The sequence below is a fragment of the Copadichromis virginalis genome, linkage group LG2 (assembly GCF_057382275.1).
Source record: "Copadichromis virginalis isolate Kocher_CV1m ecotype Utaka linkage group LG2, C_Virginalis_male_GT1.1, whole genome shotgun sequence".
In the NCBI taxonomy this organism is placed as follows: Eukaryota; Metazoa; Chordata; class Actinopteri; order Cichliformes; family Cichlidae; genus Copadichromis; species Copadichromis virginalis.
Window position 1 is genome coordinate 15,491,655 of NC_140619.1, and position 72,089 is coordinate 15,563,743.

The following is a 72,089-nucleotide window of genomic DNA, read 5'->3' on the forward strand; positions in this document are numbered from 1 at the left end:
TCGTTTGTTTGCATTGAAACAGGGTCGGCGGACCGTGGCTGACTTCTCCGTGGATTTTTGGATCCTGTCCGAAGAAGCCGGCTGGGAGGAGAAGGCACTCCGAGGGGCCTTCTTGAACGGCTTGAATGAGAACATCAAACGTGAGGTGGCATCCAAAGAGCTACCTAAATCATTGAGTGCCTTGGTGAATTTGTGTATCAGTCTGGATGACCATATGCGAGAGTTTGGGAGGCGATCTGGAGATGGGCGGAGGTCAGCAGGGGGCGTGGGAATTCCCTCGCTGGAATGGAGGGAGGAGGAACCCGACTCTCCAGCTGATGAGGAGCAACCCATGCAATTGGGGCGGACTAGATTCAACCGGAGAAGAAGACGACTGGTGGGTGAGTGCTTTGAGTGCGGGAAGAGGGGGCATTTCGCGGATGCCTGCCCCTCTCGGTCAAAAGAGTCTGCCCGTCAGTAAAGGTGGGGATACTGACGGGTGCACCTGCAAGTTCGGTTCTCCACCTTAGCTGTCCCGCGAAATTACAGTTTCTTTCCTGCATTCACCCATGTAACGTTCTGATCGACTCTGGGGCCGAGCAGAGTTTTGTGGATGAGGCTCTGGCCTTCAAGATAGGTTTGCCAGTCGTCCCTCTCCCTGAAACGCTCGAGGTTTCGGCGCTTAATGGCAGCACACTAGCTTCTGTCTCTCACCGCACCCAAGAAATTACTCTCACCCTGTCCGGCAATCATACAGAGAGGATTCGCCTGTTTCTCCTCAAGGCGCCCCACACCCCCTTAGTTTTGGGTTTTCCCTGGCTTCAGCAGCATAACCCACATATAGACTGGGCTAGGGGGTGTATTACTGGGTGGAGCACGTATTGCCACAAGCAGTGTTTACGCTCTGCAGTGCCTGTCTGCGTGACTACTGATCCGGCCGGGCTGCCCACTCCACCCGATTTGTCTTCTGTACCGGCGGATTACCACGACCTGAGTCAGGTGTTTAGCAAGGACAGAGCCCAATCGCTGCCGCCCCATCGCCCGTATGACTGCGGAATAGACCTGCTCCCTGGTGCTCCCTTGCCCTCAAGCCGTCTCTATAACATCGCTAAGCCCGAGCGTGAGTCTATGGAGCGCTACATAACTGACTCCTTGGCTGTGGGCATCATTCGCCCATCCACTTCTCCACTGGGCGCTGGGTTTTTCTTTGTTGAAAAGAAGGACAAGACCCTACGCCCTTGCATAGATTTCCGGGGCCTGAATAAGATCACGGTCAAGAACAAATACCCTCTTCCTCTTCTGGTGTCAGCTTTTGAGCTCCTCCAGGGAGCCACCGTTTTCACCAAACTCGACCTCCGCAATGCCTATCATCTGGTTCGTATCCGTGAGGGGGACGAGTGGAAGACTGCTTTCAAAACCCACCTGGGCCACTTTGAGTATCTGGTGATGCCTTTTGGGCTTACAAACGCTCCCGCTGTGTTCCAGGCGTTGGTGAATGATGTTTTGCGAGATTTTCTTAACCGCTTTGTGTTTGTCTATCTTGATGACATCTTGATTTTCTCCAGGACCCAAACAGAGCATGTCAAGCACGTCAGGCTGGTGTTGCGGCGTCTGCTGGAGAATCGCCTGTTTTGCAAAGCTGAGAAGTGTGAGTTCCACGTTTCCTCTGTCTCTTTTCTGGGCTTTATCGTTGAACAGGGCCGATTGCGAGCAGATCCCGCGAAGATCAAGGCCGTTCTGGAGTGGCCAGTGCCCACGACCCGGAAGAAGTTGCAGAGTTTTCTTGGTTTCGCCAACTTTTACCGGCGCTTCATCCGGGACTTCAGTAAGGTAGCCTTGCCTCTCACTCAACTCACCTCACCCAAACTGTTTTTTCTGTGGTCTCCAGCAGCTCAGCAGGCCTTCGACCGTCTCAAACGCCTGTTCGCGTCGGCTCCCATTCTCGCCCAAGCTGATCTCGCCTTACCGTTCGTGGTGGAAGTGGATGCTTCGGATTCAGGGGTTGGGGCCATCCTCTCACAGCGCTTCGACGGTAAACTGCACCCCTGTGCCTTTTTCTCCCGTCGTCTCACCCAGGCGGAAAGGAACTACGACGTGGGCGACCGGGAGCTGTTGGCCATCAAGCTGGCGCTGGAGGAATGGCGGCATTGGCTGGAAGGGAGCGAGCATCCAGTAGTGGTTTGGACCGACCACAAGAATCTCGCCTACCTCCAAGCGGCAAAGCGTCTGAACGCCCGACAGGCCAGGTGGGCGTTGTTTTTCACTCGGTTCACCCTGACCATTACCTACAGACCCGGGTCCAAGAACACGAAACCGGACGCCTTGTCACGCCAGTTCGCACCTGACGTCGACCCGGGGGAGAAAGAGAGGCCCATCCTGCCCGCCTCCTGCTTTGTGGGGGTTCTTACCTGGGAGATCGAAAGGGTGATCCGGGACGCCCAGCGACAGGAACCCGACCCCGGGACTGGTCCGGATGGCAGACTGTATGTTCCCTCGGCGGCCAGGTGTAAAGTTATCCAGTGGGGCCACGCCGCGAGGTTCGCCTGCCATCCGGGTAAGAACCGCACTGTCACTTTTTTGCAACGGTTGTTCTGGTGGCCATCTCTTTCTCAGGACGTCCGCGACTATGTGGCGGCATGCCCAGTGTGTGCTCGAAATAAGTCATCGAACTCCCCTCCATTGGGACTCCTCAGACCGCTGCCCGTCCCCGGCCGGCCATGGTCGCACATCGCTCTGGACTTCGTCACCGGCCTTCCGCCATCCTCTGGTAACACCGTAATACTCACGATCATTGACCGTTTCTCTAAGGCTGCCCATTTTGTTGCCCTTGCCAAACTCCCCACCGCACTGGAAACCGCCCGGCTCCTTACCCAGCACGTTTTTCGCCTTCACGGCATTCCGCAGGACATTGTCTCGGACCGTGGGCCCCAGTTCACCGCTCGGGTGTGGAGGCTGTTTTGTGCGGAGCTGGGAGCCCAGGTCAGTCTGTCTTCTGGTTTTCATCCGCAGACTAATGGACAGGCGGAGCGAGCTAACCAGGAGCTGGAGGCCTTGCTGCGCTGTGTCGTCTCCTCCAGCCAGTCCTCCTGGAGTGACCAGTTGGCATGGGTTGAATATGCCCATAACTCCAGCACGTCGGCTGCTACGGGGTTCTCTCCTTTCGAAGCCTCCTTGGGGTATCAGCCCCCGCTTCTCTCCATCTCCGAGGGCGAGGTGGCTGTGCCTTCCGTCCAACAACACATGAGGCGCTGTCGACGGATCTGGAGGGCGACCAAGGCAGCTCTTCTGCGGACGTGCGGACGTAATAAGGAGCTTGCTGACCGTCGTCGCGTTCCTGCACCGGCCTATCGGGTGGGCCAGCAGGTATGGCTTTCCTCTAGGACTATTCCCCTGCGGACCGAGTCCAAGAAGCTGAGTCCCCGGTTTCTGGGCCCGTTTTCGGTGCAAGCTGTCCTGAACCCGGTTACGGTCCGGCTGGCCCTCCCGCGCAACATGAAGGTGCATAATGTGTTTCATGTTTCTCAACTTAGGCCGGTCCGGACCAGCCCGTTGTGCCCGCCTCCTGAGCCCCCGCCGCCCGCCCAGATGGTCGCTGGCGCCCCGGCTTATGACATTACTCGCATTATGGATGCCAGGCGGCGCGGTAGGGGTTTTCAGTTTCTGGTGGATTGGGCTGGGTACGGTCCGGAAGAGCGTTCTTGGGTGCCGCGGTCTGCGATCCTCGACCATGGTATGGTGAGGGAATTCCGCCGCCGGCACCCGGATAAGTTTCGTGGGTCGCCCGGGGGCTCCCGTTAGAGGGGGGGTACTGTCACGGTCGGATGGTCTTCCCGGACGACCTGCTTGTTTGTTTGTGTGTGTGTGTATGCCCTCCTCTCTTTCTCTCTCCCTCCCTACTCTGCGGGTCTGGCTGCCGAGGAACGGCGTCTCCGAGAGAGTGAGAAAGGCCGATCTCTGACCCGGAAGTGTAATCTTCGGCTCCAGCTGCCGCTAATCTTTCCTCACTAGACGGAGGTATTTAACGATGTGTCCAGACGGCAGTCGACGCTGGATTGTACTCGGAGCTCGGTAGCTAAGTGTGCGCGTGATCTTGTCACCCGCGTGGCCAGGCAAGCCTTCTCATCCATTGTTGTGTTTGCTCGACTTTCAGATTGGAGAAGTACGGGACGGAGGAGTGGAGTAAAGGATTCACTGGTGTCACACGGAAGGAGCGCACACAGACCTCACGGGAAAACTCACCTTCACCACTTCTGGGAACTGAAAAAGAAAGGACAATTATTGGATATATTGATGTTTAAGGACTATCTTTCACGCACTTTAAATAAACGCACTGTCTGCTTCAACCCAGAGCTCCGCGCTTGAGTCCATACCTTCCATCAGCCGTGACACTAACGGGGTATTATTGTGTTATAAGTTTAATAAGAAGCTGTTCATCTCAGGAACTGGTGGAGACCAGAATATAACTTTAGAGGAGAATTATTATTAGCTTCATACGAGGTGGTCAGATCTGTGTTTCAGGCTGAATGTTAATGTTGCTCAAGGTATTTGTTACTGTGTGAAAAGGCAGAATAAATACACAGTTGGTGGATGTTCGCAACTAAAGAATGTGGTATTAGCACTTTCTCTCTTCAAGTAAAAGTGAAAGAGTGCCTTAAAGTGTGCTTACTATGTACAGTATGCTGTTCCGGAAATCAAGGGACAACTTTTTGACTTTGCTAAAGTCTTTGGCTTGTGACAAAGACTAATACACACATACAATGAACTTAAATAAATTGCTTTGAGGCAAATATGGGCAAATAGCACAATGTAGTGCTATTTGTCTAACTAGTGAAGCACATCAGTCACATGTTTGCTTATGCACATTTGAGTTATTTGTTACTAAAACGAAGCAAAAGAGATCAAATCTGTCTGAATGTCTTGTTCAGTTTTTACATATTGCTTACAGCGCTCTCCTCCTCTCCTCTGTCTCCTCTCATGCTCTCTCTTTCGTCTTCATTCTTTCCTGTGGGACAGCTCCCCTTTCTCTCTCTAACTTTGACACCAGTTCTTTCCCTCATGTATACTCTTATGAAATTTGACTCCACTGCTTTTCACAGAATTAACATTAGATTTATAGATATAACTGACAGCTCAGGTGGTGAGCAGGATTCATTCAGAGGAGGACTACTTTATTAAGTATTCCACTATGTAAACCAGTGTGCTGTGTTACAGCTTTTATATGCATGTGTGTGTGTGTGTGTGTGTGTGTGTGTGTGTGTGTGTGTGTGTGTGTGTGTGTGTGTAAAATGTAATGCTAGGTATTTATTAAAGGCAGTATTATATACTGTAATTCATACATTAATCTAAGAGACTGATGAGTCCAATTAGGCATGTTTTATTTTGTTTGTGGGATCTTTAATAGTTGGGGATGATGGAGGAAATTCTGTCAGAACAGCTGTATGAAGCTGTGAGTGCGGGGTTAAAACTTTGGTTCTGCCATGTAACTCTCATTCTGCATGTATAGAGGTGAGTTTCTTTCTGCTGTTCAATAATAGTAGTGATATTTCTAACAATATTCACATTTCTATATGGAGATCGGTGCATAATTAATAAATGTCTACATGTGTTTTTTCAGCAGTGTGCATACAGAGATTTTAATATAGTTTCTTTTTTTAAAACCTCCTTCAGTCAAACCCATACATGCCATACTGAAATGACTGTCATAATGCAGCAGTCAGTGTGACTGTATTACTGTTGTGTCAGGTTAATGTCTGAATCTTAAAATATGTATTATGTAGACTCTAAAAGCAGAAACACAAAACTAACCAGAAAATACAGAACTTTCTGAAGTGAATCTCAGGGACTAACTGTGTGTGTATTAGCATTGCAGTAGTAAGATCAATACATCTAATTCTCATTGTGCTGAAAAATACAAAGTCTAAGTTTAAGCCACTTTTTAAAAAACAGAATGATATCAACATTTACATCTCATTTGCTCCAACTGAATGTCTGTCTTTTACACATTTATCAGAAAGAAGAACATGCTAGAAAGTGGGTACATTGTATAATCATCCACAGACAGAAGATTTAACCAGAACAAATTGCTCTCAGAACTGTACTGGAATAATCTGCATTAGCACTCTGGCAGGGACTCTCAAAGGGTTGCTTGGTCTTTCAAAACAGAATTCTTAGATTTTTTTTTTTGAGTAATTCCAATAATACTGATATAATATAAATGCTACAGAGCAGGAAGGCTGCTCTATAACTGAAATTGAGGTCTGGTCTCCTGATTGGATAAGAACAGCATAATTCATCTTGACCTTAGGTATCCAGAAAGAGGAATAATAAATCATCCTACAGTGCCATTCCAAAGTCTGTATATACTCATTCAAATACAGTTACATTTTTGAAACAAAGGCCAGCTGTAATCAATCGTCTACTAAACTTTTAAAGAAAATTCATGTGATGTTTGCCCTGATCACAATTGAAGTTTAAGATAATAACAGAAAACAGGCCATTGGGTAAATCCAAGTCTTTAAAGAATGCTATTTACCTTTACATTTTAATCAGATTTAGACACACAGGGACATCTTTTCAAAGGCTATGGTTGACACATCAGATTAACATGGAAAATATCCACGGTGCTTGGTGATTCATTACTCAGTATGCAATTGCAGGTCAGTGAGTAGGTCATAGCAATATGATAAATTTTACAGAACTTTTCTGCCTTGACATACAAAGTGGTTTACAGTTTATTTTCATTCTCCAATTCAAACTCGTGTTGGAGAAAGATGTGTTTTCAAAGCTCACACTTGAGCTGAATTGTTCCTTTAAAGGATCGATCAAAGCAAAGTCAGGAAACTCTTAAACCAGGATCTTGGAATCAAACCACCAACCTTCAGATTAGTAGGTGACCTGCTCTACCACAGCCACCCAAACTGAGAGCTTAACCTTTTGAACATATTATAATATTAAATCGGTGCTCAAAATATATTGAATGGTGGCTGCCACATGTGTCAGCAATGAGAGAATTGGAGAGCCATTTCAGATAAGCACAGAGTGAAGTTAAATTTACTTTGATAAATATAAACATGAATCTTCCTTAGTGAACAGAAAACATTAAACAGAAGCAGAAAAATGTCTGAAAATTATGACACTTATAAAGATAACGTCACAGTTTTGCTTATCTCACCTTGTGAATGAGCTGATTTGCAATTTGAGCATACAAAGTTGACAAAGATATCTTTAAGTGTGCACACTAAGTGAAGGTGACATATCTGATGTGGTTATGGCACTGGAAACAGTTCAAACATATAAACTGAAAAGACCCAAATCAGAATCCAGAAATCAGGGCTAACAAGATTATTTTTATTTATTTATTTTTACTTGTCAAACTGGTCGTAGCTCAGCAGCAGCTTGTTGGGTACATATAATGAATTAAAATTTGTGATGGCAAAATATAGAGTTTGTCAGTAATTGAACAGTATATACATAGACTGGCTTGGCTCACCCACTCTCCGTGACCCTAAAATGGTACAAGTAAGAAATAGCCAGTACACAGTGACAGTACTCTTACATGGATATCTTTGGAGTAGCAAGAAAAACACCCTACAAGAAGCACACTAGGCTCGGGCAGAGTTCCATGAAAACCTTGAACTTTAGAGGCTATAAACCCAAATAGTATGATGTTGGTGAAGCTGCCCACTACACTGCTAACTTTGTACACAGAAATACTGAAATCTTAAATACAAGAGAAACATTCATAGTCTTACTCTGGAAGCTAGTAAAGACTTTATATTTATCTTGTTAACATATAACTGAGGTGCATTCACTGTTGATACAATTGCTCTAACCTCTAAAAACCTTTTATTTGCCCTGCAAAATGTTTTCATTTAGGTGTGTTCAGAAGAACTACTGGTTCTGCTGGAGACTAATAATGGGGATAACCACAACATCACTGGTTTTCAAAAATGTCATGAGCATTTAGATTAAGGCTTTACTGTCAGACTAACTCTCCATCTGTTCATAACAGATTTTGTCCTTCACTAGCTGGGCCCAGGTCCTCATTTTAGGTTTGACAGCGTTTTTTTAGTAGATAAAGGCAGATGGCTCAAATATGAATTGAGATGCGGTTTGGGGGAGGTCTCAGAGGGGACTCAGAGTGGCTCCTGGGCCAAGCAGATCCCCAAGTACTAATGAGAAGTGAAAGAATTGAAAAAGAGGAGGGAGGGCGGGGCATGAAAAAGAGAGCGAACACCTTGGGGATGTCATAAATAGATAAGAACCAGAAGTGACATGTTTGGAGGTGTGGTCACGCTGCTGAATTTCATTTATCTCCAAGAAGTCAAGTCTCTTCATTTGAAGGAAGAAAGAAGTCTGATGAAGTCAGCTGAAACAAGCTGAAATACATAATAAAAGACTGGACTGCTGAGGGCAATGGTATGGTATATGTTACGGTTTTGAGGTACAGTTCAGATGTGCTGAAGGACTCATTATCAGTGTCAACTCCAACCCAGTCTCTAACAGTAATATTAACTCTAAACCTTTATTTCAGAGAAAGCTAAATGTTTTTTGTTTTTTCATGAAACAAAAAAAAAACAATTAGGGGCATGACCAGTTCGATTTCAATTCAACTTTATTTGTACAGCGCCAAATCACAACGACAGTCGCCTCAAGGTGCTTTAGATTGTAAGGTAGACCCTACAATAATAAATCCAGACAAAAACCCAACAATCATATGACCTCCTATGAGCAAGCACTTTGGAAGGAAAAACTCCCTTTTAACAGGAGGAAACCTCAGGGCCTGAAAACTGAAGGCTCTCCCTCTCTTTCTATTTTTAAATACTCTAGGAACCACAAGTAAGCCTGCAGTGTGAGAGTGAAGTCACCCCATATCACCCCAGATCACTTCGCTCTGGGGTGATACTATAAGTTCATTAAGAAAAGATGGGGCCTGATTATTTAAGACCTTTTATATGAGGAGCAGGATTTTGAATTCAACTCTGGATTTAACAAGGAGCCAATGAAGGGAAGCCAGGAGAAATATGCTCTCTCCTTCTAACGTACAGGAGGTTATTTAATGGCATGGCTGCTTTGATTGGCTAATTTGCTGACACAGGCATCTGCAGCTAGGCCCCTACCCTGCTAATTTCAGTCACCAAACTGGACCTTCCAACTGGGTTTGCACTTTTAGTGCCTTTTACAGCAGTCCTCCCTTATGGCGTGTCCTCATTTGCAGTTTTTTCCTCATATAAGATTTGTAGATTTGTTTTCCTTGTGTCTGTTACTGCATTATTTTACATTACATTTAAGTTCAGCAATAAAGCTGCTTTTATTTCTCACATCCTGAGTCCTGTGTCTGGGCCCGACTATCCGTCACGCAGCCACCTTGACAGTTACAAACTAAAAAGCTTTCATAATAACATTTAATGTATTTTTCAATTAGATTTAATTAATTTTGTTAATTACTTTTGGTAATTTGCCATAAAGGAGCTCCTCAGGGGACTGTGTACTCCTCATCTACGGCACAGTGAGCACGAGTGGGGTAAACGGAGTCCTAATGGATGACTTCATCAAGTAGTCTGGGAGGAATAATCTACTTCTGAATTTGAATAAGACCAGAGAGGTGGTTACTGATTTCAGAAGGAACATGGTGACTATATGACTTGTGTCTATCCTGAGGCAGGATGTGAATGTGGTGGAAGAGTATAGCTACTGAAACTGATGTGAGCAGCCAAATTTACAACAAGCTGAACTGAAAGAGCCACAGAGGCTGTATAAAAAAGGGGGATGAACAGGTTTCTATTTCCTATTTCTCCAAAATATAATTATATTTTTATTGCAATTGATTTCTTATTTGAAAAAGTAAATAACTGTGTACTTGCATTCCAAAGCTTGTCACCATAAAAAGTAATCTGAGTACTCTGCAGCCAACAGTGGTCTTGATTATAAGTTTTACTGGTTTTACTCAGATTCCTGAGTAATCTGTGGAAATGATTTTCTCCTCTCTGTGACATTTTCACATACAAAAAGCAAAGGCAGTCGTGCTCATTCATACTGGCTTCACACATTTCACACCCTCGCCTCGTCATACTGCAAGAACTCAACCTCTGCGCCCACTGACACACACACACACACACACACACACACACACACACAAATCATCCACAAGGACTCGCAGAGTTTGATATTTTCGCCTAAGTGGCTTGTATAAAGACAGTTCTGCCTGGCTTTCCGACATGACTCACAGTTACTAGGGGCTACAATGAGGCCAGACCAAAGCCAACTGTGTTGCAAGTGTGCGTTTACATATGTGTATATGCAAGCAGCTCCTTTGAAGCAACTTAAAGAAGTCCAGACGCTTTTCTTTGCAAGCTCCTTTGAAATAAACTTTCAACAATGAAGACAAGCTCTCTTGCCATCTTGCAAGATGCTGTCTCTGTCCAATAGGTTTTTTGAGTGCAACAGTTTTGATTTTTTTTCCTTCTTTTACCCGTTAGTTAAAAATTATTTCAGTTACTTACACTTTAATTGTCACATGTATTGGCTCACCCTACAAATCAATGAACTCAGTCCACAAAGCAAGATCAGGGTTCAGTTCCTTCACACCACACACCCTCATCCGTGTCCTTGTGGACCCTGTGTTGTGCATTGATTTGGTGGTGTGAGCCAGTATTTTGGACAAAGTGTATATAAAGGCAGACGTGTGGGGCTTGATATTATATTCCTTACAATTCAGTTTATTTATATGGTGCCAACAAAATGAATGCCAAGGCACTTCACACTGTAGGTTTAGGACCCTACAAAATATAACTAAGAAAACCCAACACTTGAGCATATGTTGTCTGCCATGATATGGATATGACATAATATCATTATTGTTTGTACAACCATCTGAGAAAATAATGGATTACATGGTTTAGTAAAAACAAGTGCTTCCTCAATGAAAATATGTTTTCAGTTCTTTTCAGTTTTTGATTTTGGAAATGTGTATTTCAGCAGGGAAAAATCAGAACTGAAATAAAGTGGTGTCAAGCACATGAATTATATTTTGTGTGTGTGTGTCTATCTATCCATCCATCCATGCATCCATCTAGCCATCCAACTTTTTTGGAACCCTCCAGTCTCTTACAGTATGTTACTGTTAACTGAAATTACGGTCAATTACGACCTGTTAAACAGTAAATGACCGCCTGTTGGGACACGGTATCCTCTAGCAGAGATGAATATTTTTGGTACTGATGATGCGTGATAACGGTAAGTTACTGGTTAATATATTGCAGTATACCAATTTCTTAATCACAGTATGATGTTACTTTGTTGACGTAATTTACGATATAACGACATAACGGTATCTTACTGGCGTCATTGTCACCAGTGAGATACCGTAAAAAAGGCTACGGTGCGTTACCATAATTTGTCCAAGAGTATTATACCATACCAGCAAAAACGGTATCATCCTGCAGAACAGTAAGCTACCGTAACACGGCGTCACAGTATGACGCTGGCAACAGTGTTACCGTAAAGTGGCGATGAAAAGTCTAACAGTGTAGCCTTTTCTTCAAGTTCCAGTGCACAGCTGGGATTACCTCTTGCCGGAATAACATACGAATACATCTCTAGATGACATACATGGGTTTAATAGTGCTATATCTCATATATATGCAGTAATGAGATGAAACACATATTACTTCTACAGTCTAATTATTCATGTCAATTGATTGTTTTAAAACAAATGTAAGCAGTACCACAGCCTGGCATACAACCAGGCTAACACACAAAATTATGACTCATTCAATAAATGCATTAGTAAAGACATAAGCGATCTATCAATATACTCTGCACCAAAACTCAACAGTTGATCAGTTCAACTGTTGCTTTTGGTGGTTTCATGTGTCTCAAATATGCCTTCAGAGAATAGTCATGCAATATAAATACATAGTACATGTACTATAAGTACAAATGTATAAATAAAAACCCCTCAACAGGGATTTCAACAGGGACCTACTGTCTATTAAACGTGAACTCTAACTGTACAAGACATTTCAAGGCTCCGCTGTATTTGTAGCAAATGCGTCAAGTCCACAGATGCTTGAATATACTCAACAGATGCAAAACTCCTAGAAAAGACAAAACATGTTCATGTATTCAAAGAGTAGTCATTTTACTTCTCTGTGCAACAAGCAATCTGTCCATATTTGCTATCTAGAATGCCCAATGGGCAAAACTATATAAATGACTGACTGAATTCAAGTTGAAGAAGCGAGTGCCTATTTAAAATCAGTATTTAGTTATTATCTTAGATTCTTTTTGCCTTGCTAGATGTTTGCTTAATCCTTAGCCTACAGTCACATGAATCCTCTCAGAGTTTTCAAGGACTGTAAACACAGATTGTGCCCTAGCTGGGTAAGTGATATGCTAAATATTAAGGTTGAAAGTTAGCTTTTTAATGATAACACTGGGTTTTTACATCTCTGTCCACCTGGGCAATTGCTTAAACACACAAGACCTTAAAGGCAAATAGCTGCTTTATCAGTTTTAGTTGACTTTTGGTATTTTTAAAAGGCCAGTACATACAGACCACCTGGATGACCTGACTGGCGTGTAACTGACAAGCATGTCAGAATTATATTAAGGTGCCAGACTGCTTAGGGCTTTGTAAACAAGAAGACGGTTTCTGCAATTAATTCTAAAGTTCACTGGAAGTCAGTTTGCAGGATATAAACGTATTTTACTGTGCATTTTACAGTTTTGTTACAGTTTTGTTCTGTTCTTCTAGAATATCATTAAAGTTACGTAAATAGACTGTGATTTCACATTTCAAATGTAAATTAACATTAAATCACTGTAATGCAATAAAACGTAATTTTCATGATTATTAAATGTATCTGTCTGTACATATGCATATGTAGATTGTTAAAATACATTCACAAATGTATCATGATTTCACAAATATCTGTCCGTTATTTGAAAGATTGAACTGTTGAATTCAAATGTAATGCTATGGATTTGATTTGATTTGATTTGATATACCTTTATTAGTCCCACAAGAGGAAATTTCATAAGGCTGCCGACCTATTGCACGCAATGGCGGCGCCATCTTACCCTCCGACCATATATACATTACACAAAACATCACATGGGGAAGACAGGTCAGAGAGGTATAACAATGGAAAAATGAGGAATAAGGAATCCCATATATAATTAGCACAACAAACTCAATTTTCATTACTGAAAATAGCTGTATTTTCATGAGACAGTTATTTTCTGTTATTTTACGGTAGTATTTTGGCGCCCCAGCTGCCGGAATCTTACTGTTTTTTTAGAATGTTTTTTTTTCTATTTATATATAATTTCATTGTTTAATCACATTAACATGTTCCTAATTTAATGTTTAAAATCACTTGAAAAGGCAAGATCCCATGTAAAATTAGTGCAACAAACTGTATTGTCATTACTGGAAATAACCGTATTTTTATGAGGAAGTTATTTTCTGTTATTTTACAGTAGTATTTTGGCGCCCCAGCTGCCAGAATCTTACCATTTTTTTAAGATGGAGAGCAGATTGGTATCTTTAAGGTTTGGAATTTCAATCTTAATTATGAAACTAAAAAAAGAAGAAATACAAGAACTTGACTGATGATACACATCTAGGGATGGGGCAGTCAAGACCTTTGTGATGTCCCACAAAAATCACAAAAAAACCCCAACAAAATAAAACAGTTAATCATTCTCTGATGAGGAATGTTTGGTGGGCTCTGTCGTGTTAATATGCTCTAAGAAAAAAAATTATCATTTGAGAATGTGACCCACTATCTAACAAGATGTTTTGAGAATATTATTATGAAATATTATTGGGAATTTGGATCTTCAGTTAAAAACAAAGTGGAATAATGACTTTTTCTCCTTGGCTCTGGATGAGAGCTATAATGGCTGCCACACAGTCCAGCTACTCATTTTTTTACATGTACAAAAGAGTTTAAGATTATAGAGGAGCTGGCAATAATGTGTTTAATGAAAGGGACTACATTAAGGTGCGTTTACAGAGCTACCTGAGTATGGAACTTGAGAGCAGAAATTTCACTGTTTTGTGAGAGGAAAGGCAAGGATATTCCAAAGGTAGTGATGTGCAGATCGATCCTGAAATATCGATTCCTCCGATACCAGTCATTTATGTTCTAGAATCGATTCTCACATTAAAATATAGATATTTTTAGTAATTTAGGGTTAATTTGTAGTTTATCATTAACAGCAACACAGTGGAAAGAAACTATAACATTCGGATTGTCTACATTCAAAGGAACTACTTCCTCTTCCGCCTTTCATAGTCATGTGCAAAATATGGCTGTATAAATGGCTCGCAGCCCCTTGGCGCGCGCACTCACAACAATGGGTGAGCCTAATTGTGCGGACATATTTTACCTCCACAAACAGCTGAGACATGGTTTGCAATACATGTAGCAAAAAAGTGCTCCAAGAGTGAGGTGTTGTGGCTATACTTTCCCAACCTTGAGACCTCAGAATTAGGGAGACAATCAAAAGGGCACATTTTACAGGGTTTATTTATCGGATAAAATACGTTAAATGTCACCGAAACAGCGGGGGTGTCCAAATTCAGAGGCTGCTTCCACCTGAGGACCCGCCCTTCGCGGTCTAAAGAAAGCCGGTAGTACTACTAGTAAAGTAGTACGTCATGAGTTCCCTCGGTGGAGTGAAACTCAGCCGTCTGCTCCTTGCTATCTAAAATATAACCGGGCGCTGGCGTAAACTCTCGACCGTCTCACACTTTCTTTAATTAGTTTTCTGTTTGAACCCACCCGAGGGATTAATAAAGTTAAATTTAATTTAATCTAATCTAATAACTTTAATCTCAGCCAAACCAATTTACTCACGAACAAACAAAACACTGAAAAAGCCAAACAATAACATTTTTAAGTTATCAAAGTGACTTATATATCATGTTTAACCCGAGTAGTGAAAGCCTGCGGGGGTTTGAAGACGATGTGTCGATCGGCTCAGATAATTGAAGTTTACACAGCTACATTCTCACCTGAAAACATGTTAAAAGTTGGGGGTTTTTTGGACCCAGAAAGAGAAATAAGAGTAATATTAAAACTAAGTAGCTGCCGCCATTGTTGGAAACTGGAATTGGCTCGGCCGCGCTATGAATTCTGCAATATGGTTTTTCAATTTTGTTGTCCAGGTGGAAATTCGGGAGAATGGTGGCTCCGGGATTCTCCCAGAAAAATCGGGAGGGTTGGCATGTTTGGTTGTGGCAACATCACTAACTTTGTCAAACACCTCAGAGTAAATCATATCACAGAATATGAGGCGCGTATGTTGAGATGAACTGAAGAGGAGGAGAGGGACAGGTGAAATGACACACTGATGTTGGTAGCATTATGTAAATGCTTCATGTTAAAACTGATGCCACCAATTGATTTTTAACTTTAAACACAAGTATGTTGTTTTGAATTTAATTAACAACATAATATTTCAATACAACAAAATGCAGTAAATTAAATCCAACGTAAAAAGTTCATTTAAAATGAAGAGCACTTTAATTTAAAGAGGATTGTCCTAATAGGCTCTCCGTACTTCTGAGTTTGCACATGTGCAGTGTGGAAGTTTGATCATCCGCCATTTTCAACTGAGACTTGCATATGCTTAGCATCCTGGATAGAATCCATCGCCATCTGAGGATTATTTGGTAAGTACAACAATTTAAGGATGACAAATTTGATTAATGTATACTAACTGATACACATCTGACACTTTCGGGAATACTTTTGCATTTTCTTTAAACAAATGATGCCTGGCAAATTTTTTAACACTCTAGCTTGTATACCTCTCTCACATGTTAGAAGTATGAAAACATTTAACAAATATTGTTGAACCTGCTTCGGTGTAATTTTCCAAAATCTTTTGCGATTCTTGTTAAGATGAGACTTGCCTACTAAGACCGACAGTTTTAAAATTACTCCCAACATCTACCGCACCTGCTCCCTGACATCAGTAATGACCACTGGGAGCGCCAGCGATCCTGTAGTTTGAAGAATGAAATGAATGTATAGTGTATTTTAGAAATGTGCATCAATTAAGTTGCTACATTGTTTGAAAGAATTCGACTCCATGTTGATTTCTGGTTTAGTGTCAGAAATCTTCACTGAAGAAGCTTCACTTTTCTTTCCAAGCTCCTTAGACTACGATGACCTGGATGACTGTGAACCTTCACAGACTTATTGTTATCCACAAAATGTCATGATAGGATTTTAAGTCCATATTGCCCAGTTCTAATCTTCTATTTAATTTTAATATTTTTAGGGGCACAATTATTAAATATATTGTTGAACAATCTACAATTGATTAAAGCAAAAATGAAAGCTTTCACGTAATGTCAAAATTGAAAAGCTTCGATTTTTGGGTTCATATATTTGTTAATCTGACACAGAGGAGTCAGTGCCTTACCAATCATGAACCTCACTGCACATCACTGATGTGAGTTATGAAACATTGCTTAATCACATATCTGCTATGTGTTAATATTTTTGACTTTGTTTTGTAAAGAGGTTGAAAGGAACCAAAATAGGAAACTTCTCTCATATTGAGTTCTTATCTCCACCAGAATCCCAGCGTTGATGTTCGACGGGAATGCATTCTGAAAGCTGTCTGTGTCTACTTAAATGAAAAGCCAGATGACCTGTTCAAGGAATTCTTGGTAAGTTAAAAAAGGAAAACGATCAGTTATTTTCCTTTTTTAAATTTGGGATTGGAAATGGAAGGTGGACTTACTTGTCCATATGTATATGTACGCAATTAACTTATCTTTTTTAAATTTTTATTTAAAGGATGTGGATCTTGGTGCAAGCAGAGAAACGGAGCAGCTGACATAGAAGGATGCACTGTGCTGCAAGCTCTTAGTGATGTGGCAAAGGGTTGTGCCCTCCTGCTTGGACTAATCTATAGTCTAAATCTGAGCTACCCAAAGCACCTGAAATACACATTTGAATTTCTTCAGAAGGTGCTGATGGAGTTGGATGGGAACAACCTATCCATGAAGGTGCAGGTTCTGAAAAACAAACTGCTTGAGTGAAACAGCCTGCAGTGAACTATAGAGGACACTGAACTTTAAGGTTCTCGAACCCTTCTCCTTGCACTTCATAAACTGTTCAGTTTGAATTGCCACAAGAACTTCTGCAAGGCCTTTCACTTTTCTGCGTTCTTTGTTTTTGAACCTTTACCAACATCCAACTACACTGAAAAAGACTGCTCCTAACTTTGGACTTCAGTTTAAGTTTTGAAGCAAAGGTTATTTTTCTAAATATGGACAAAAATGACACAAAAGTAATTTCTACCTGCTGTTTGCAGGGCTGTATTGCAGGCTTTTCATTGTAGCCCAATCAAGTTTAAATTCCATCCATCCATCCATCTTCATCCGCTTTGTCCGGGGCCGGGTCGCGGGGGCAGCAGCCTAAGCAAAGAGGCCCAGACCTCCCTCTCCCCAGCCACCTCCTCCAGCTTGTCCGGGGGAATACCAAGGCGTTCCCAGGCCAGCCGAGAGATATAATCTCTCCAGCGTGTCCTGGGTCTGCCCCGGGGCCTCCTCCCGGTGGGACATGCCTGGAACACCTCACCCAGGAGGCGCCCAGGGGGCATCCTTGTCAGATGCCCGAACCACCTCAACTGGCTCCTTTCGATGTGGAGCAGCAGCTGCTCTACTCTGAGCCCCTCCTGGATGGCCGAACTTCTCACCCTATCTCTAAGGGAGAGGCCAGCCACCCTTCGGAGGAAGCTCATTTCTGCCGCTTGTATCCGCGATCTCGTTCTTTCGGTCACTACCCACAGCTCGTGGCCATAGGTGAGGGTAGGGACGTAGATCGACCGGTAAATTGAGAGCTTCGCTTTTACACTCAGCTCCCTCTTCACCACGACGGACCGGTGCAGCGTCCGCATTACTGCAGCTGCAGCCCCAATCCGTCTGTCGATCTCTGGCTCCCGTCTCCCATCACTCGCGAACAAGACCCCGAGATACTTGAACTCCTCCACTTGGGGCAGGAACTCATCCTCGACCCGGAGTGGGCACTCCACCCTTTTCCAGCTGAGAACCATGGCCTCAGATTTGGAGGTGCTGATCCTCATTCCCGCTGCTTCACACTCGGCTGCGAACCGTTCCAGTGCGAGCTGGAGGCCTTCACTCGATGAAGCCAACAGAACCACATCATCTGCAAAAATGCGGGAGGATGGGCCCATGTCTCCTCTTCAGGCTGTGCCTGGCCGGACCCCATGGACTAAGGCCCGGCCACCAGACGCTCGCCCTCGGGCACCCTCCCCAGGCCTGGCTCCAGGGCGGGGCCCCGGTAACCCTATCCCGGGCAGGGTAAACTGTTCCCTCGGTGTCCTTTTCATAAGGGTCTTATGAATCGCTCTTTGTCTGGTCCCTCAAGTTTAAATTAAGTCATGTTAATGTTAAAAATGTTGGAATCACAACACTTTCCAGTTTTAATCATTTCAGTTTAACATGACATTCTGTATCTTGTCTTCCTGCACCTAAAATGCACTTGAATATATGTAAAGATTGTTTGGGGAAAAAGATCTAGAAGCATTTGAATTGCTCAAAGTGTGCTTCAACAAGTTTTACACAAAGTGTTATTAAAATTAGGTTAACTGAATAAACTTGTGTTCGATTTATTTAATTTACAAACTTAAATAGAGTAAGTTGCAATTCTGTTAAAGTGATTTAATCCTATAGTTTCAGTAGCGCGTGTTTTGGGTGAGTAGATTTATCAGATTTACTTAAAATTTGTTGTTCAAATTAAATATATCATACATTTTATATTTCACTAACCCAGTTGTGTGGAACCGGTTGACATAACTGGGTGGAGTAAATACAACATGTTATTTCTCAAAGTAAGTACAGCTTGTTTTGGTTGAGTAGGTTTTATTTAGTCTTCTCAATTTAAATCAACAAGGTTAGTTATATAAACATTATGATATTCAGCTAATACAACATGATTCTTTTGATTTGCATTTAATTATCCAAATCTTATCAGATGTACTTAAAATTTCTTGTTCAAATTAAATGTATCATACATTTTATATTTCACTAACCCAGTTGTGTGGAACCGGTTGACATAACTGGGTGAAGTAAATACAACATTTTATTTCTTAGAGTGCGAGACACACGTCTCTCACAGAGTCCTTTAGTGCTACAGGCAGGCAACGTGTTCAAATAGCACAACTTCAGTTTTTTTAAATTTCCATATGATGAACTCTGCATTATTAAGTGATAAGAACAAGTAATCTGATGTCCTGTAATCATTATGACGCTATAATTTGAAATACAATAAATAAAATACCTTTTTTTGTATAAAGTATCGGTATCGGATCAGTATCGTCGATACCACCCTGAAAAGTACTTAGTATCGGATCGGAAACGAAATCAGTGGTATCGCACATCACTATCCAAAGGTCTCAGATGCAGACTGGAAGACCAATCGTGCACTGACAGTTGATGTGACTGAGATGTGACTGAGTGAACTAATGCTATAACTGATGCCAAACTGCAAGGCCTGGTTCCATGAGAAGGTTGCACTTTCTTTTATTAAGAAAAGCAAATCAGCCATAATAAAGGCTCACTTTTTGTTTAAATCTCAGTTTATCTCTCCTGTGTCTGTAAATGAGTGTGCTCCATAAAAACACCGGCTACTCTGCCGTGACAGTTAGTGTTGTATCATTTAAAAAGAAAACCTGCCTTGTTTGGGTTTTTACAAAATCATTTACCACATCACAAATAATTTGAGGATAGATAAACTGTAGACATGATTTACTGAGGACCATAAGTACAACTAAGTTTGAGTTAGCTTGTTCAAGAATGCACAATCACTTAGAGACACTTAAATAAACACATAAATAAATAGGAATTGTTGCAACATACCGAAGGCCGTTATACTTGTAGAATTTATAGAAAAACAATTCCTACAAACAGACTTTAGTGCAGTGTGTTAGAGCAACAACCTTTCCAAATAAGCAGTTTCTTTATCACTTAATGGATTGATTTTGGGGCAGTAAGCAGCAACATTTTAATTGTCCTATTTGAATTCCTCTTATTACTTTGGACTTTTTTTTCTTCTTACAGTTTTCACACTGAGGCACAACAAAAGCACAATGCCAGTAGTCTAATTAGTCTTTACTTCACTTCTTTTTCAACTGTTGTTTTTGACATTTTGAAATAGTTTAGGGACCATGTTGGCTAGTGCGGCGAGAATGAAATGGCTTGCCATATCTACAGGGGCCCTCTATTCAATCACATGAGACAGGAATACATTATGGCTGATGACGTGGAGAGGGTCAGATTACCTTGATTAAATTTCGATTTTAGCTGTTGCTACCTGGAGCTACTGGGATTTTTTTTTCTCTTTTCCCTCAGCACAGAGGGAATGAAACCAGGTATTATTACTGAAGGCTTCTGAAGCCAAACGTTCAGGTAGAACGCTTTAATGTGGTGTCAGGAACCTTGGGGAATAAACATGGAAGTTATCAAGAATGACATATGTATCATGTCCATACTGTATCAGTCAGAAGCTAGGTTATCAGCTATCACCTCTGGTGCTGTTGACAACATGTTGCTGGTGAAAACTCTACTACTGTTGACCAAAAAAAAAAAAAAAATAGGGAAGAGGAGGAGGAAAGACATGTTTAGAGACAAGGCAGCATTGGATGATAGTTAGTAGGGTGGTTTTGGAAATCAAAAAGTGGTTTGTAGCAAAGTTAGAGAGGCGAGGCTGCAATTGTTTGAACATGTGCAGAGTGTGGGTATATTGGACAAAGGTTGTTCTCTATGCTGGTGCCATACAGGTGGAAAAGAGAAAGACCAAAGAGAATTCACTGCAGAGACAAGGTTCAAATATTGTTCATGTTTAAAACCTGTACAGTATTAATGTCACAATCTACCCCTGATATTGCATAAATAATCTACATGAAAATGTATAATAAAATAATTGCCATATCAGTTTGATATAATACAATACAGAAAGCAAATTACACTTGATTCCATAATTCATTGCATTATTACACAGTTAAATTGCTCGGGAAGTAATTTTCAGTATCGATTAATCAGAAGAACTGGTGATGCATAACATTGGTGCAGATGTCAGTCTTATCCTCAAAATTTTTCTTTTTTATTGCTCAGGGCTTTTAGAACCACACTCCCCAGTCGTTGAATAGCTAGGGCACCTTGTAGCGCTGGTGGGTCATGCTTTTAGCACATTGTAGTGGTTTATTTGAGTCACACGTTCTGTGCATGAGAGTTGTTGTTCTTGTTAACGTACAATTACACAATAAATATGCTTCACTTGATGCTCAGATTTTTTTTAATATTATTGCTGATTATTTCTATATGATGTTTCTGGACTTTTGTTATAAGTGTGCTTATTAAGTGAAGTGGCACTGCACTTCTCCCTCCCAGGATGGAGAAGTGTAGATGTCAGTGCAGCAGTGTTGAAAGGGGTGCTGGTGTTGGAAAAACAGGAGAGAAAAAGGTCACAATAATAACAGACAGCAACTACTGCACACAGGCACTCAAAGAAGATCTCACCATTTGTGAGCCACTATTTGGCTTTTAGCTCCTTCAAATCAATTTTCCTTCCAAAGATTTGTGAAAGAAAATTGCTGAGATGTGACTAAGCATGAAGCTGAAAGTTCTACAAGTCCTACAACAGAGAGCCAATGTCAAGGAAGGGGCCACTGGGACAGAAATGACAAAGTGGATTGTTTTGTACAACAAAGAAAGACAGTCTTTTTCAGGATTGAGAAGTAAGATGAGATACCCAAAGGAAGTCGGTGATACCTCCAAGAAGAATGGAAGGCATATGGTCTATACAATAGAGAATAAGGAGGATAGTGAGTTTATGACTTCACAATAAAAAGCACTATTCCTTGGGTATGTATAGATGTGGCTGAACTCATAGGATCAAGGGGAAAAAATGGGAAAAGTACCTCCTAGTGCTTATGGCTTCCATGTTGGGCTTTGTAGTCACCAAGCCGGTCAGGAGAGCTAATGGCAGGAGAGATTTGAAAGAGGAGTGAAAGAAGCCATCTATGTCCACCACAATCTTTGAACAGAGGCGATGGCTTACAAAATCAACTGCCTGCCATTTATAATCTAGTTTTGAGATCCCTTCCCATTTGACCTCAATGAATCACATGATAGGGTGGGGCTAGGTTTCACAGTGTTTTCGAAACCTTGGCTGATTGTGACCCACACCCATTTTCACACCTTGGCTCCTTGGCTTCAAAGTTTGTCCATATGATAAATTTTAAGAACTGTTGGTTTTGCCACAACACTGGAATGACTGCAAGTGTCAGTAATTTCGATTGCGGTACTTCAGTCCTCATGTTTTTAAATCCAATTTTGGGTCTGTTTATGTGACATTATGTTTTTTTCATATTGTGAAACATGCTGCAAATCAAACTGAAATAGACTGAGTGTTATTTAAAGGCCGCATGAAAATCCTCTGCAGGTTAGTGCAGGATGAACAGGGTAGCTTGCTGTACCGAGATGGATTAAAAGCGTGTGTGACTGGTGCACAGTGGCTGTGGTGTTCGTGGTCAGAGTTAGGTTAGATCAGGTGTAGCAGATATTCATATGACTTTTAGCTGACGATGCTTAGATTCATTGACTAAATTCTACCTTCATACCACCTTTATACCATCGAGAAAAGAGACAGCATTGACAGTGTACTGTCACTGTAAAAGATGGAAATCAGCCAGGTGAACTCAAGAAATCTCTGTTGAAATCTTGTTGAATTCAGTTGTGTAAATCCACAAACAGAAAGGTGGGTCATTGCTTTCTGACCTCTGACTTCTCAACTTGGACCCCTTTTAACTTCTTAATGACTTCCTGGTAATGTGCATTTGGTGTGCTGCGTTCACAGAATCCTTTTTCTCTTATGTAAGCTGAACAACAGCACTGTTTTTCATTTGTAGATGCTAGCTGTTTCACATAAGAAGATGCTTTCAGTCCTACTATTGGGGTTTGAAAAAATTATTTGCTGTTAGAAAATTGCATGACAATGAATTGAATATTACATTGTATTATGTTTACAGTCTAGCATCTTGGTTGTCCATTACATATCAATTTCTCAATTAGTTACTATATTTTAGTTTTCTAGTTTATTTATCATAGTTTTTTATAGTATAGTTAATTATTATACTTGATCTACCTGAAGCCAGTAAGTCATATTCTTGTTTGCACTACTTGACATTTGTCTCAGTAACAGACTTGAAGGTGCCCAATGCTAGCACCAGTTCTAGTCATCAAACAAAGTGGAGCTAACGAGTAGGTTGCTTAAAGATTATTGACAACGTCATATTATATTTGCATATACTGCACTGTCACTGACATGAACGGCTAGTCAAACTCTCAGTCTAACATATCAATAAAACTGTTGTGAAGAAAAGAGTCACAGCAATTGCTAATCAGATTAGCACAGAAACCAGGAGAGAAGACTTTCTGATTTTCATTTTAAGGTCAGCAATTTCCCCATAGTGGATCCAAAGTTAAAAAATCACAGTAAACCGTGCAATGTAGGGCCGCATCTAAGAACTGCTACCACTTTAATTAACTGGCAGTCAAGGACATGTCCATTATTCAGTTTGTCACTGTTGTGCTTGCGTGCAAATCAGCCAACAGTGTGCAGCAATCAAACTCGCCCAAACAGTATGCATTCTTTGGTAATACTATTTACAGTTAGAGTCACAACTTTGTCTTCTATTCTTACATGTAAATATCCTATTTTCACTAAATCCATATATATCTTTAGATTTAGATTTTTTAATAATTTATACTGTACAATCCAATGGCAAGGAGAGTGGAAATCTGGTTCTGATGTGCACTAACTGGTGTATGTTCTGAATGACAATAAAGTGGCTAGTGTATTCTAATCTAAAAATATAAATTGACCTTTCCAGATGTAAAACTGGAAATTATTAGATTCCCCAGGGGAATAGCCCAATTATATAAGAGCTGATTCTCCAACAAAGAGACTAAATTGAAAATGCTGGGATACAAAGTCAAATCAAACAGCCCAAAGTTTCTGAAGCATCATTACTTTGCTGGAGATGGTTTGAACACAGTAAAAACCAGAACATACCAAATAGATAATGAATAAATAGGTGCTGTTAGAGTATATTCCCATTTATTAGACCAAGACAATAATCTGTTGATGACTGACTTCTGCCCTCTTTTCCCTGAGTAGGAATAGTTGTAGGAATTGTTATGAGAGTCCCGGAAAATAGGTTGCTGCTCTGAATCTTTGTTTTGAATCTCTGAATGCTCTGAATCTGTTTTTCCATGGAACAAAAACTTTTTTGTTTTGTTTTTTCATGTCATTTTAAGTTTTTTTTTAGATGGAAAAGCAGTGTGCACTGTTAGCCTTTGCAGTAATTTCCATAGCTTAGTATTGCAAAATCAACAGTAAATGTTGTGGCTTCAGTGCCACAAAATTTAGAACGGAAATTTATATTGTTCAGCTTGCATGTTAAAAACCACAAACATGTAGCTAACTATAGGCTTTCTTGTGGAACTGAGAACTGCCCTGCCACTTTCAGAACATTTTCTGCCTTCATTCACATATGCCAAGGAATCACAGAACAAGAAGGGTGACCACCGAGGAGGAGTTTTATAAGTTCACTGGTGACCTCAGCTGTCAAGTTCCTGGATGTGGGTATGCTCTACAAAACTTCACAGCTCTTTGTGCCCCTATCAGATTTCATATCAAAGATGGGGGGGGGGGGGGGGGGGGGGGGGTCCATTTGAAGGTTGCTCTAAATACTTCAGTGTCCGAACATCATTTTCCAGCCATATTTCTCAAAAACATAAGTAGACAGTTCAGCAGTCAAGGCAACAAGAAATTGGGGGATTTGCCATAATACAAGGACAGGACACAGTTAATCTATTAGAAGAGAGTTGACTTTGTGTCATTTAAAAATGCAGGCTAAAATGCTCTTGCCAGCCAGCACTATACAGAGCATCATAGAGGAATTTCAGGATCTTTGCAGCTGTGCAATGCACGAAGCAAAAGTAGACACTGAATCTAACACCATTAACCTTTCATTGGTAATGGTAGGACTAAGGGTGGAAATTATGACAAACTGTAAAATATACTGTATTTTACTATGTATTTTTCAACTTTTCAATGCAAGACCTTGAGTTTGTAGTTCTTTTGCAGTCCTGGGATTGATTTTCAGCTTCAGACAAGGTCCCCAAAACTGCCTTTCTGTTAGTACTCAATCCTAATCGCAGTGTTCATCTTTTAGTGAGGACATATTTGTTGAAATAGCCATATGAAGTTGCTTTTCCATTGATCTCTCTCTCTCTCTCTCTCTCTCTCTCTTTTTTTAGATGGCAGACCAAAGAATTTGAATGACGCCATTACTCTGGAGCTTGTGAAAGATTTCCACTCCAACTGTCGCATGCAATCACAAGAGGAGACAGAGGTCATCCAGAGGAAAGGAGAAGTATGGTTAGAATTGTTGTGGAGGCCATGCAAGTTAACTGCAGAAACCCTAAACGTGCGTCCAGTGAAGAGGTTGCTAAGATCATTGTAAACAGATACCCTCAAACATTTGCAGATTTTACTGAAAAGGGAGAAAGACTGGGTTGTGGACATTATTCACTACTAAGAAGCATCAAATCTAGAGTTGAACATGTTAATCAAGATAATACAACACATAGACTTCGTCAAACAAAGAGAACCAGGAATGAGGAAGACTGTAATCCCAGCAGTAATGCAACCTCACCTAAAAAAGTTAGATGCCTTGTTGATAGCTATGGTTGTATAAATTGGCAGCCAGTTGAACTTCCTTAGGGGGAAACACAAGCTTCTTTGGAGGAAAAGAAACACATCCTGTTAACAATATTTAATTTAGAAGGACCTGGAGCTGTGGAGAGACCTGATGTGGATGACTTCATGTGCCTCACATATATTTCTCAGCGGCAGCTTATCAACAGTTGTCCCTCACTTTCAGTAGCTGAAATTCAGGAGCAGTGGCCATTCTTGTTTACTTGGAAAGGTCTTTCGAACCACTTTTACAAACTCACAGGCATCGATATCAGTGAGCGCTTAGGTCAGGCCCTCATAACCAAAGGCAGAAGGATTATTAACTATTTCTCTAGCCAGAAGCTCAAATGGAACCTTGGTATAAGGACACTCATCCAGTAGATAGAAAGTGAGGGAGTTTTGACCAACAACAAGGTTGGCACAGCAGCCATACTTCTCATGATGAAGTATTACAAGGAAGACGAAGACTCCCTCTTTGTCTTAGCAGATGTAAGCTTTTTTCATACAGCTCTATGTTTAATGCTGTTGCTTGCTGTCCTGTTTTGTTTTTTGTATTTTTTGTTACATAAAATGTCTTGGTCCTCTTTCTGGCAGGAAACATCTACCAGGATGTCCCTTGAAGCAGAGATCAACCTGCCAAGCACCCCAAGGCTGATTATGCTTGGTAAGAAGTCATTCGTGAAATAGAGCTGATTAGACCATATTAAAATTTCTGTTTGGCACAGGAGCTTTTTGTGGACACGGGTATCCAGTCTCTGTTTTGTTAGCTCAAATTTCTGTAATTTCCTTTATAAACCAAGGTTGTTGGACATGTGTCTCAGTGAATCCAGCAAAGTAAAAATATCAAATTTCACATTACATATTACTGATCAAAATGGTAGTCTAGCAACACCAACAGCAAAAATACTGAAGTCAATACTGTAAAGTTTAACAGCAGCACAAACTATAAACTCCAAAATAACCATACAGTTGATTCATCTCCGGTAATTTAATTGGGCTGATTCTTTGTTAGGTGTGTTTAATGTGCACAATAATTCCCAATTATGTACAATTATAATATGTTAAAACGGACTTATTTACATAAGGCCATTAATATGTCTTGATGCATTCTCAATCATCCAGGAAAATAAATCTCCAAAAGTTGATTCTGTTCATCTGGACGTAGCGTTTTCTGGGAGAAACGTTTCGTCACTCATCCAAGTGACTTCTTCAGTCTCAGCTGACTGCAGGTTTCCCCAATCTTATAAACAGTACATTTGCATAATGAATGAAACCAGCCCACTGAAGGAACAATGGGCTGTGAGGTCAGTTCCTTAATCATAATTATGCAAATTCTCATGACCATTGATCAACAACCACTGACCAAAACCCACTGATCAAAGACCACTGATCAATGGCCATGAGTACCATTCACAGAAAGTTGGGGAATGGCTGCAATCACAGCATTGTAAGATGGCGAAAGATGTACCCTTAGGCCCCCTCCTCGATTCAGAGATGGTCTTTCCCTTTTCACGTAAATGGCCTCCTTGACTCCACGCTCAAACCAGTGTTCTTCCCTGTCCAGGATGTGTACTTTCTCATCCTTGAAAGAGTGTCCACTAGCCTGTAGGTGTAAATAGACTGCAGAGTCCTGGCCTGACGAGGTAGCTCTTCTGGTTGTTTGGTTTCCCCGATGTATAAATCCTGGCAATCCTCCTGGCACTTAACAGTGTACACTATGTTACTCTGTTTGTGTCGGGGGACCCGATCCTTGGGGTGGACCAATTTTTGGCGCAGCGTGTTTTGGGGTTTAAAAGCCACAGAGACCCAGTGTTTAGAAAAAATCTGTCTCAACTGTTCCGATACTCCTGAAACATTGGAACTAATTCAGAGGTATGTTTGAACAGTTAGCTAATAGTGATAGATGATGAATAAATTATCCCTAAGTAACTCATTATTTCAAATCACAACTCAATGTTACTGTATGTTACTATTTATTATGGCATGTTTTAAGGTTTTCTTTAAGGATAAACCCTGAAGAGGGAACAAAATGTACCTCCAAGGTTGGGACAAGCAGAAAGACTGGGACCACTGTCAGTGTTGGGGAGTAACGGAATACATGTACCGCCATTACGTATTTAAAATACAAAATATGAGTAACTGTATTCCGTTACAGTTACCGTTTAAAAAGGTGGTATTCAGAATACAGTTACTTTGTTGAAATAAATGGATTACACTGCGGTACTTTCCTGTTTCGTTTTGTCGCGGGTCAGGACTGTGTTGCAGGGAGAATGGACGTTATGGGTCTGTGAGCGCGAGGAGGGAGAAAAGGGGGAGTGGAAAGGTACAAGTTGTCATTGAGCAAAAACAGGAGCTGGAAGCATGTAAATATAATAATAACCACTTCAGCCAAGAAGAGTGCCTGACGAGCCCAGTTGTAAGTAAGCTATTAGGACTCGACTGTACACCGTGTTCGTGTTTTCCTCCGAAAACAATAGTTCCGTTGGAGCAGTCTTTCAACGCCTCTCTCTGTCTCTCGCAAGAAAAGTTGACCCACACAACAAGCCGACAGGGACCCCGCCGTATTAGCCAGAGGTCCCTTTACTACAGTTCGGAGTCGCGGACCTTCAGTAATAGTAATAATAATATATTAAGTAATCCAAAGTATTCAGAATATGTTACTGTCATTGAGTAACGTAACGGAATACGTTACAGAATACATTTTGGGGCATGTATTCTGTTTTCTGTAATGGAATACATTTTAAAAGTAACCTTCCCAACACTGGCCACTGTGAAGCGAAAGGTTGTTCACATTAACCCTCATGTCACAACTTTCCTCCAGCGGCTTACTGGAGGAAAGTTAGCCTGTCCCGTTTGGCTCTTTTGGCATCAGAATTGTTGTCTAAAGGCAAAGAAAGATGCCCAACGGATTTACTTTACCAAATTGACCATCTCATTGATTTTTTTCCCTTCTTTTACCCGTTTGTTAAAAATTATTTCAGCTACTTACACTTTAATTGTCACATGTATTGGCTCACCCTACAAATCAATGAACTCAGTCCACAAAGCAAGATCAGGGTTCAGTGCAGGACAGTCAAGTTACTTCACACCACACACCCTCATCCGTGTCCTTGTGGACCCTGTTTTGTGCATTGATTTGGTGGTGTGAGCCAGTATTTTGGACAAAGTGTATATAAAGGCAGACGTGTGGGGCTTGATATTATATTCATTACAAATCAGTTAATTTGTATGGTGCCAACAAAATGAATGCCAAGACACTTCACATTGTAGGTTTAAGACCCTACAAAATATGAATAAGAAAACCCAACACCTTGAGCATATGTTGTCTGCCATGATATGGATATGACATAATATCGTTATTGTTTGTACAACCATCAGAGAAAATAATGGATTACATGGTTTAGTAAAAACAAGTGCTTCCTCGATGAAAATATGTTTTCAGTTCTTTTCAGTTTTTGATTTTGGAAATGTGTATTTCAGCAGGGAAAAATCAGAACTGAAATAAAGTGGTGTCAACCACATGAATTATATTTTGTGTGTGTCTATCTAGCTATCCATCCAATTTTTTTTGGAACCCTCGAGTATCTTACAGTATGTTACTGTTAACTGAAATTACGGTCAATTACGACCTGTTAAACAGTAAATGACCGCCTGTTGGGACACGGTGTCCTCTAGCAGAGATGAATATTTTTGGTACTGATGATGCGTGATAACGGTAAGTTACTGGTTAATATATTGCAGTTTATTATCTTGCAGCGGGCTTACAGTGACATACCGTGAATAAACAGTAGTATACCAATTTCTTAATCACAGTATGATGTTACTTTGTTGACGTAATTTACGACATAACGACATAACGGTATCTCACTGGCGTCACTGTCGCCAGTGAGATACCATAAAAAAGGCCACGGTACATTACCATAATTTGTCCAAGAGTATTATACCACACCAGCAAAACACGGTATCATCCTGCAGAACGGTAAGCTACCGTAACACGGCGTCACGGTATGACGCTGGCAACAGTGACGCCAGTATGTTACCACAAAGTGGCGATGAAAAGTCTAACAGTGTGGGTTGCAGGTAGACAACAGAGTGGACAGGTTGGCAGTAAAAGGTCTAACAGAGGGAGACAGAAAACCACACACTCTGTATTGTAAACTGGGTATAGGTGTCGATATCAAATAACATGAGAAGTCTTTTTGTTGTGGGTGAAAGCTCACACAGAACTGCCAAATGTCCAGGGGGTTTAAACCAGACATCTCCTTGCTGTGAGGCAGTAGTCCTAACCACTGTGCCACCGTGCAAATCATTCTTGACAGGCCATGATGTTTTGCCTCATTAGTGTATAATATCGAGCATCTCGTGCTTAATAGTGCAGTCCAGCGGTTCCCAAACTTTTTTCGCTAGGCCCCCTTTGTTTTACAAGAAAAATGTTCGTTAACGTCTCTGCTTTAAGATTTTTTTTCTCTTGTCACTGTAAGCGCATTGGGTATTCCAACACAATCTCACGGCAGCTATTGAAATAGTCATAACTTCTAATCAGTTAAATTTGTGTTCAGTCCTGAAAATCTCTACTTCTGATTCATGTTTGTGTAAACAGAATTGATGTTTTCCTTTTTTAAAAACAAGTCGTCACACCAGAGACTTGGTTAAGTTTAGGGATAACAGCTTGGTTAGGGGTCCTTTATACCTTGTATAACTCTGGTAAAACAATCTAGATGATATAAAATATGATGTGGAATGTTTTGGGTATCACTCGCAGATAGTTGTTACTGCAACACTTTTCTGTTGCCATTAATGCCTGTAATTGTGATCTCTTTATTGTGTTGACTGACACTCACCACAGGCACACATGGAACACACACTTTCTTAGCACTAGATACTTGCAGCAGACACAAAATATAGTAAAATCCATTGTATTTTACTGTCATAAAAACATGACAATTTATGTCCATGAAAGCACAAAAATAGAACTTGAATTTACATTTTGACACTTTGCTGGCAATTCTCTTGCACTTTTGAGAGTTGGACAAACTCCATGGAATAGGGTTAGCGGGGCCGTGTACTCATACAAAAAGGCACATTCAGGTTTCTGCTGTTTTTCTTCTCATGCCACAGGATAATACACCAAAACTCTGTGGCGATAATCTGATCTTGAGAGAAAAACTGAATTTTAAAAAACTCCCAGCCTGCTTTACCATCTTTGAACTTAAACTAAACTTGACTCTTAAACTAAAAACTACAGATCCTCCACACAAAATTCAACTTTGGAAAAGTTGGTGCTTACTTTCCTGCATAACTTTGAATCTATGATGAAATCAAAATAGGACTTCCAAATAATAATCAAAAAACAGTAGCTGTGCTGAAAGGGGTTAACCGATCGATAGGATGACTTTGACAAGTTAAGCTTTATTCTAGTATGGATTTACAGTAAGTCTCGAAAGTTTTTCATGGCACTTCATATCAAGGAAGGCAGTAAGCCTTTACAAACACATAATGGATATATCTTGGCTTTGAGTTACACTTGTAGAATCCTTCTGCCAAACAACAGAGCTGAAAGGTAGAATAAAAACCCTGTTTTGAAGTTTCCAAAAATCAATCTTTCCTTTCAACAGACATACATTATGAGGTTGGCACACTTCCATTGCAGCAGTATATCCCAGCTACACATTCGACACAGGCTCTGATGGAATAAAACCACTTGAGCAGGTTCCTCTCACTTCACTCTCAGCATTCAAGATCAATTTCTCAAATTCTTTCTTCTTCCCAGTTGGATTAATCATATCAGCAAGAAAACTACTACAACCATAAATGTTAAAACGTTAACAAGCTGTGCAGAACACAGGAGACTGATGTGTTATTCTCTTATTGTCTGCCATACTCAGGAGGTGGCCTCCAGGTGAATCCTGAGAGAGCAGGTGGTGGGTGATTAAAGGGAAGGACAAATACAGATGGAGTGTATTTTTGCTAGTGTATTTCCTGTAGATATCATGTGGAGAAAAAATTTAACTGAGTCTCTCCCTGTAAAGCTAGCACTTCCTTTGCCAAAAACCATTATTCCAACAAGTAATTGTTAAGTTCAGCCAGATCACATGCTGAGAAGAATAGGAAAGCATACAACATTATTTCCCCTGTATTGGCTTCTCTTCATTGGCTTCTCACATACAATCCCGCTCCTCACATAAAAGGTCTTAAATAATCAGGCCCCATCTTATCTTAATGACCTTGTAGTACCATATCACCCTATTAGAGCACTTCACTCTTGCACTGCAGGCTTACTTGTTGTTCCTAGAGTATTTAAAAGTAGAATGGGAGGCAGAGCCTTCAGTTTTCAGGCGCCTCTTCTGTGGAACCAGCTTCCAGTTTGGATTCGGGAGACAGACACTATCTCTACTTTTAAGATTAAGCTTCAAACTTTCCTTTTTGCTAAAGCATATAGTTAGGGCTGGACCAGGTGACCCTGAATCCTCCCTTAGTTATGCTGCAGTAGGTGTAGGCTGCCAGGGGATTCCCATGATGCATTGAGTATTTCTTCTTCAGTCACCTTTCTCAGTCACTATGTGTTAATAGAACTCTCTCCATTGAATCATACTTGTTATGAATTTCTCTTCCACAGCATGTCTTTATCCTGTCTTCCTTGTCTCTCCCCATCCGGTCACGACAGATGGGGAGAGACAAGAGACCCTGAGCCTGGTTCTGCTGGAGGTTTCTTCCTGTTAAAAGGGAATTTGTCCTTCCCACTGTTGCCAAAGTGCTTGTTCATAGGGGGTCAGATGATGGTTGGGGTTTTCTCTGTATGTATTATTATAGAGTCTGCTTTACAATAAAAAGCGCTTTGAGGCAGCTGTGGTTGTGATTTGGCGCTATATAAATACTGTAAAACTGAATTGAACTGAACTGAATATTTGATATGACTGTTTGGCCCATACTGTATATTGGTTACGTACAGGTTGAGCACTTCAGAAACTAACTATTTTTCATTCAAATACTGACTGTTTTATTTGATTTTGATTTTATTGATTAGCATTCAAATATCTCAGTGAAGACAGAACAAAGATCTACCACAAAGCAAGAAAGCATGAGACAAGGCTAATCAAAAAGTATTGGCTGAAGCATTTGCTTATTACGCCAACCCAAGAGATTTATATACTGCTATTAAATCATACATTCTTTTTTAATGATTTATAAACCACTACTGAGAGGAATATTTGGGTGACATATGCACATTTTGGTGGCACTATACTTGGGTTTGAATCTAACATCATTGTAAGTGAGTTCTTGATCGAAATCATTTTATTGAGAATAGTATTTCTTAAAATGGAGGATATGTATGGAGGATACTGTCTCACCTGGGACTCTCCACCCCCATCTGCCTCTGGATCAAGGACTTCCTGACAAATAGACCACAGTCTGTCAGACTCGGCCCCCACCGGTCCAGCACCATCACACTCAGCACCGGGTCTCCACAAGGATGTGTTTTGAGTCCCCTCCTGTTTACGCTCTACACATCCGACTGCTCCCCTACCCATCTCTCAAACACCATCATAAAGTTTGCGGATGACACCACAGTGGTTGGACTCATCTCAAGGGGGGATGAGTCGGACTACAGAGATGAGGTCAACAGACTGAGTGGTGTTCAGTTAACAACCTCCAACTGAACACCACGAAAAATAAAGAACTTATCTTGGACTTCAGGAAGGGCAGAGCAGACCCGGCCCCACTTTACATTCACGGGAGTTGTGTGGAGAGGGTACACTCCATGAGGTTTCTGGGCGTGCAGATATCTGATGACCTCTCCTGGACTGCAAATACTACAGCGGTGGTTAAAAAGGCCCAGCAGCGTCTCCACTTTCTGAGAGTGCTCAGGAGGAACAACCTGGAGGAGAGGCTGCTGGTGACATTTTACAGAGCCACCATAGAGAGCATCCTAACGTACGGCATAACAACATGGTATGCAGGGTGCTCAGCTGCGGACAGGAAAGTACTGCAGAGGGTCATCAACAGCCCAGAAGATCACTGGCTGCTCTCTGCCCAGCCTGGAGGTCACTGCAAACTCTCGGTACCTCAGCAGAGCTGGCAATATCATCAAGGACCACTCTCACCCCAGCAACCAACTGTTTGAACTATTACCGTCAGGCCGACCGTACAGGTCACATAATACCAGGACAAACAGATTCAGGGATAGCTTCTTTCTCAGAGCAATCACCGTAGTAAATAAGCACAAAAACAATTTAACCTATTCCATACTGTCACTGTCATTATATTATGCTGCTATTCATACTGTCATTATATTAATGCTGCTATCCTGTATATATTGTACATACTACTGTTTGAGTACTTACGATTGTTTTTTTGTACTTTTTATATTTTACATTTATATTTATTATTGAAACTTGCACCAAGGGAGTGGCACTCCAATTTCGTTGTACTCTGTACAATGACAATAAAGGCTATTCTATTCTATTCTATTCTATTCTATTCTATTCTATTCTATGTAAACAGAACAGTATCATAAAAAATATGATAAATAATGTCATTACATTTTTCAATTTCACTTTATGCCCTGAACCCTAACCTCATCCTAGCTGTAACCTTTATCCACATAATTTTAAAAAGAAGTATATAATAAGTAGACAGAAGTTGTAAAATGTGTGTAAAACAAACAAAACGAGCAAAAGGAAAACAACATAATAAGAAAATTACACTAACAGCTAACATATGCATAAGGAACAGTTAATAATATTCAATTTTACTGAGCAGCATACAGGGCTAATAATTCTTGATATGTTTAGAGGCAGCAGCCAACTCAGACAGTGTGTGTCTGTGAAAACTTGTGTGTATGCGTGTGTGAGCACGCTTGTATTTACAAGGTTTCTCCATGTGTCTAATAGTAAGTGTGGGGAGCCATACCCCTGACCCCCCGGACATGAACAAGGCGTGGAGGAGCTCCAGGCCCCAGACATCTAGAGGCCCCTCTGAGCACGAGAGCCCAGGGAGGACCGCCGCAGGGGCAATCGCGCTACCCACCTAAAAAAGAGCCGAGGAAGAGTTGGCCGTCCGACTGGGGTCTGGAATGTGGGGCCTCCCTGCTGCTGCGGAGTCGGGGCTGCTGCTTCTCCCCGCCGCAGGGAAAAGGGTAACACCACCTGGGTCTGGGTGCAGTTTCCCCCTCCAGGGGCAAGGGTACCTAGACCCGGTTCGTAGAGTACGCTTGGGGAGTGTGATTGTGTGTACAGTGTCTCTCTATGTCTGTCTCCACGTTGGTTGAGTGTTGAGTAATTGCATATGAGAGCATGAGTTTGTATCTGTGTGTGCCTGTATGTCTATATGTCAGGTTGGGTATCAGACGCCACCTCTCTGGGGACATCTCGGGCCCTCCAAGGTTTGGAGGCCTATCTCCCCCCACCACTCCCCCTGCCAGTGGCAGACGCCCTCAGACATCGGTGCGTTGGTGGTTCTTTGTGTCCGGGGATGGGCGTCCAGGTACACACTGGCTCACTCCTTGGTGGCTGCTTATCGGAGCCTGGACCCTGGGGCTCGCTCGGGCCACTTCGGGGGTGGGGTGCCCTCGGCCTGGGGCTCGGTCACCCTGGCACAGCTGGCTGCCGGCGGAGCTCACGGGCGCATCACTGCAACCCCCCCTGGCTTCTGCCCCGCGGCTGCTGAGTGACCCCTCATCTGGGGCTCTCCTCAGCTCTTTCTGGGATGGTGGCGCGGCTGCCCCTCTGTTGGTCTTCCTTGGTCTCTTGTGTTCTGGGGGCCTCTGAATGTCTGGAGCCTTGATCTCCTCCATACCTGCTTCATGCCCTGGAGGACGGGGCTGTGACCCCCCCACACCCTCTAGTAGATCATTACATGAAGGAACCTTTTAAAAACAAGCGTGTCCATGCTCACAGGTGTACACACGGGTGCTCACACATACAAACTACACCCTTTTTGGCTCCTACCTCAAAGCACACTGTGCACTGTCGATCTTACACAATAATGTTTAATATTTAGTATTTACTGTAATATTCCCATAGATCATCATGATGTTGTTTATTGTATTGCTCTCGTTTTCTTCTGCTTGTTTTCTTTTTTCTTTCTCAACAGGTGATCCAGGTGATTGATATATGTATTTTTTTGTCTGCTTATTTAGTTGGTTTTTGTTTTTTTTGTCTTTATCTCCCTCTTCTCCGCTGTTTTTTCCCCCTCTTCCTTTCTCCCTTTTCTTTTCCTCATTCAAGTCTTTCCCGTATATAGCAAGTGAAAATAAAAAAATAAAATAAAATAAACAATAAAAGGTGAATCAAATAGACCATTACGGCAAGGCTGGGATGGTCAATTTGGTAAAGTAAATCCATTGGGCATCTTTCTTCGACTTTAGACAATAATTCTGATGGCAAAAGAGCCAAACAGGACAGCCACAAAAAAAAAAAAAGAGCCGAGGAAAATGTAGGACAGGGGTCACCTAGCAGCCACAGTGCAGAAGCCTCAGGGGGCTGCAGCGACAAGCCCGCAGGCTCCTCCGGCACAACTGAGCCACGGGGATAGGCACCACCGAACTTTCACCAGGGGTGAGCCAGTACGCACCCCGTGCATCCACCCTGGACAAAGAGATCCACCAATGCACTGGCGGGTGGGGACACCAGCCACTGGGAGGGAGTGTGATGGGGGGAGAAAAGCCGAGATGTTCCGACCTGACACATGTAAATAAAGCAACGGGCTCACACAGACACTAACATGCATTCGCACTCTCATGCACACACATGCAAATACTGAGCACTCACCCAACATGGAGACAAAGAGAACTGAACAGAGTACACACACTCACACTCTTAATACATACTCTATACTCCCGGGTCCAGGCACCAGTACCCCCAAAGAGGCAATCTGCCCGCAGACCCATGACATGGATGCCTTTACTCTGGGGCTCAGTTAAGCCAGCGGCAGCTTCACTGCGGCTCACAAATGACAGCTCACTTGACCACGGTGCTGGGCTGCGATCGGCATTCACTCAGCTTTAGCGTCAATCTGGGTTTTTGGCTAGGTTAGTGTTAGCATGGTGTCTGGCTAGCTTAGCATTAGCATGCTTTCTGTGCGACTGCTTGTAAAGAGGCTAAGTTGTGTAAGCAGCAAATACAGTTGTTTCTGTCCTAGATGCAGTTTGCACTTGCCATTATGCTCTTGTCCTTTTGTGCAATAGAAATAAAAGTTATGTCCATACTAACGCTGTAAACTGACCTGCTATTTTCCTCCTACAACAACTGAAATCAGCTGATTATAGCACAAGTGCAAGAACCAATTGATTCCCATCCCTACTTATCTGACTGCCATCTCATAGTGTTAATAGTAGTTAATGTTTGTCATATTTACTGGCTTTTCTACGCTAAGAAAGAATTGCGTACTCATTCTTTCTTATAGTGGTTTTGTCACAAAGGTAAAGCTAGAACAAGACAAAATGCAAAGGTCACAAACTGCATTTGCTAACAGTTGAGGCTGTAACACCAAATCCCTAGGTGTATTGAATTAGTAACTTTTGTGGTCTCATAAAGTCAGGACCCCTTGTCATCACAGTACATGAAGAGATTATAGTTATATAATTATAACTATACGTTTTATTAGTTTTATAGTTATAATTGTATATGTCCTATGTGTTTTAGGTGGTGGATGTGTCGAAATTTTGTCCCCTTCGTATATGTATACCAGGGGGCATTTTTATGTTAGCAGCTGCAGTCTGAGGATATAGAACTGTAATATGTAAAGAATATTGTGCCATTTTAATCCTAGGGAGGTTTTGAATAAATACTGATTTCACAGTGAGAAAATTAAGTGTAGCCATGAAAGTGAATATGTAATCAAGAACTCTTGTTGTTTGAGTGTGCTGTTTACTTGAGTTATTCTCTCCGGAGCTCCTCTCAGATGCAAAACAGCAATTTCAGATGGTAGTGAGACAGCTTGGGAATGATCTAAAATTGATTTGCTGTTGAAGACTATATTTAACTATATATTTTAAACACCTGGCAAGGATACTTAGTTTCAATTTTCAAACCACAAGCTGAAGAATCAACTTTTTGATAATGTAAAGCAATTAACAGCAGTTTGAGTGTCCACTCATTCATTTTCTTCCACGTATCCAATTCAGGGTCACAGTAGGGGGTTGTAGTCTATTCTGGCTGTCATGGGGCACCATGAGGCTATGTAATGTATATTTTACTTCTTCTTATGGGGAGCCCAGTGGTGTGTCTACTACAAAGTAATACAGACTTTGAGGTCTGTATTACTTAGTTTCTTAGTTTCTTGAAAAGGTTTCAGCTGTGAAATGTTCTGGTAATCTGATGATTTGTCTGATAAACAACAGAAATACACCACTGCCACAGCTAGTTACAAGTTATGATGCAAAACTGTGTGGCTGTACACAAGCAAAAAAGCAAATGGAGAGATGCCAGAGAAAGACTTCAAGACCACTAATAGAATCCTAACATCATGTCACTGAGTTCCTAGACTCTGTTGAAGTTTGTTATACAAAAAGAGGAAAAGAAAAACCCTCAAAACACTCCATGTGAATAGCTTTCATAATACTTTATTCTATTCACACATGCAAGTACTGATGTCATATTACAGCAGCTTCCGATATTTAATTGTCCTTTTACATGATGTGTCATTTTAACATTTGTGTCTATTTGGTTATTTAATATAAAAATTGGTACCACTTTACATATCTATAAACTATTTATTAGGAGAGTGTTATTGTAATTCCTTCATCAGTAATCTGTATGCCTTAATAAGGGCAGGAATGAGAAAAACCTTACTGGTTCCTTGCCAAATAGTGAGACAAATCTGTTCACCTATATATTGCATCTTTATTTTGAACATGTTAAAACAGTATAATAACAACAACAGAAAAAAGAAACAAACAAACAAAGCAAAACAAAAGTAACAATAATCATTTTAAATAACTCACATTAAAAAAATGAGTAGGAAGAAGCATAAGCTTATTAGATCCCACCCCCTTTCCACTATTTATTAACTAATAGTCAACACTTTTTCTTTCTGTTTATGCCCTATCATAAATTCTTCCTTACAATGTGTTACATGTATTTGTTTTTATAACCACAGTTACATGTCAAAGTACCCACACACACATATATAAACATCCCTGTTGTGAAAGTAGTGGGTGAGAACACGCCATCAAAGCCCTACCTCCTCCCTGTACTTTGTTTAATAAAGCGGTTCAAATATGGTTTTTGCAGAGTTCTGCTGGGACATTATTTCAGTTCTTCACTTAGTCTATTGCACAGCTTCACTCCACACAGAGAGATGCAAAAACTTTTTAGGGTTGTACTAATACAGGGATGTTTTAAATTTATTCCCCCCTCAAATTGTATCCCACTTCCCTTAAATCTACAGTTGCTATATCAAACATTTCAGACTAAGTTACTACTTTGTAAGCACAATAAGCATATGTAAACATATTTTTAACACATAACATTGTACCTTATCAATGCATTAGAAATAAATATTGTAAAGTGTAAAAGATAACGCTATTTATTTATTTACAATGATGTATAATGATATCATTTTTGTTTCATCATTAAGGGGTTAGAGGGAGGTTCATAACTGCCTGCTTTTATGGAAACCAAAATACATGTCAGAGAACTGATTCAAAAATCAAAAAGCCTTAGATCTGGTGCCAGTGACCTTGTGCATATTGTTGTTAACATTAAACCTTAGTGAGAAAAAAAAGTTTTTACTTTAGCCATAGCTATAGAGGCCTTCTGTTTTTGAATAGAGAAGAAGACAAACTTGTTGCCTGCAGTGAGTAAACAGGCTGACTGATAAAAGAACAGCTCATATTTCATTTCTGTTGGTGAAAACAAAGCAGTGATATGCTCTCTATCTGCCATCTCACCAACAGAATGCAGATGACAACAGCATCCTGGCTGCGCACACGTGTATGTGTGTGTGTGTGTGTGTGTGTGCACGTGCCACTTCTTATGAGTCCTTTCATCTGTGTGTTTGTGTGTGTATAACTTCAATGAAATATTTTAATACAAAACCAGCATGTTGGTGCCTCTGAGCGGCTCTCCTTTGTCTCGTCCTCAGATCTGCTTCCTCTCAGTGGAAACCTAAAGCTGTTTTTTAGAACAGTGGCCAAGTTAATGGATCGAAGGCACCACGGGAGTGCCTGGCAACAGTTTATACTCACACTGTTGTACAAACAAGTCATATTTTCAGGTAATTTAGTTGCCTGATGTTGCTTTGATGTTGTTAATCAGTATCTTTAACAAGATGTGCAGTAAAGCAAGTGAAACTGCAGTGTGGAGGTATTTGGCTGTGACTTTGGGTAATACGATTAAGACGAGGAGTGTAGTTAATAAATGAAATGTGCACTCAGGTTAATTTTTATCTGTGTCATTGTTTGTGTGCAGTTTATAACAATGTCTTATGGGCTACATCCACCTCTCCAAAGGCACAGAAACAACAACAAATTACAGCCATACTTATAGTAAGTATACACACATGACAATATTTTTCGCATTTATTCATCTTTCTGTTGCTTTTGGAAATTATAATGACTAAAGCAAAAGCCACGAAACTACAAAATTGTACTCCTGAAAAAGTTCACTTTGACTATCATGCTTGTTTTGCATCCTGTTTACTTAAAATAAATGAAAACTGACTTAAGCTGCTGTGTGAAGACACTGATTTTTGTGGAATTTAATAATCACAGCACTAGCTATCAATGGAGGACAGTGATCTTTGTGCTTGCTATTGTAGGCAAAGGAGACAAGCTAAAGAACCAACAACAGCAAGAATATGAACAGAAGAGGCCCAAATTACTAATTCTCCCACATATTTTGTACACTGGCCTAATGTGTATGGCTACAACATGGGGATGTGGCACTTGTAAAAGGCTGAAAGAAGCCAAAATCAAAAAGTACATTACAATGTTCTTTAATTTGAAGATAAAAAACAGGCCCAATGGAACAAAAAGAAAAAACCCCACATTTTTAGACTTTGCTGAGCTTTGAAGTTTGACTTTAAATCTTTTAATTACTCTTTTAATTGCTGCATCGGCCCAAGTAACCAAACAAATGGGTTTACTCTGATTATAAATTGACTCTCCTGCAATGTCTGTTAATGAGAAAAGCCTTTTTTTTTATTGGAGAATATAGATCAGAGTCTAAGAAGCAGCCAGATAAATTTTCTCTAAAAGTTCAGATTTATTATTCTCTTCTTTTCATCTGTGAAAATTGTTCATTTTAAATTCTAAATTAAAGATGTCAGCATAAGCTATGATTGTATTTTTTAATTTAAAAAAATAAATTTGGCTTTACAGAAAATTGGCAACCTTTTTGGGCAAAGTCCAGTGTTGTTAGGAGAGACAGCATCTATCCCACTTTGGATGGAGAAGTTTTCATTTCTAGCCATTTATTTCTGGCCAAATGTATTAACCTCCCCAAAAATGTGACTATCCAGAATTGGGACCTGGAAGTAGCTTCCCTCCTCCTGCTGGTCTCTAAGGGGATGAGGTCTTAGGGGGATGTGTCTGCTCTCAAACAAATAAAAATCAGTAAGAAAAAAAACTATTTAAAAGTAGAAAAACAAAAGAAAGAACAATATAGTATCGACAACTGCATCAAAGAGTAAAACAGTGAAACGTGGATTATTAAACATTAGATTTCTCTCTTTAACATCAATAAATTGATGTACCCCCCGTAACAGAAATCCAGATATAGTAGGATAATTATGTACGTATAAATGAATCAAAACTCCAGAGTTATATCAACTGTCAGAGTCAATGAAGCACAGGCTGAGGAGGGGGTGCAGCAGCAATCTTCCACTCCAGCATATAACCAACCAAAGACCCAGACAGAGCTTCAATTCATTTGAAAGCTTGATGCTTAACCTTTTCCACCCTAACTGGAAAACTGAAAAAAACAGATTTATTTGTTGCAATCAATTTTGTTTCTATCTTCAATTTGATCTAGATTTAACTGTGGATGAGTTTAAAATTCATGTAGATACTGTAAATGACAGCCTGAACACAGCATTTCATCTTTTTTACTCAACACCCCCCACCACCACCACCACCACCACCACCACTTTACAGGGAGTGCAGAGTTATTAGGCAAAAACAGATTTCTGGTCACTGAGATACTCAAACCAGAGCTAATTCACGGTCTGTATAGCTGCTGTTCCAAATAGATTGCGTAGATGAACATGAACAGTTTGTGTTGCTGCCAGGCCTTAAGATTAATGCAGATTATGTGCAACAGGGCTACAAAAATACCTAAATCGTCATTGCCTTAGTCTAGGTAGAGAGTTTTCATGTTTTTGCTGTTTGCCTATGAGTAAACATACCTACAGGGAGTGCAGAATTATTAGGCAAGTTGTATTTTTGAGGAATAATTTTATTATTGAACAACAACCATGTTCTCAATGAACCCAAAAAACTCATTAATATCGAAGCTGAATGTTTTTGGAAGTAGTTTTTAGTTTGTTTTTAGTTTTAGCTATTTTAGGGGGATATCTGTGTGTGCAGGTGACTATTACTGTGCATAATTATTAGGAAACTTAACAAAAAACAAATATATACCCATTTCAATTATTTATTTTTACCAGTGAAACCAATATAACATCTCCACATTCACAAATATACATTTCTGACATTCAAAAACAAAACAAAAACAAATCAGCGACCATGTAGATACTGTAAATGACAGCCTGAACACAGCATTTCATCTTTTCTTTGCAAGGACACTCAAAAGCCTGCCATCCATGGATTCTGTCAGTGTTTTGATTTGTTCACCATCAACATTGCGTGCAGCAGCAACCACAGCCTCCCAGACACTGTTCAGAGAGGTGTACTGTTTTCCCTCCTTGTAACTCTCACATTTGATGATGGACCACAGGTTCTCAATGGGGTTCAGATCAGGTGAACAAGGTGGCCATGTCATTAGTTTTTATTCTTTTATACCCTTTCTTGCCAGCCACGCTGTGGAGTACTTGGACGTGTGTGATGGAGCATTGTCCTGCATGAAAATCATGTTTTTCTTGAAGGATGCAGACTTCTTCCTGTACCACTGCATGAAGAAGGTGTCTTCCAGAAACTGGCAGTAGGACTGGGAGTTGAGCTTGACTCCATCCTCAACCCGAAAAGGCCCCACAAGCTCATCTTTGATGATACCAGCCCAAACCAGTACTCCACCTCCACCTTGCTGGCGTCTGAGTCGGACTGGAGCTCTCTGCCCTTTACCAATCCAGCCACGGGCCCATCCATCTGGCCCATCAAGACTCTCATTTCATCAGTCCATAAAACCTTAGAAAAACCAGTCTTGAGATATTTCTTGGCCCAGTCTTGACGTTTCAGCTTGTGTGTCTTGTTCAGTGGTGGTCGTCTTTCAGCCTTTCTTACCTTGGCCATGTCTCTGAGTATTGCACACCTTGTGCTTTTGGGCACTCCAGTGATGTTGCAGCTCTGAAATATGGCCAAACTGGTGGCAAGTGGCATCTTGGCAGCTGCACGCTTGACTTTTCTCAGTTCATGGGCAGTTATTTGGGGCCTTGGTTTTTCCACACGCTTCTTGCGACCCTGTTGACTATTTTGAATGAAACGCTTGATTGTTCGATGATCACGCTTCAGAAGCTTTGCAATTTTGAGACTGCTGCATCCCTCTGCAAGATATCTCACTATTTTTGACTTTTCTGAGCCTGTCAAGTCCTTCTTTTGACCCATTTTGCCAAAGGAAAGGAAGTTGCCTAATAATTATGCACACCTGATATAGGGTGTTGATGTCATTAGACCACACCCCTTCTCATTACAGAGATGCACATCACCTAATATGCTTAATTGGTAGTAGGCTTTCGGGCCTATGCAGCTTGGAGTAAGACAACATGCATGAAGAGAATGATGTGGACAAAATACTCATTTGCCTAATAATTCTGCACTCCCTGTAATCACACTCTAGATCTCACTCTGACATATAGCATAGAAACTGAGACAGTAAACAGAAAACCCTGTTTCGTGTGCTCATTTCCTAATAACATTTACATCTATTATAATGGATTATTTCACAGTGGGGGATACATTTCATCACAGTAGCTATCTTTCTGAAATTGCTGTAACTAAGCTAAGGATATGATTCCTCCACTTTTGCCTTCTTCGGTACCATGTGCCAACACGGTGTTGTGCAGCTACATGAATTCTACTCCCACAGAGGTGTGTATTTGAGCATTTGTAGGAAGTTAAACAAGCAAAGCCATCTTTATTTACACTTATTTACAGCAACCACTGACCAAAGCAGATAACTCATGAGCTGGAGAGGAAAATGGCAACTCATAGTAGGCCCATAGTGAAAAATTGGTTTGTGGATTTATTACTTCTGTAATTCATTATTAGCAGAATATCCTAAAAATCCTCCTGAAAGGCCTTTAGTTAATCCAAAATGCTGCAGCAAGAGTACTAACAGGGACAAGAATGAGACACACACACATACACTCAACAAAAATATAAACGCAACACCTTTGTTACTGCTCCCATTCCCCATGGGATGGACGTAGAGACCTAAAATTCATTCCAGATACACAATATAACCATCCCTCCCAAACAGTGGTCACAAATCAGTCCAAATGTGTGGTAGTGGGCACATCTGCTATATTGAGATAATCCATCCCACCTCACAGGTGTGCCACATCAGGATGCTGATCTGACATCATGAGTAGTGCACAGGTGTACCTCAGACTGCCCACAACAAAAGGCCACCCTGGAATGTGCAGTTTTTTGCGCTATTGGGGGTCTGGGGACCCAGAACCGGTCAGTATCTGGTGTGACCACCATTTGCCTCATGCAGTGCAACACATCGTCGCATGGAGTCTATCAGATTGTCAATTGTGGCCTGTGGAATGTTGGTCCACTCCACTTCAATGGCTGTGCGAGGTTGTTGGATATTTGTGGGAACTGGTACATGCTGTCGTATACGCCGGTCAAGCACATCCCGAACATGCTCAATGGGTGACATGTCCGGTGAGTATGCTGGCCATGCAAGAACTGGGACATTCTCAGCTGCCATCTGCCCTGAACAATGTGAACCATGATTCATTCGTGAAGTGCACACCTCTCCAACGTGCCAGATGCCATTGAATGTGAGCATTTGCCCACACAAGTCTGTTACGGCGACGAGCTGGAGTCAGGTCAAGACCCCGATGAGGACGACGGGCATGCAGTTGAGCATCCCTGAGACGGTTTCTGACAGTTTGTGCAGAAATTGTTTGGTTGTGCAAACCAATTGTTCCAGCAGCTGTCTGGGTGGCTGGTCTCAGACGATCTTGGAGGTGAACCTGCTGGATGTGGAGGTCCTGGGCTGGTGTGGTTACACGAGGTCTGCGGTTGTGAGGCCGGTTGGATGTGCTGCCATATTCTCTGAAACGCCTGTGGAGACGGCTTATGGTTGAGAAATGAACATTCAATGCACGGGCGACAGATCTGGTTGACATTCCTGCTGTCAGCATGCCAATTGCACGCTCCCTCATTGCTTGTGGCATCTGTGGCATTTTGCTGTGAGACAAAACTGCACATTCCAGGGTGGCCTTTTGTTGTGGGCAGTCTGAGGTACACCTGTGCACTACTCATGATTTCAGATCAGCATCCTGATGTGGCACACCTGTGAGGTGGGATGGATTATCTCAATATAGCAGATGTGCCCACTACCACACATTTGGACTGATTTGTGACCACTGTTTGGGAGGGATGGTTATATTGTGTATCTGGAATGAATTTTAGGTCTCTATGTCCATCCCATGGGGAATGGGAGCAGTAACAAAGGTGTTGCGTTTATATTTTTGTTGAGTGTATATGTATCTTTAATTCAATTCAGTCTTTATTGACAAACTTTATGCACATAGTTAAAAAAAAAAAGAAACAAGACAAAACACAACATATAAACCTTAATAAAAAAAAATAAAGTATAAAATATTTGTAAAAATATTAAACCACAGTATACATAAAATGCACAATTACTTAGAAGAAATCAATAAATACACAAACACTTCAACCAGTGCTTCCTCAGACTGGAAAAGTAATGGGAACCACTCACTGTCAGATCTGCGAGTGAAAAAATTATACTGTTACTAGAGCCATCCAATCATTCTCTAAAAGTAAACATTAAATTTCTTAAAAGTGCTTTAAAAGTCCAAACACCCACAGCTACAAACATCTGACTGGCAATTCTTATGGCGTTATTTTTGTGCCACTATTCCGAGCGCACGTAAAAGAAATTTGAGCGCACTTAAAAAAAAGTTTGCAGGTGCAAGTGTTGCATTTTGCGAAGAAAAGCTAAATTTAAGTGAACAAAATTCATTGCTGTGTGCAAAAAATTAATTTCAGTGTTTGCTATTATCCATAAACACACACAATAGCAGCCCCTCTCACTCAGTTTTTGCATTTGCGCTAGTTCGCAATGTGTCGCTCTCAACATTTCTGCCCGTGCACGCTCAACTCTTTCTGTATATTTGTGCCACAAAAACCAGCCAATCACAGTCTTGGATGCAAAAATATCTGATTGGCTGTTTTGGTCTCCAATCAGCTCGAAATGACGAAATGCAATATCCCAGAATCCATTTCGTCCAAAACTCAAACGAGGCAGTGGTGGAGTTTGAAATATTACTCTTTCTGGGACAAAAACAAACATAAAAATGAAAAATATCTAAGCTATACGGTCAGCTGGTGGGTAACACCAGCTGACCGCATAGCTTTCATCTCCGAAAACGTTAGAGCACTTATGTGATGTCTTGATAAATCGAGCAGATATTTGAATTTTACACAGCACCATTCTCGCATGAAAATATCTTAAAAATTTATTTTGTGACCCAGAAAGAGTAATATTTCAAACTCCGCCACTCTGTGTTCCTCAGCCACTGCTTCGCTTGAGTTTTGGACGAAATGGATTCTGGGATATTGCATTTCGTCATTTCGAGCTGATTGGAGACCAAAACAGCCAACAGATATTTTTGCATCCAAGTCTGTGATTGGCTGGTTTTGTGGCACAAATATAATGGTGTAGAGAAAGAGTTGAGCACGCATATGACATATGAACACGTGTCTTTTAAGAGGCTATTCGTAGAAATTGGAAGTTCACTTCCTCTTGAGACACCCAATGACCAAATGGCGCCTTGTCAAGAAGCAGCTTCACAGAGCTTGGCACTGGACAAAACTCTGTGTGTAACAGTCCCTGAACACCATTTCTCCACCAGTTCTCATTTAGGTTCCCTGTGCAAAAGGAGGCTATCACAACCAGCTTAAGCCTAATGAGCTAATTTCCTTTAAAATGATCACATCTTTGATACAAATTGCTAGAATACTTCTTGTTTCACTATTGTGTTTTATGACCTCTCTGTCTTTACTGCCTCTGCGTATTTATTTTTCAAATTTCTTAACACACAAGTCACAGTTTAATGGGGTCAGAATATTAATAATGCAATGGGTTGCTTAGTGGTGCTCGCCTTACCATCAATCAGCAGGCTACATCAGATTTGTCTTCTTGAGAATAATTTGAGGAAAATTAAGGCTTACTTTAGCAACAGGACATATTTAAGTTTTAACAATAAATTCTCATGTTCATTAACCCTTTAAAGCCGGTCGGAGCAGGCACGTTCTGTTTTGCGTAACTATGTTTAAATCCCTGTAGAACCGGAACCCCGTAAGCTAGCGCAATAATTATTTTTGCATATGAAACCGGAGGAGTTGTACTTACATCTTATGCCATCATCTTGCCCTAGGTCATGGTTTCCTTCCACATATAGCTTTGCAAAAACTGCATAAAAAGCGCTTGCAGGAACAAAAACATAATATTCCAGAAACAGGCTTTGCCGATTTGATCAGCTGTTCGTAACACTTCCCACATTGAAACAGGCGCAAACGATCGCATGTCCGCCATTTCCTGCCTGAAACCGGAAGTGACGTCATTTTCGCAGAAAATGTAGTTTTTTACTTGTAGGCCTTAAGAGCCTATACTGTGTTTTTATAATTCATGTTTGACTTTATGCTTTTCTGAATAGTTTCTGGGATGCTTAGAACTCGAATTGCACTGCTGGAAATAGTTTATTTTGATGCACATGCTGTTTTCTTTGCAAATTTGCATCATAGGATTGTTTTTCGTTTTTCCTGCAGTATATAAAAATTGTTCTCAAAATCTCAAAAATAAAACTGAAAACACTCAAAATAAATTTCCTGTGGTGGGAAAACATTTTTTGCAAATTTTTTGTATTTAAAGTTTGGAGGGATAAACCTCTTAAATTTCTCAAAGTAGAAATATATGTAAAAATAAACAAACGATTTTCAATTTTTTTGTAGTATATTGCACCTTTTTGCAATTAATGTAGTTACTATAGACTTAATGCAGACATATTATTAAAATATGGGCTATAACAGATGTATTGATGTATAGCAACTTGAAATGCTCCCAAAAATGGCACTACAGCATGTAAAAAAAAGTAAGCTCTGGCGGACTTCTTGGTAGGTCTTAAAGGGTTAATAAAATTCATAGCAGAATTACACTGAATTAATTAATCTCTTTTATTTAATAACTGACAAAAGCAGATGTCTAAATTAAAAATTAGAGTGGGGTTTGACAGTAGAAGCATCAGCATGTGGCTCAGTCTCCAGAGGGTCACTAAAAGGAGAGATGGCGACAATGCTGGTGACAAATTAAATGAAATACAGGCATTAAAATGTAGAACAACAGTAGAAGTCTGTATATATATATAGAAGACAGTGGCGTGTCCTGGGGTGGCACAGACCATCCCCCCAACCACACTGGCCACCCCAGGTGCCACCCCGAAGCTAAAACAATGAAATTCAATCAAATATAAATTGTACGATTATGTTTTCTCAGTGAAGCTCAGATATCCGAGTGTAACTGAATGCAGCATCGGCTTCTGAGCATCACGTTAGCAAAGGAAGGAGAAAGACTGCACTGCAGAAAACAATTTTTCGGTGAAAGAAAATGAGGAGAGAATAAATGTCCTGGTAAGTAATATTAAGTGTGTTCAGTTTAGTAAACTTCTGTGAAATTAGAATACCAAGGAAAAAATAACACTTAAAGAATTATTGCAACCATCGAATATTTCAGACAGTAGGCTGCTGGGGGGAGCTAGCATAAGAGTTAAGAGTTATAAGATATAATCCAAGTCGTAACATTGATGTGTGGAGCTGCAGATTTGGTTGCAGGTTAACATAGCTGGACTGGCCATCGGGCATACCGGGCATTTGTCCGGCGAAAATATTACACGTTTCGTATTGAGCTGAGTACACAGCAAATTCAAAAGTGTTAAATATATTGGTGTTAGTAGACTTTGTGCAAATGCAGAGTTAATTTTACTCTAAGTAGAGTCACTTTCTTTTAATGTAACTCTAAGGTGTAAAACATTAGTAGTTAAAATCGAGTGTTAAAAATGAGTGTTTCTATATTAAATCTTGAGGTGTCAAAATGGAAACATTAACTCTTGACTTCTTAACTCTGAACTCCTAAAGGGGCTATGACACTAATAGAGTAAATTCATAGACTCCGCCCCCAGCATCACAGGTTCCGAATGAAGCTGAAGGGAAGCCATTTCAGAACATTTAGCTCTCCATTTTTCCGAGTTGTTTGCCACGCCTGGTAAGGCATTTTTTCTGAGATTCTTGTAATTATTATTACTACCTTTTACTTCTGTGGCTTTTTTGAGTCGAGACAAAGCTTTGTGAAAAGCATTAGCACGTTGCTCGGTGATAGCATAAAAATCTGTTTTAGCTAGCTGAAATGTATTGTTGGCGGGCAAAAGACTTGCATATGAGTGTTCAGTCATTTTTTTGCTAACTCAAATACACTTAAAACAATGTTTAGGTTGGCATAAAATTATGGTGGCACTTAAAGCCTGAAAACTATCTCCCACATAAACCGATATAGTAAACGGCAATAGCAGATGTGCTGACTGGGTTCTATGTTAACATTTAGATCTTTTCAGAGTTTTGTGCACTCATTTTACGTAAAAATTAAAAAGATCAAGGCTTTGAATTTATTACGGAATTAACTATTGTCTGTGTTCTTCAGTTGTTATAGAGAGCATCATTTTAACAAATGTGATGTGGGTAGGGCTGCCACAAACGATTATTTTGATAGTCGACTAGTCACCGATTGTTTTTGCAATTAGTCCACTAATCAGATCATGCATCAATTGGATGTAAAACGGACAGCTTATTGCACCAGCAGCATCTGCTCTTATATAACTATCATTAGATTACAGCTTTAAGTGTTTAAGGTATGTGCTAACTAAAAATAAAGACAAGATGGTAGTTTATTAAATGTTAATTAAATGTGCAGAGTGTTTCGGTGGAGTTTAATAAAGTCAGCCGATTTACTCAGGAACAAATAAAATACTGAAAAAAGCCAAACAATAACATTTTTAAGTTATCTAAGTGACTTATATATCATGTTTAACCTGAGTAGCGAAAGACGGCGGTGGGTTTGAAAATGATTTGCCGGGAGTCCGGTGTTCCCACGGGCTCTGGTGAGCCTTGCTCCCGGCTAGCTATCGAGCTAGTGGGTAACAGACGTCTCAGAAAACGTCGGAGCGCTTCTGAAAATATGTGGTGTCTTGATAAACTGAGCAGATATTTGAGGTTTACACAGCTACATTCTCGCCTGAAAACATGTTAAACGTTTATTTTGTGACCCAGAAAGAATAATAACAGTAATATTAAAACTAACTAGCTGCCACCATTGTTGGAAACTGAGCAGGGCCGCGCTATGAATTCTGGGACACAGCTTCTTCTTCTTCGGGGTTTAACGGCAGCTGGCATCCTTGTACATGCAGTGCTGCCATCTTCTGTTTCAGTCCGTTATTACACTCTTAAATCCTGCTACTTATTCCTGCGTCTTTTGGGATCTTACAAAGCTTAAAACGACGCGTCGACTATTAAATTAGTCGTCGACGACTTTGATAGTCGACGTAATCGTGACTAGTCGACTAATCATGGCAGCCCTAGTTGTGGGTATAATATTGACTTGAAAGATGGACAAATTGTTTAGTATCTAGAATTGTCTTTTGGGAAAATGCTTTGCTTAACACAAGTTATGGATCATGATTCTTTTTTTTTTTCAATTGATTACCAGGTTATTTGTCCAATTAATTACTGTACAACTAATTTTTTTATTGAATCTCCACACAGGATATGCTTGCAAAGGTGGAATATGGGGGAGTGCAGAAGTATGTCAAAGTTCCAGAAAGTGATGAATGCTTTCATTTCCACCAGTTTCTTAAAGATGGTTTGTACTCATGTGCAATTTAAATGAGTATAAAATTATCACCTATAAGTGATCAACAGTAAGACTTGGTGGTTTTAATAGTATAGTGACATTTTGGATTTCTTTGTTTCAGTTATGGACAAGTTCAGCTTGCAGCCTCAATTCTTCACAGAAGGTGTACTCATCCTCACTGATACGTCTGACACTGAAGTTGTCGCAGACATTTTTGATGAGCTGATAAAAGTCTGGAGTTCGAGCTTTCAAAGTTGGATATAGAATGCAGACAGCAACAGGTACAGTAGATCCATAATAATTTAGAGGAGTACATTTCTTCATGGTCTTCAAAGTTTACATGAATATTAGCCAGATTTAACAACCTTTCAGATTCCAATTTTCTTCTTTGAAAAACTGTAAAATGCTTTTACATGTTGAGTGCATATTACATGCTGTTATCAGATATAATTTATGTGGTTGAACATTATTGCAGTTGTTGTGACTTCTCATATGCATTTTGCACATTTTTTTTCAATGCCTTTTATGTCCCTTTTTTCCCCTTTAAGACATTGAGATCAGTGTGGCTGACGATGAATCAGAGTCATCGGTACAGCCAATCCCTCTTGCCCTCCTGACATCGCCAGTTTCATTGTCAGACCATCCATCGTCCCCAGCTTCTACCAGTTCATCAGATTCAACTATGATCCTCAAAAGTACAAAGAACAGGAAGAAGGGCCTACAAGTGCTTGATCGCGATGAAGCGAAGCAGGTCAAAAGCAAAGCCTAAAGCAATTTCCAGTGCTTAACAGCATTATACAAACACTAACTTTTTTGTATAATTTGCTTTAGTTTAATCAGTATGACTTTTTTTTTTTAAACAGAAGGTTTGTAGTGTCCTGAGCTCAAACCCAAAGGGTGAAGAAATTTTCAATGAATACGACAAAACTAAAACACTGTCAGATCCAACTCATCGACAAATGGTCAACATACTGGTTGCAGATATGATAGAATCACATGGGTAAGTATTCTTTGATGATCATAAAAACAATTGTCGAGTGAGCAGAAGAGCAATACACTTTGTTTTGTTTTTGAAAGGAGGATTCCGCCCATAAGTGTTCGGACTAACTATGCACTGGGGATTGCAACGCTTTTTCCATATCTCCAAGATCCTTACTCAAAAAATGGCTATGTAAGTGTTATCTCTGAAACGCAACATCTCTGTAATTTATACATGTTGTTAAAGTGGTACCAAATATGCATTCCTTTGTTGCATTTTTTTGTTGTGTATGTTTTTTGTTTGTTTTTGTGTGTGATTGATGTGCATGCATGAGCAGGAACATTACTATGATCCGGAGGCTAATACTGGCTATCTTGCTTGGAGACTCAAGACTGTCCAACGCAATACCTATGATGGTGCTAGTGGGTGTCCCAGGCCAAGCTTCCAGCACAGTCCAACAACCCGAAGAGAATCTTTGTTTGTTAGTGGACAGCTTTTTGGTGAGGAGTGCAGAGAGGCTCTGTCTGTTATTAGACACTCAACAGATAGGTCTGTGGTTAAAGAGAAGATGAAAGCTACTTTTGAATATAGACAGAAGCTGGTACATGACCCAGATGCAACATCATCAATCTTGGATGTCTTCCCTCGTTTCCTTGATACACCGGGGTTGGTGAGTATATTTTTAGATATTTCATGATATGAAACTAAAGATAACATTTTGCCAAGAACACTTAAGTAACCAGTATTTGGTTCCTGTTTTGTCTTATTAATAGATTGATCAGGATTTTGCAATGATGCTTGGAGATGAAGCCTCTGGAAGATTTCTTACAAAGTGGTCTTCGTATTTCAAGCAAAAAATCATCGCAGAAAGCCAAAGTCTTCCATCAAGTCCTTGTGTTGAGGAGTTACGAGCATCTTTTGATACGGAGGCTTCAAATGACTGGGGTAAATTTGGACAGTGTTTCAGTATATAAAATACTTACATTTCCATTTGTCTGTCCTAAAACAGTTAACTGAGCGGAAATAGACTAGTAAATTAGTAATTTATGCATCCTTGTGGTTGTAAGCATTTCCAGAAATCTCATCATTTAACTGCTTATTTTCCAACTGTTTTCTAGTCCATGTTTAACCTTTTGTCTCAAATGTGCTTTTTGTCTTTAAGGCTGGGATAGTGACATGGCAGCTCTTCTGTTGTTGCTGCATCTCCTGCCCCCAACATCAAAAGGCCACAAAAAAACAGCAAAAATTAGCTCTGCACAGGCAGCCAATCATCTTGTGAGATTCATCAAGGTATGCTCGATTACTCTACTCTATTTTTTTGTAAAAACTGTTTGTAATTAATGATTTTTGGTCCATGGTAAGCCACAAGATAAAAACAGAAAAGATGCAGTAAATTAATTACCTTTTGTGTATTTGATATGAAATCATGCTGTATCTATAGATATCAGAAGAGATAAAATCTGGTATGGCTTTCCTTTCCAAAAGAAGTTAATCCACAGATTTGGGTTCAGCACACACTCATTGCCCCTGCAAACAGAAGAATGTGAACTTCAAAAATAAAGCATTACTCTGTTTTATTCTACTTGGATCCATTTGTGTTAAGACGGGTTACTTGCTTGGGCCCATAGACCTTATATGCAAGCCAAACAGTTGAAAAGAAATTTTACTCATGATTGAAATGTGCTATTCAAATTCCAGGAAGGAGTCAGCCTCACTGCTTTCCTGGAGAAAGCTAACACCAGGCAGCCCTTCCTTCTCTGCATTGGTGAGCAAAAGAAGAACATTCAGAGGTTCTTCATCATTGTAGACCAGAAAGCTATCCCATGTGATGCTCCAACTTCAGTGGCTGCTTTTGATGGGCTTTTCAAAGCACACTTTGTCTTCAGCCTCTCATATGATGAAGCTCTTTCCAGTTTCTACACCTTCATTCAAACCACAATCTACAACATTGATGTTGGAAACACAAAAGAAAGCCCTCGAGTCAAGGAACTGAGAGCATGTCTGCTGCAAGACCGTTAAATGCCCGCAAGGTCCACACGCTTTTGGGAGGATTTAAAAAAAAAACAAAAAAAAAAAACTGTTTGACAATGTTCAAATGCTTTGTTTGTAAAATGCACCACAAAAATTGTTCAGCTCTTTGTCAACATTTGTCAACTGGAAGTCTCATATAAATCATATACATAACAAAATTTCAAGAAGTGTCTCAATCTTGAGTAAAGTAAAACACATTCTGGACCACAAATCACTCCACATTCTCTATTGTTCCCTGATTGCACCGTATTTGAATTACTGTGCAGAGGTTTGGGGCAATACTTACAAATGTTCACTGTCATCAATCTTTATATTACAAAAAAGGGCCTTAAGGATAATCCATAAAACTGGTTACAGAGATCATACAAATCCACTATTCTTAAAATCAAAAATTCTAAAATTCACAGATCTGGTTCATTTTCTCAGTGCACAAATTATATATAAAGCAATAAATAACCTGCTTCCTGACAATATTCTAAAAATGTTTTCTAAAAGGGAACGGGGATACAATTTGAGGGGGGAATTAAATTTAAAACATCCTCGTATCTGTCACGATACACTTTCCCGCAGCAGGGAGGTCGCAGGTCCGGGGGGGAGATCTGAAGCAGACGAGAAGGCAGGTCACCAACTAATCACAAGTCACGGATATGAAGCACAAGAGCTGTGAGAACACTAACGTTAGGGGTACAATCATCCAGCGACGAGAGGATCTGTGTTCCAGCCTCAAATAGTGCTCCCGGTGATGATGGGTGAGTGTTGTCAGGTGTGTGTGTGGGCCAAGGGCGGGAGCCCACAGTGAGCTCCGCCCAGGCAGAGAGGGAGAAAACAGCAACAGCAATTGTAGCCTTGTGGGGCCGACCGGGCAGGCACGGAGACCATGACTTTCCCCCCCCCCCCTCAACGGGAGCCTCCCGGTGACCCACCAGGCTTACCTGGATGCCTGCGGTGGAAGTCCCGGAGCATGGCACCATCCAGGACAGCAGCTCGAGGCACCCAGGAGCGTTCCTCTATCCCGTAGCCCTCCCAGTCAACCAGGTACTGAAAACCCCGACCCCGGCGCCGGGAGTCCATGATGCGGGTGATATTGTAGACCAGCTGACCATCCACGAGCCGGGGGGGCGGCGGGGCCCTGGAGGGAGGGCACAACGGGCTGGAGAGCACCGGCTTGACCTGAGACACATGCGAATGCGCATGTTGCGCGGCAGCTTGAGGCGGACAGACACAGGGTTCACAATGGCCTCAACGGGAAAAGGGCCAATAAACTGAGGAGACAGCTTCTTCGACTCAGTCCGTAGCAGCACAAAACGGGTAGCCAGCCATACTTGTTGAGCGATGGTGTACACGGGGGCCGGTGTCCAGTGACGGTCAGCGAGGGTCTTGTTCCGTTCCTTAGTACGGAGCAGGGCAGCCTGAGTCGCCCGCCAGGCACGACGGCACCCGCGGAGGTGAGCCTGTACAGAAGGAACGGAGTGCTCACCTTCGATGGCCGGGAGCAAAGGTGGTTGATAGCCCAGGGACGCTTCGAAGGGAGACTTGCCCGTGGCGGAGGATGTGTGGCTGTTGTGGGCGTATTCGATCCATGGAAGCTGTTCACTCCAGGTCGATTGGTTGTGCGAAGTGACACAGCGGAGGGCAGCTTCCAGCTCCTGGTTGGCCCGCTCCGATTGCCCGTTACTCTGTGGATGGAAACCGGAAGACAGACTGACCTTGGCCCCCAGTGCGGAGCAGAACTCCCTCCAAACACGGGACGTGAATTGCGGCCCCCTATCCGAGACGATGTCCTCGGGGATCCCGTGAAGACGGAACACATGGGAGGTGAGGAGCCGGGCCGTCTCCAAGGCCGAGGGGAGCTTCGGGAGGGCGACGAAGTGTGCAGCTTTGGAGAAACGGTCGATAATGGTAAGTATGGCGGTGTTACCAGCGGAGGGCGGCAGGCCCGTGACAAAGTCCAAAGAAACATGGGACCATGGTCGAGCTGGTGTAGGGAGAGGCTGCAGAAGACCCGGTGGAGGGCGGTTCGAAAGCTTATTCCGGGCGCAGGTCGAACAGGCGGCTACATACTCCTTGGCATCCCTAGTCATAGCAGGCCACCAGAAGTAACGTCGGAGGAACGAGCAGGTGCGGAGGACCCCAGGATGGCATGAAAAGCGGGCGGTGTGAGCCCACTGGAGAACCTGAGAGCGGACGGCTGAAGGAACGAAGAGGCGACCAGGTGGACCAGTGCCAGGATCCGGTTCGGTCTCCTGCGCCTCTTGGATGAGCCCCTCGATCTCCCAGGAGATGGCTCCAATTACGCAGGCGGCCGGGAGGACAGGCTCAGGGTCCGAGTCCTCCCCAGTGATGGAGAATTGCCTGGACAGGGCGTCTGGCTTTACGTTCCATGTTCCTGGCCTGTAGGTGATAGTGAAGTCAAAACGAGCGAAAAACAGTGCCCACCTGGCTTGCCGGGAATTGAGACGTCTAGCCGAGCGCAGGTACTCCAGATTCTTGTGATCCGTCCAGACGATGAATGGTTGTGCTGCTCCCTCCAACCAATGTCTCCACTCCTCCAGGGCCAGCTTGACGGCCAGAAGCTCCCGGTCCCCGATGTCATAGTTACACTCTGCTGGGGAGAGACGGCGAGAATAAAAGGCACACGGGTGCAGCTTACCGTCCATCTGTTGAGACAGAACTGCCCCAACGCGTCCACTTCCACAACGAACTTCCGTGTAAGGTCCGGTTGCCGGAGTATGGGAGCGGTGGTGAACCTGTCCTTGAGCAGGGCGAAGGCTCGCTGAGCGGCAGAATCCCACTGGAAGGGAACCTTGGGAGAGGTGAGTTTAGTGAGAGGGAGAGCAATTCTGCTGAAATCACGAATGAACCGTCTGTAAAAGTTGGCGAATCCCAAAAAACGTTGCACTTGGCGGCGATCAGGAGGAGTAGGCCATTCCACCACAGCCCGCACTTTCTCCGGATCAGTCCGCAAGTCCCCCTTCTCGATAATGTGGCCCAGAAAACTCACTGACGCCACGTGGAAATCGCACTTCTCCCCCTTCACAAAGAGCCGGTTCTCCAGAAGGCGTAGCAGGACCTGCCGGACATGGACCTTGTGCTCCTCGAGTGTCTTAGAAAAGATCAAGATGTCATCCAAGTACACAAATACACAACGGTTAACAAAATCACGAAGGACATCATTAACCATCGCCTGAAACACTGCGGGGGCGTTAGTCAGCCCAAACGGCATCACGAGATACTCAAAGTGGCCCCGATGCGTATTGAACGCGGTCTTCCACTCATCCCCCTCCCTGATGCGCACCAGGTGGTAAGCGTTGCGCAGATCCAGCTTGGTAAAGACGGTCATGCCTTGAAGCAGTTCAAAGGCGGAGGAAAGCAACGGCAAAGGGTATTTGTTCTTAACAGTGATCTGATTAAGGCCCCGAAAGTCAATACACGGCCGCAGCGAACCATCCTTCTTATCCACGAAAAAAAACCCAGCCGCGACAGGGGAAGAGGAGGGGCGAATCAACCCTGCCACCAGCGACTCCGAGATGTAACGCTCCATAGCATCCCTCTCAGGCCGGGAGAGGCTGTACAGGCGGGTAGACGGCAGCGGAGCTCCAGGAAGAAGATCGACGGCACAATCGTACGGGCGGTGCAGGGGAAGGGACCGCGCCCGATCCTTACAAAAAACATCCCGCAGATCATGATAAACCCGCGGAACCATCGAGAGGTCCGGGGCGTCCGACGGCGAGGCCGTGGGTGGGAGCGAAACGGGGGAAGCCGCAGCCCGGAGGCAGTTCATATGGCAGGCCACACTCCAACCTAGTACGGCACCCTTCTCCCAGTCGATATGCGGGTTGTGGAGGACAAGCCAGGGGTGACCCAGAACCAGCGGAGTGAGAGGAGCCTTAAACGAAAAAAAACAAATCCTTTCTGCGTGATTGCCAGACAGAGATAATGAAAGGAATTCAGAAACATGAGTGATGTCAGGCAGGCGCTGGCCCGACAGTGCGTGAACGCGGAGGGGGCGTGACAGAGGCTCCAAGGCGATGTTCAGTTTGGCGGCGAGTGAGGTGTCAATAAAGTTCTGCTCAGCCCCAGAGTCAATGAGAACGGAGAGAGAATGAGAAACAGTCCGAACACGCAGAGTAGCCGGCAAAAGAAGCCTGGGGAGAGGGCTTTCACTCGACAGATCGCCCACCAGCACCCTCACGATCACTGGTGAGCGCGCCCTTTTGCCAGCGTTGGGCAGGAGGAGACAGAGTGGCCTTTACAGCTGCAATAAACGCACTCACCGGAGGCAAGACGGCGCTGGCGCTCCGCGGGCGACAGCCGTGAGCGCCCAAGCTGCATGGGCTCTTCCCCATCCACGGTGTCGGCGTCACACGACCCATGGGCTGCAGTAGGGGTCCCACAAAAGTCCAGCGGGGCATGCCCCGAACGCGCGCGTGCGCTCCGATGTGCGCGCACCTGATCGTCCACCCGCATACACAAAACCAGAAGCGCATCCAGGGAGGAAGGCAGTTCACGGAGCATTAGTTCATTCTATATTTCCTCATTAATATTAGTGAGCAATGCACTTTTAAGGGCCTCTTCCCCCCATTTCGCCTGTTCAGCCAAGGTAGAAAAGTCAATAGAAAAATCAGCCATGCTGCGTTTACCTTGTTTAAGCGCACGCAAGCGCTGGCCGGCGGTGGCAGTTGTGGCTTTCCTGTCAAACACACCTTTAAACTTAGTAAGAAAGTCAGAAAAGGTGATGTCCGGCTCCGCCTGAAGCGCAGCTTGAGCCCAGGTTAGAGCACGGTCCTGGAGTAACTGGACGATATAAGCAATTTTCGCACCATCAGTAGAAAAGGTTTGCGGTTGCTGGCGACACTGAAGGGCACACTGAGTGAGAAAACCAGCACATTTATCAATCTCTCCCGTGAAAGCCCTGGGAGGCTGGATGATTCTGTCACGATACACTTTCCCGCAGCAGGGAGGTCGCAGGTCCGAAGGGGGGATCTGAAGCAGACGAGAAGGCAGGTCACCAACTAATCACAAGTCACGGATATGAAGCACAAGAGCTGTGAGAACACTAACGTTAGGGGTACAATCATCCAGCGACGAGAGGATCTGTGTTCCAGCCTCAAATAGTGCTCCCGGTGATGATGGGTGAGTGTTGTCAGGTGTGTGTGTGGGCCAAGGGCGGGAGCCCACAGTGAGCTCCGCCCAGGCAGAGAGGGAGAAAACAGCAACAGCAATTGTAGCCTTGTGGGGCCGACCGGGCAGGCACGGAGACCATGACAGTATCCGTACAACATTAAAAAGTTTTTGCATCTCTGTGTGTGGAGTGAAGCTGTGGAACAGACTAAGTAAAGATATGAAGCAATGTCCAAGCATGGCGCAGTTTAAAAAGCGGTTTAAGGATATGGTTTTTACAGGGTACAGGGAAAAGGTAGAGATTTGATAGGGTGTTCTTGTCTAATATTTTCATGTGTGTGCGGGTGCACGGGTATGTTGGTATGGGTATATATATATATATATTTGTAGGTTGTGTATCCTTGAGGTGAAAATGTGTATATGTGCGTATGTGTATATACGTATGTATGGATAGACAGAAACATATGTATATATTTAAAAAAAAAAAAAAAAAATTACACATGACATATAATGTAATTGCAAGGAGGTATTTTTGTAGTCTATTGATACTATATAGTGGAAAAGGGGTGGGATTAAATAAGCTTATGCTTCTTCCTGCTCCTTTTTGAACATGAACTTTATTTGGAGTTGTGGTTGCTCGTTTTCCTTTTGTTTTGCTTTGTTCATTTGTCTCTTTTAATTCTATTTTGTTGTACTTTTTCAACATGTTCAAAATAAAGATTCAATCAATCAATCAAACATTTAAAATTTCATCATGGTTTATATCCAAACAAAAATCTGCATTTAAAATGTGGAGAGCAAGGATGTCTTTCATCTTTTTGTACTTACAATGGCTTTAGAAAACATCTTCATAATGTACATAGTCATTATCACGATAAACATGTAGGGATGGAACAGGAAGTTGCCCAACAAACACATTCTCTAGGAGACTCTTTTAGTGATCAACCATCTACTTCTGCATCTGTATCACAGGTTCCCACTGTTATTTCACAGGACTCGCTTGTTGGAATGTGTGGATCTATTGTCGCTCACTTACAAGCTTCTGGTCTTACTGAGAGTGCTGTTCAAACAATAATTAGTTCTGTTGAGGAAGTTGTCAGTGATGTTCAGAGTCAAGCAAGAGAAGTAGTACTCCAAACATTTTCCCCTGATAGTAAGGAATCAGACATTTACAAAAGAGTTGAGCACAATTTAAACCAATTAGATAACCCCTTTTCAAAATTTAACACTGAGGAAAAAAAGACAGAAATATTACGATGAAAAATGGGAAATAGTTGAGCCTAAAGAATTTGTACTTGGTGTAAGATTGGATACACGTAGACATAGAACTACAGGGGTTTATAGCGAAACACCTGTCAGAGACAAATACATGTATGTGCCCATTTTAGGTACGATACATTCAATTTTCAAGAATAAAGACATTAGAGAATGCTTCTTGCATGAGAAACAAACACAAGCTGGGTTATACAAAGACATTAATGATGGATTATATTTCCAAAACCATCCTCTGTTTTCACAACAGAAATATGCTCTACAGATTTTACTGTATTACGATGATTTTGAAACTGCTAACCCATTAGGTTCGAAGAAAGGGATCCACAAACTGGGCTGTATTTATTTCACTATAAAAAACCTCCCACCAAAGGTTAACTCTGTGCTGATGAATGCACATCTAGCTGCTCTTTTCTACACAGACGACTTAAAGAAATATGGTTTTGAAGAAATACTAAAGCCTTTGATGACTTGAAAATTTTAGAAACTAAAGGAATCCTGCTTCCCTTTACTGAAGAGCCAGTGTTTGGTTCTGTTGTTCAAGTTACAGGAGACAATCTTGCTTTAAATGGCTTACTAGGTTTTGTTGAATCATTTAGTGCAACAAACTGGTGTAGGTTTTGTTTAGTAAACAAGGAAGAAATTCAGTCTGTATTTAATGAAGACAGTTCGGACATTGTTCTGCGCTCCAGAGAACTTCATATTGAACACTGTAATGCGTTAAGTGAAGACCCTGCTCTCACTTCCGTTTATGGAGTTAAAAGATCTTGTGTGCTCAATTCATTGGAATATTTTCACAGCACTGACAATTATGCAGTTGATATAATGCACGATTTATTGGAAGGAGTTGTGCAGTATGAGCTCAAACTTTTTTTTCAATACATGATCAAAAATGGCTACATCTCCATTAGCACATTACTTGACAGGATACAGACGTTTAATTATGGTTTTGTAGAGCGTAAAAATAAACCAAGTGGGTTAAAAATAGATGATAACAGCAAACATTTAGGTTTAAATGCCATTCAGTCATTATGTATCCTACGCAATACTGCACTAATTTTTGGAGACATAGTTGAGCGGGACAATAGCCACTGGAATTTTGTTCTCCTGTTGTTGCAAATTGTTGATATTGTGTTGTCCCCAGTCCTTACTGATGGCATGATATGTTACTTGAAACATCTGATCTGTGATCACCATAACATGTTTAAAAAATTGTTCCCTGGTAGAAAATTAATTCCTAAACACCACCTAATGATTCACTATCCAAGGTGTATTAAGAAAATTGTCCCTCTTATCCACATATGGTGTATGCGTTTCGAAGCAAAACACAATTTTTTTTAAAAGGGCTGTCAAAAATTTTAAAAACCTTACAAAATCTCTAGTAAAGCAACATTGTCAATTGGCCTTTTACTATGAAAATTATTGTTTTAAAAGATTTCAGTTCGGTCCTTTAAAATTAAAAAGAGTTGATAGCATGGAAGGTGGACATTTGTTGTGCGAGTCATTAAATGTAGATTCATGTGTAAATGTTTCAACTACAAATTGGGTTAGAAATTATGGCACTGAATACCAGGTTGGTTTGTTTTTATGCACTGGAATGTCCAGTGATCTACCAGTCTTTAAGAAAATTTGCTATATCATAATACATGAACAACATGCATTCATATTAGGCTGTACTGTCAACACCTTGTACTTTGATGAACACTTTCATGCATACTGCATTGAAGAAAAAAGTAATGAGCATGCTGTTATTTCAATTGACCAGCTCACCTATGTTAGACCCTGTGACAAGCAATATTCAAAGGAAAATGAGAAGATATACATTATTCCATATTGTTACATGTTTTAAAAAATGTTTTGAAAATGTGGGGCATATAAAAATAAATCTTTTTCAGAAGAACATTGGCTCTTTTTAATATTTTTTTCCCCAAGGAATTTCTAAAAGATCAAAACAGTAAAATTTACACTTTTTAGAATTAATTAGACGATAACTCTTTTATAGTCAAAATAAAATACTCTGTAAGAGTTTATATATTAACTCTTAACACCTAGTTAGTGTTAATGAGTGTTAAATTTTCAACTCCAGGCAGATTTGATATTTAACACTAAATCAGAGTTCATGTACCAACTCTCCAAAAAGAGTTAAATTAACACTCTCTGGTGTGGACCCATATAGAAACTTTAATAGTGTTGAAATCAAATCTGACGGTGTTAATTTGGACATGCTGGATTTGCTGTGTAGGGACGCAGTTTGTCCCGTACTTTAGCTATAATGGAAAAAGACACAAAGCTGGATTTATTCTGTGTGTTTACACTGCACAGCTGCCTCTTCTTCTGTCATTCTCTCCCCCTCCTTCTCCTGTTGCTACTTCAATCATGAAACTGGATTGAAACCAGGATCCTTTTCTATGTAGCTGACAGCTGGTAACTGTGCAGGGGCGGGTCTAGCAAAGTTTTGCCAGGGGGGCAGGTGGGGCATTAACAGGGAGAGGGGGGCACAAAGAAACACTTTTTTTTCTTATTCTCATTTAAAATATCTAACTTTAATTAAATAATTATCTGAATCTTGCGAACAAAGTTTTTATCTGACGTAAAATGTATAGAAATCATACATATACCAACAAGACAGTGTACATCACTGTCACAACAGCATTTGTTTTCATTCAAAGGCTTTATGGCTTTAATACCTGGTGGGCCGGTCTCTAGTCAAAATGCCCGATTTTTTTGTCCCAGTCCAGACCTGCAGGTTAATACTGGCAGTGTCACCATGCCAGCTGACTGTATTTCATCATCAGCCACTGTTGTTCTTTATACATCAGTGTTACCAAAGTTTATCATAACGCAGCATAGAAAGTATTTACTTGCTTTCAGGTTTCATTCAAATGTTAGCCTTTTCATTTGTTTCCCCACTTTTTTCCTGTTTCAAAATCAAACACCAGTTTGTGAGAAAATTATCTTCTTTTTTTAATAGGCAGATAAAGTTTTGCATTGGCTTATTTTCCAGTTGTATGTTAAAAATGTTCGTATTTTAATATTCAAAAATGCTTTTGCCCAAAACATATCTGCACTATACAGTGGGGCAAAAAAGTATTTAGTCAGCCACCGATTGTGCAAGTTCCCCCACTTAAAATGATGACAGAGGTCAGTAATTTGCACCAGAGGTACACTTCAACTGTGAGAGACAGAATGTGAAAAAAAAAATCCATGAATTCACATGGTAGGATTTGTAAAGAATTTATTCGTAAATTAGGGTGGAAAATAAGTATTTGGTCACCTCAAACAAGGAAAATCTCTGGCTCTCACAGACCTGTAACGTCTTCTGTAAGAAGCTTTTCTGTCCCCCACTCGTTACCTGTATGAATGGCACCTGTTTGAACTCATCATCTGTATAAAAGACACCTGTCCACAGCCTCAAACAGTCAGACTCCAAACTCCGCCATGGCCAAGACCAAACAGCTTTCGAAGGACACCAGGAAAAGTATTGTAGACCTGCACCAGACTGGGAAGAGTGAATCTACAATAGGCAAGCAGCTTGGTGTGAAAAAATCAACTGTGGGAGCAATCATCAGAAAATGGAAGACATACAAGACCACTGATAATCTCCCTCGATCTGGGGCTCCACGCAAGATCTCATCCCGTGGGGTCAAAATGATCATGAGAACGGTGAGCAAAGATCCCAGAACCACACGGGGGGACCTGGTGAATGACCTGCAGAGAGCTGGGACCAAAGTAACAAAGGTCACCATCAGTAACACACTACAACGGCAGGGAATCAAATCCCGCAGTGCCAGACGTGTTCCGCTGCTGAAGCCAGTGCATGTCCAGGCCCGTCTGAATTTGCCAGAGAGCACATGGATGATACAGCAGAGGATTGGGAGAATGTCATGTGGTCAGATGAAACCAAAGTAGAACTTTTTGGTATAAACTCAACTCGTCGTGTTTGGAGGAAGAAGAATACTGAGTTGCATCCCAAGAACACCATACCTACTGTGAAGCATGGGGGTGGAAACATCATGCTATGGGGCTGTTTTTCTGCCAAGGGGACAGGACGACTGATCCGTGTTAAGGACAGAATGAATGGGGCCATGTATCGTGAGATTTTGAGCCAAAACCTCCTTCCATCAGTGAGAACTTTGAAGATGAAACGAGGCTGGGTCTTCCAACATGACAATGATCCAAAACACACCGCCCGGGCAACAAAGGAGTGGCTCCGTAAGAAGCATTTGAAAGTCCTGGAGTGGCCTAGCCAGTCTCCAGACCTCAACCCCATAGAAAATCTGTGGCGGGAGTTGAAAGTCCGTTTTGCTCGGCGACAGCCCCAAAACATCACTGCTCTCGAGAAGATCTGCATGGAGGAATGGGCCAAAATACCAGCTACTGTGTGTGCAAACCTGGTAAAGACCTATAGTAAACGTTTGACCTCTGTTATTGCCAACAAAGGTTATGTTACAAAGTATTGAGTTGTATTTTTGTTATTGACCAAATACTTATTTTCCACCCTGATTTACGAATAAATTCTTTACAAATCCTACCATGTGGATTCATGGATTTTTTTTTCACATTCTGTCTCTCACAGTTGAAGTGTACCTCTGGTGCAAATTACTGACCTCTGTCATCATTTTAGGTGGGGGAACTTGCACAATCGGTGGCTGACTAAATACTTTTTTGCCCCACTGTATGTCAGTAAAAATACTTTGCAAATATTGCTGTCCTTGAATGCTGAATAAACACTGACAGAGCACTGATTGTATCTCTTGTACTTTATCAACACAGTATCTAAAAACTTTGCACCGTAGTGGTTAAAATCTCATTCTAATAAGAGTTAAAAGCGCATTTGGTTATTAGGTTTAAAGGGTTATTGAATTATGGTTAATGGTTGGTAGAATTGTTTTTAACATTACATCTGCCACCCTTCTCCAAATCTGTGCCCCTACCTGGCCCCCCCAACAAAAATTTTCTAGACACGCCACTGATAGAAGAAGGTCAAATTTGAAAGAAAACCATTCCATTCACAGTTAAGATGGATCAATTGATGAGTCTTATAGTGTACAAAGTTTGTCTTCTGTAGTACATGCTAGAAGACGAGCACAGGAATGGCCCTGGTCAGGTGCCTTTTTAACAGCCACCTTTGGATATAAAGTTCACTTATTTAAATGGTGGGAGAAATAAAATAAAGGCCCGTTGCTGTAAGAAATAAATAAACGTAGTTTGTTGAATTGAGAGAGTAATAGTGGCTCCACTTCATTTTTCTCACTCTCACTTGCAGCATTTCTTCCTGCCCTTAGAGGTAAAGGTCAATGAACTTCAAAGCGCGAGAGGCAATAAAAGCAGATAAGGTGAGGAATAAAAACTGTCTATCAAAACACAGTTTCAACAATGGTTACCTATACTAAAAATACTAACTAACTATGAAAGCCATTGTTGCTTTTTGGAATCCTTTTTGCATGTCTCTGTCAACCTAGCTCCCTCCAAAACAATGCTTTGTGAGTCCAAAGGACCCCCTTTGATAAGGTTGATAGGTGTATTTGGACCAAAGGGAAAAGTGTTGAACAGAGTCCAAGAGTTACATGGATTTCCTGAAAGTAACTAAATGCTACGGAGCTCCCTCAAGCAGCTTTGGTACAGGTGCTGTTGTCCTGCTGTATCTGGACTGCTGATAAAAATGCCAACGTAAATCAAGTAACAAAGCTGATGAGGCATCCCATTGAGGTATGTGAAAGAGTTGTTGAAGCAAGGTTAGAAGAGCAATGATGATTAGTGAGGAGCAGTATATCTTCATGATGATTAAAATATCTACAGATGGATTGGCTGGTTTGAGACTATTGATGGACAAATATAGAGAAGGTCAGAAGGAGTTGCATTGTGTCTTTTTGGATCTAGAGAATGCATTTGACAGAAAACACTGTAGATCTGTTTTGAGGGTAGCGAGCATCTGGAAGAGAACTTGAAGAGAAGACATTTTCACTAGAACCCAGGCAGAATACGTGTGTGAACGACAGGTGGAAAAGTAAATATGCAAAGAACAGAGGTAGTGAAGATAGATGAGTTTAAATACATGGACTCAACCATCCAAAGCAGGTGAAGAAGAAAGTAGATTCTGGGTGGAGTGGGTGGAGACAGGTGTCATGTGTCACAGAATGCTAACAGCAAGATTGAAAGGGGGCTTTTAAAAGATAGTAGTGAGACCTGCTATGATGTATGGTTTGGAGACCGTAGCACTGACAAATAGACACGGGGTGTAGTTGGAGATGCCACGATTTTTACTGAGAGCGACCAGAATGGATTGTATTAGAAATGAGCACATCAGAGGGACAGCTCAGGTTGAGGGGCTCGGAGATAAAGTTAGAGACAAGGTTGAGATGGTCTGGATATGTGTACAGGAGGTACTGTGAATAAACTGGATATATGATGTTCAAAATGGAACTGCCAGGCAGGAGGAAAGACCACAATTAAGGTTCATCGATAGGACATACCAAGGGTTGGTGTGACCAAGGAGGATGCTAGAGATAGGGTGAGACAGGAAGAATACTCCAGTGATTAGAAAGTGCCTAAATAGTACTCCAACGAAAAAAAAACCATGTAATTTTCACTTTTCAGACCTTTCAGCCTTTCTCTCCATGCATTTTATTTGCAGCTTTGTCATACCATTTAATTTGTATTGTCAGTAATCAGTAAATTTAAACACACAGATAAATGTTTCTGTTCATGCCACCAAAACATTCTTTGGTTTTTAAAGTGTGGGTTACTGCAAGGCAAGGTATTTACTTTGTTAGAGAAAATGAATTTACTTTTCAATGTTCCCGAAAGGGTTTGTTTCAAAAGAAGTGCTCATCTGAACAGGCATATAATACCAGAGGTACTGATATGCACACTGAATGGCAAGAATCTTGATGTAAATTTGACCAAAATGCAATGAACTGGCACTCCTGAAAGGTGCTTGTGGTGTTGCAATTGCTACAAGTGAAAAGTAGCAAAAGTAGGTGTGCGAAGAATTTAAATAAGAAAGCTCAAGAGAGAAGCAGCTTACTTTCTCACTTTCAAACACCAAGCCAATCTCTATGTAAAGTAGGTTCTTGTCAGATTGTCAGTTTCAGAAAGTCACACTAACAGTATAATGCTTGCTTCCAGTGCCAACATAGGAAAGATAAGTGCCTTGGGGAGGTTGCAGCCTCTATTCCAACTCCTCATGTGTTCTTCACAGAGCCACAAAATAGGTTCTTTGAGCTTTTTTTTTAACTATATAACATTGAAAAAAAAAGTTACTTCTATATAAACCTCTTAAATCCATGCTGGTGAAAAGGAGTGGACTTTTTTCATTCTGTTTCATAATTTAACTCCATGTAGAGTCACTCGCATCTGTAAAGTTTCTACAAAGAGAAAGAAACAGGACCTTCCAATTAGTCATGGTAATGCTGGTTACAGATAAATAAGTGCCATGTTTTACAAATTTACAAAGTCCATGCAAGAAAGAAGGTGGTGGTAGCTGCAAGAGTAGCATTTTTTTTTATCAACCAAGAAGTTGTTATTCACATCCTGTTATTCACAAAGACAAAGACTTTCATCTTTTGCGCTTGTTTGACAACTCACGGGTTAGTTTTGTTTTCACTTGGTTTTTACTTGCCCTTTCAGCAATTTAGCATTTTTAGTTTGTAAAACTAACCAAGTTTTTTTAGGGGCTCAGAGTCTTGAAAAAGGATTGATCCCATCTAATTTCTTATTTTTTGAATATTTGTCACACTCATCTGTGAAAAGTATAAGGTGCGAGTGGTGGACCTTCCAATTCTATTATTCTATGGCAAATCCCAGTCAGTCTCCAGAGAACACAGGGCTCATTGAGGACACTGAACATTCAGCCCACTCTCATAATTATTTGGTCACAAACTTACATCAGTGGCCTGATAGATGTTATTTTGTAGCTCTGGCAGTGCAAAAAGTAGCAGATACTGGTCCTTCTGATGGGTTAAGGACTTTCTACAGCCCTGTCCAGTTCTCCTAGAGTCACTGCTTGCTGGCAGACACAGCAAACCTACTGGCAATGGCATGTACTGATGTGGCATCTTGGAAGAGTTGGACTATAAGGGCATTGTCTGTAGGGTCCAGGTGTCCCCTCAATCTATCAGAGTGATACTGACTTTAGGGGGGAAAAGAAAGAAGCATTTTGGGAAAAAAAAAAAAAAAAACATGAGGGAAAAATGTCAGTGGCCTCCACCTGTAAAACTATTCTTGTTTTGGGGGTGTTTCATTGTTGCCCGTCTAGTGCATCTGATGTTAATTTTATTAACATAAAAGCACTGTAAGTGAAGGAAGTGAGAGGTAAGTGATGGAAGTGACGGGAAAAGGTAAGCGACCCATGTTGTAGGTGACGTCGCAGACGCAGGAGATTTGGTGGAAAAAAAGCAAATGGTAGCATAGAATTTAACAAAGTTTCTTTAAGCTTCAGTATTGCCAAATAAACTAATCAATTGTCATATAACTAATAACTAGGGGTACAACAATACTCGTATCGATATTGAACCGTTCGACACAGTGCTTTCGGTTCGGTATGCATATGTATCGAACAATACAAAATTTTTAATTTATTTTATTTTATCAACTTTTCTTCTGACGATGCTGTCTGTGTTGAGCGCTCAGTGGATCTGCACTCGACAGTGCAGCCTAGGCAGGGTAGTCGAACGCAGATTCACTGAGCGCAGGGCAAGCTAGCAGATAGAAGTTAAGCTCTCGTTGCAACATGGCAAATTGAACCTCCCCCACCCTCATTCAGATCTGGCGTTTGGAACTATTTTGGTTTTCATGTGACGTATGACCCTGAAGGTAAGTGCGTCATGGACAAAAGTAAAACAGTATGTCGGATGTGCCACGCAATGCTCAATTACATTGGTGGGAACTAGTGCGTTAGCGCAGTTAGCTTGTTGACGTGTTGACGCCATCCAGCCCCACGCACGGGGTGATCCGCGGTAGCTCGTTAGCGGAGTTCTGCCGTGTTGTGGCATTAACGTCATTTCAACGAGATTAACGGTGACAGCACTAGTGGGAACACAACAAATATGACTGCACATTTACTCCGACATCATCCTAGTGCAAAGACAAGTGGAAGCAGACAAAAACAACAAGCACACATGCTACAAACTTTACCCGAGTCATTTGGACAGCCGTTAGCACATGATTCTCCTTATGGGGACCTGATATGTTTAATATGCTACTGAGAATATAGCCCAGAAGAAGCGTATAGTATAGCATTTATTTTGGAAAGAGCCATTTCCCTGTAATAAACTCTCTTTTCCAAAGATGAGTGATTTCTTGATCAGATAGATTATTTTATCCCTTTGTTGTTTCAGCAACATTAAATTTAAAAACTGTACTTTTCAGTTAAAATATATATTTATAATTTTAATAAATGACAAATTAAAAAGGCATGAGCATTTTTTTTTGTATCGAAAAAATATCGAACCGTGACACCAAAGTATCGAACCGAACCGTGAATTTTGTGTATCGTTGCACCCCTACTAATAACATCTGTCCTATCATCTCTAACACCCTGGAGGACAATGGGGAGAGTTTAGACGCTCTCCAAGATTACATTGACCGGTGCTTCCAAGATTTAGTAATGAAGAAGGCTCAGAGTGCATCTTCCCCGGCCAAAATTGAGACACCGTCATTGAAGAGATGTCGCCCGCCAGACTCCCCCGGCACAACATCACCTGCCGGCAAAGACATTGCAGACATCCTGGAGTCAATCGACAAGCGATTTTCCAGTTTCGATGCGAGGCTGTCCCTGGTGGAGATTTTAGACCGGGAATTTAAATCTCTGAGAGAATCCCTGGAATTTAGCCAGGAGCAGGTGGAAACGCTTGCTGCTGAAAATTCCACGCTACGGGAGTCGGGCAAATCTCTCACCGGTAACGTGACCCAGTTAAACATAGAAAATAAAAAAAAAATAAAAGAATCCATTATCGATCTACAAGCCCGTAGCATGCGAGACAACCTTGTGTTTTCTGGTATTCCAGAATCTGCCGGAGAGGACGCGGAAGCAACGGTGAAAAGCTTCATTAAAATCCACCTGAAGCTGCCGGAGGACACCGTAAAGAACATCGCCTTCGAAAGAGTGCATCGCTTGTATGCCATAAGGTCGCCGACTGGGAGACCACGTTCAATTGTGGCCAAATTCGGCCAATTCAAACAGAAGGAACAGGTGAAGAGTCGCGGCAGGGAGCTGAAAGGAACTGACTTCAGCGTGAACGACCAGAAAAAGACCAAAGAGATCCTGGAACGATGCAAGGTCCTGTTCCCAGTTCCACGTAGCTTCATCCAGAGAGGCTCCCGCACTGTCATCGCCGTGGACCGGCTCTATGTAGCCAGCACCACTCCGTGGTTATATTGACTGCACTCCAGATAAGAACCCGCTACACTCTTTTCTTATTCATTCACACTCTCTCCTTTAACATGTGTTTAACCTAGTAATATCAGTATGATGTCATAGCCGATATAACACCGTCACCCTCCGTCATTGCTTTAATTGGAATGTTTCAGTTTCTTTTCTTTTTTGTTGTCGCTTACCGTTCTCGTGTTTTTTTTTTCTCTTTCTTTTTTCTTTCACTGCTGTGATCACCTACTTCCCCACTCACCTACAAACAACACCCTCTATTTCTGCATATTCACGCACCACGATCATGCAAACACATGCGCTCAACGGCAGCACATTTACAACAGCCTCACAGCACACACAGACTTATAGGACACACACACAAGCCACGCTTGTTCATATTAGTGAATAAACACACACATAGTCAGACTTATGGAGCCTCTCACCACATTTTTTTTTTCTCTTTCTATTTACAAACAAGTGATGTTTCCACATTCTCTCCACCCATCTAAACGAAACACCTAGCGTACATCAGACATTAGACATACACACACAATTATGGGCACACTAAGGTTTGTCACATGGAATGTAAATGGAGCTGGCACCAGAGAAAAAAGGTTAAAGATATTTAACCAGCTTAAAAAACTACAGGCAGATGTTGTTTTATTACAAGAGACTCACAGGCCTGTCACAGGTTTAAATGAACTTAAAACACCTGAGTTTCCTAATGTGTTCGCAGCCTGTTATAATTCTAGACAAAGGGGAGTAGCAATTCTAATACATAAAAACGTTAATTTCACAGTACTCGATACAGTTATAGATCCAGAGGGCAGATTCTTAATCATTAAACTATCTATACGTGATAAAAAGCTATGTATTGTAAGTGTATATGGTCCAAATGTTGATCCCTCATTCTTTCACGATTTTTTCAGTGCACTCTCTGAACACTTAGATGGCACACTTGTTCTTGGAGGCAACCTCAACCTTGGACTAAATGAAGAAATGGATATGCTCAATACAGCAGGAACTCAGTGTAATTGGCAGTCCACAAATATAATCGAACAGTATATGAGCGACTTTGGTCCTTGCGATGCATGGCGCTCCCTTCACCCCACAGTAAGGAATATTCTTTCTTCTCACATGTCCATCACTCCTACTCTCATCTGGATTATTTCCTAGTCAGCAGCTCACTGCTGAGTGATATTTCAGACACTGAGATTCACCCTATAGCTGTCAGCGATCATGCTCCT

At 41.5% G+C, this 72,089-nt stretch overlaps 1 protein-coding gene and 1 pseudogene across 1 annotated transcript; both read left to right on the forward strand.

Annotated features, from left to right (window-relative positions):
- Positions 1–22,458: 22,458 nt before the first annotated feature.
- Positions 22,459–36,717, forward strand: LOC146717110 (uncharacterized; annotated as a pseudogene).
- Positions 36,718–50,988: 14,271 nt separating this feature from the next.
- Positions 50,989–54,071, forward strand: LOC146717111 (uncharacterized). Its single transcript, XM_085466800.1, has 9 exons — positions 50,989–51,082; positions 51,195–51,326; positions 51,622–51,824; positions 51,937–52,073; positions 52,151–52,244; positions 52,390–52,722; positions 52,826–52,997; positions 53,215–53,342; positions 53,751–54,071. Exons 1-9 carry the CDS (start codon positions 50,989–50,991, stop codon positions 54,069–54,071), a joined length of 1,614 nt encoding a protein of 537 aa, XP_085322926.1.
- Positions 54,072–72,089: the final 18,018 nt, after the last annotated feature.

Excerpts from the sequence above, each read along its gene's own strand:
- LOC146717111 (XM_085466800.1), top strand. The coding sequence starts at position 50,989 with ATGCTTGCAAAGGTGGAATATGGGGGAGTGCAGAAGTATGTCAAAGTT. Across the intron at positions 52,245-52,389 it reads CTTACTCAAAAAATGGCTAT|GAACATTACTATGATCCGGA; the intron begins GTAAGTGTTATC and ends ATGCATGAGCAG. Across the intron at positions 52,723-52,825 it reads TCCTTGATACACCGGGGTTG|ATTGATCAGGATTTTGCAAT; the intron begins GTGAGTATATTT and ends TCTTATTAATAG.